The sequence below is a fragment of the Dipodomys merriami genome, unplaced genomic scaffold (assembly GCF_024711535.1).
Source record: "Dipodomys merriami isolate MVZ:Mamm:240054 unplaced genomic scaffold, mDipMer1.0.p SCAF_549, whole genome shotgun sequence".
In the NCBI taxonomy this organism is placed as follows: domain Eukaryota; kingdom Metazoa; phylum Chordata; class Mammalia; order Rodentia; family Heteromyidae; genus Dipodomys; species Dipodomys merriami.
The window spans coordinates 10513-82601 of record NW_027206123.1 but is presented as its reverse complement, the minus strand read 5'-3'; the positions used below and the strand labels follow the sequence as shown (position 1 = coordinate 82601).

At 38.5% G+C, this 72089-nt stretch overlaps 1 long non-coding RNA gene and 1 pseudogene across 8 annotated transcripts; both read left to right on the top strand.

Annotated features, from left to right (window-relative positions):
* The first annotated feature begins 23002 nt into the window (after positions 1-23002).
* On the top strand, positions 23003-23102 carry LOC138811682 (U6 spliceosomal RNA; annotated as a pseudogene).
* Positions 23103-43501: 20399 nt separating this feature from the next.
* On the top strand, positions 43502-69633 carry LOC138811678 (uncharacterized). Of its 8 annotated transcripts, none has more exons than XR_011367480.1 (8): positions 43502-43664; positions 44988-45187; positions 48031-48135; positions 52008-52177; positions 61643-61730; positions 62089-62223; positions 69067-69301; positions 69586-69633. It is a non-coding gene; the product is annotated as an uncharacterized lncRNA (long non-coding RNA). The 8 variants fall into 8 exon arrangements; XR_011367479.1 differs by lacking the exons at positions 69067-69301; positions 69586-69633 and adding exons at positions 60781-60936; positions 63250-63521; XR_011367478.1 differs by lacking the exons at positions 69067-69301; positions 69586-69633 and adding exons at positions 59769-59916; positions 63250-63521.
* The last annotated feature ends 2456 nt before the right edge of the window (positions 69634-72089 follow it).

Genomic DNA, 72089 nt, shown 5'->3' with positions numbered 1-72089 from the left:
CATTCCCTATAATTCCCAAGGCCAAACAATTATAAAAAGAAATCACCAATGTCTTAAGAATCAATTATTAAAAAAGGGGGAGTGGACCCCCATATACAGTTAACATTTCAAATTTTTCAAAAGGGGCAACTGAATCCAGATTTCAGAAGCACTGGGGACAACTAAACCCTAAGCCCCAATTGAAAGTCAGGTGGAAGGACCATGGGCAGGGGATTTGGATGCATTTTTCCCATAGCGAGCGAGTCCCCATTAGGATCCTTGCTAGGAACTTTAAGATTTTACCCATTTCCTGTATACCAGAGGATACCAAAGGATAAACTAACCAACAAGAAAAGAAAATGGCTATGGTGGCCGAGGCTTGTGTTTACAGGAGGGAAAGCTAAAAAGATAACTACTAACCATCCCCAAGGACAACCAGCCCTTGAGAAGCTCTTGTGTCCTCTAACAATTGCAGATTGTGATACTACAGCTGATGGCTGTCCTGGCACTCCCAGTCCCAGCATTGGCTACAGAATCCACATCAACCCCAACAGGTGACCTGGACAGTGATCAGCAGTGACAATGCAGAAATCATCAATAGACTACAAGAGAAGCTGTAACTTTGAAGGTCTGACCTTCATTTTGATCACCCTATGTCATTATGTATGGACCATTTAATATATCTGTAGGAGCAACTTATTTTAATGTTACCTGCTCTAATTGTTCTTTTAATACTTGCTTGTACAACCACCTTTTGTTATGCTTTCCTATAAACATGTCTAAAATCTAAATTCCACACCTATGGAATCTGAAGTGGCAAAGACTGCTATCTCATCCCTGAATAATGTTAAAGGACTGCTAATGAAATTGCTTGGCCTGGGAATGCTTTTGTTGATTGTTTTTCTATGTCATCCTTGCATTATAGGTGCACTGCAAAACTCTTATGAAATTAGCCAGCCACTTACATAAGATCAAGCTCCAAGTGAGTGAATTTCCCCCAAGAGGAACCACAGCCAGAGATGGGTAAGCGGGGGGGTGTCAGTCTGACCAACATAAGACATGGCCTTCAGCTTCGTTCTGAAGAAGTTCCCAAAGACAGGTGAAGCAGACAAGGTGATCCACCCAACCTAAGACAGGCTACTTTGCTTCTTTAAACACAGAGGGGGTGTTATAAGCCAACAGGAAAGTTTAAAGGTCATCTTGACCCCTGTGCCTGCTTGAAGGCACATAAAAGAACTGGCTTACTTAAAAGACACCAGGTGCCTGGGATTGCTTTGCTATGTCTGCAGAGTTTGTTTTAAATTTTCCTTGTTTTCATGAGATACTGACTTATATATATGCCCCAGAATTAATAGAACTGCTTGGGACATTTCTAACTGTTGTGGGGCTGTTTATTACTGTGCTAGATGGGGATGTGAGGTAACTGGGACCGGCTCTTAGATCTTGCACAAGGGCCCTCCCTATTCTTGTCTGGCAAATCTCGCCCCCCAGACTTGCCTCGAAACCCCTGTGTGGCCAATGCTATTCTTATCAATGGAATCCTGTTAAAATAATCTTTACAGAGGAGGGGAAAAGGATAACTAACTGGAAGGTGGAGTTGCCATTAAAATATAGAGGGGGGGAAAATCTGTGGGGCACACAGGTATCAAAGATGGCCCTGAGAGGAAGTAGAGTGTGCAGAGCTGGATGTGTTCACGTTCAGTGTGTAAACAGCTCGTGGAAGCTTAGGTGCATGATAAGGTGTGACCTTTACAGTGATTGGTTGGTTACATTTCCTCCCCTCCCACACAGTCTTTTGCTTTAAAAAGGGCTTTCTCTGTGTTAATAATCGAGTTCCTGCTTGACTTGACTCCCGCTGCGTCTGATTGTCTTTTGGGCTAAGGGAGGCTGGGGAACTGGCAAACAGCCACATTTACCTTTCTTGGGCCCCATCTGTCTTTCATGGGATGGACGAAGACCCAACAGGCAAATTTCTTGCAGTCATCTGGATGCAGGGGGATAGAAAGTAAAACAATCTTTAATATCTATCACAACCAAGGTATATTCTGAATGTATAGTGGGAGTCCAGGGCATACCTCTTAGGGGTATTTCTACTAGCTCCATCCTTTCATTTACCTTATGTAGATCTTGGAGCATGCACCAGGCCCCAGATGCTTTTTGGATAACAAATACAGGTGTGTTCCAAGGACTCACAGAAGGACGTATATACCCAATGTTTATCTGTTCCTCCACCAAAAGTTGGAGGGCTACAAGTTTAGGTTTGGTCAATAGCCACTGCTCCACCCAATTAGGGCTTCCTGGTTACCATCTATGGGAGGTACTCAGCGGGCAATGGCCTTTAGGATTGTGGGTGCACCCTAGTGGGTCCCTTATGTTCTTCTTTGTAATTATGAAAGTTAAAAATATCCTTTTCCTTAAATCCCTCTAGACCCTGTTTAAGCCTTTGTGCTTCTTCTCCATCCAGGATATCATCATAGGATGCCTGATGGTCTGTCGTGACCATGGAATCCATTTGTCTTAGCATGACTTGCCCTAGTAAATTGGCAGTAAGTTTTTTTGCAACTAAATGGCAAATCTTTTCCTGCTCTCCATCTAGGCTAGTCCATTTCATAAGGGCGACTGTCTCTTTGGACTGTGAGTTGCCCCCTACACCCAATAATTGGGGCCCACGTGCAAGCTTCCAGTCCAAGGGCACTTCAACCTCCCTGAGTACGGTTAAATATGTACTCATATCAATTAGGCAGTGAAACCACTTTCCACCTATGAAAATACTCTTTTAGGGCAGATTCCTTCCACCAGGGGGATGGTCCAATGCGCCTGGGTAGTCCTGCCATGAGGTTGCCTGGGCCTTATAGCAGAGGGGTTTCCTCCTTGAGTGAACAGGGCTGGAGGATGCCCCTCCCCTAGTTTAAAGGCTTCCCATCTAAATCAATTTTGGATTGACAATCCTTTTTCCAATGGTACCCCTTCCTGCACCTGGGGCAGAGTGTAGTAGGTGGTTTGGACCCCTCGGGCCGGTTAGCATGAGGGATTGTTGTAAAAAGTCTTGCTTAAAGTGGCCCCCCTGTCTGCATTCAAAACATGTCCCTCTCCCTGATGGCCCTTGCCCCTGGGCTCCCAGAGCCTGGGTAAGAGCCTCAGTCATTGCAGATGTCTGAGCCTGTAAAGCTAAGGTAGTGATTGGGACTGGTGCTGTTGCAATCTCACATCCTGCAAGACCACCACCCATCTGCTTAGGGAACTCTCTCTCAATCCCACGCATGCCATGCTGTGGCCTGCCTTCATCCCTTCCCAAACCAGTAGCTTTACAAGTTGATCTGGGAGGTTCCCTGACGGCTACTTGCGGAGAACACTCTGTTGGAATCGGTCTATAAAATCAGGTAGAGGCTGACCCAGTTTTTGTCTCACTCTTGATATGGGGAACTCAGTGGGCCCTTCATCCAATTTGTACCACGCTGCAAGTTCTGCCTGCCTCACCTGGTCATGGTACAGGACAGGTATTGTGGCCTGTTGGAGTACCCTGTCCCTGTCCCTGTTAACATGGCTTAAATAATAAGTATCCTGGGTTGACCCTGCAAGTTATTCTCCACCCACACTCTGCATTCCTCCTTAAAGAAAGCACACCATTTAATAAACTGAGAATTTGCGAGGACGGCTTTGGCCACATCCAGCCAATCCTCAGGGACACATGGGTGATGAGCAATGTCCTGCAATAGGGTCTAGGTCCAAGGAGAGTTTGGGCGATCCTCCACCACCACCTTGCGGAGCTCTTTAAGATCCTTTGCTTCCCATGGATACTATTCCAATGGTCTGTTAGCTCCTGGTGCCAGATTGACCAAATATTCTTGGGGAAGTGAATCCTTTGGCCCAGGGTCAGGGCTCCCGGGTGGCGGCTCCCAGGTAGGACTTCACATAGGTTACATCCCTGGTTCTCGGTCCCTCCTTGGAAGGTCTATAAGGGTCCATGCATCCCAGGTCCCTCTGTAGGGCCGCATACAGCGCCATACCTCTGCCCCAATTGCGGGAATAGGGTGAGGGCCTAGGACAGTCATGGGCACCCACATCAGAGGGGGTAACCTTCACCCTCATTTTGACTTCCACTGTGTATGCTTCTGTCTGATAAGTTGAATTTGACCCATTCGTTTTCCTTACCACTTCCCAAGTCCTCTTTTACTCCCTCTAGGCCTAACGTTGCCCCTCCTCTTCCTTCTGTGAGATAACATTACCCATACTAAGGGTTTCACTTACCCGTAGAGACACCTTAGCCTCAGCCAGAATATTTTCCTTTCATGCCCCACATTGGGTGCCAGATGTTGAGTCTTTGTAAGTTCCGCAGAAGATGGATGGGGTCCCAGGAAAGGAAAGTGTGTCACTCACCTGTTTCCCAGTATCCCCTAGGCCCAGAGACAGTCATATGCAGCAGGGAGTCAAGTCAAGCAGGAACTTGTTTATTACCATGCAGCAAGCACTTTTTAAAGCAAAAAACCGCGTGGCATGGACGGGGAGGAAAAGGAACCAACCAATCACTGTAGAGGTCACCCTATCATGCGCCTAAGCTTTCTATACTTTCCCTGATGTCTGTTTTTTGTTCAAGCACTGATGTCACTGTGCCTGGTTGTGGTACAAAGTCAGATTTTAACATAAACAACTCGGGCTCTACCCACTCAACTCCCTCTCAGCGCCATCTTTGATGCTCATGTGCCCTACATCTACCATCCCTTCCCTCCCATCTCCACAACTACTTCTCCCTGCCAAGGTTAGTGACTTAATTATTTTTTTGGCTTGGCATAGGGTTTGAACTCAAGTAGATGCATCTCTGCACCTTCCCTCACATTGCTAAGGATTTACCAAAACCCTGTGTTCAAATCCCAGGCTAGGAAACAAAACTGGCAGAAATTCCAAACCAGGGAGCTTTATTTTTTTAATTTAGTTAATTAATTAACTAATTAGTTAATTTTGCTAACCACGAGGCCTGAACTCAGGTCGTGGCAACTCTGACTCAACTTCTATCGCCCTAGCCTGTGGTGCAGCCTCCAGATCCATAGTAGATCCTGGGACCCTAGACCCAGAGGGCTTGCAGGAAGACCAAAAAAAATTGGGACAGCACAAAAAGTGGTGAGCTATAGAGGGCTGGGGAGTTTTACGATTTTTTGTTTGCACTGTGACCATCCTGGTTCTGAATGACATGGTAGGAAAGTGGACCTGACCTGCCATTGCTGATGGCTGGCAGGCTATCATGGAAGCCATAAGCCAACAATGTCAACATAGGCTTTTGCTCAAATCTTGGTCCTGACACCTACCAATGGCAGGAGATCACAAGAGACTTGTTCCAATGCATAAGAATACTTATTGAAAGAGTAGTTCATGCTTCAATGTAGTCTAAAATTGGATGCAATAATCCTGGGATGCTGATTGATTTTAATTAATAGTTTATTAAGCACGAAAAGAATAATATTATTTCAATGGCAATATGATAATTACCTAATAGTGGGTAGGGACATAGTAGATATCATTCAATCATAGACAGCTCTGGCACTCTTCACTAATATATATTTATTTGTGTACTACCGTCTGCCTATCCATATCTGGCTGTTTTGGCCAAACTTGGGGCTACATCTTAGTGCCTGGGAACCACCAGACAGCTTCATTGGCTAGAGGTTGCTATGTTCACACTCACCCATTCATGACTGGGCTTGCTAGGCCCATAGTTCATATCCTAGCACTGCCAAAATTTTAATATTGGATTAAGAAACTCAGTGTGACACATGTTTTCATTTTCTGGGAGAGTCCTGGGTGTCAGGCATGATGGAGAACACATCTACAAATCTAGATTCTATGTGAAAGTATGTAAACAATGTAATGAGTGGTACAGGTGTCAACAGAGCAAATAAAATAAATGGTAAATAAATGAATAAAACAAGAAAGAAAATGAATAACCACAGCAAACACGATATGTACTGAACATCTGTATGGAAGTATAAATCCTATCTTTAAAATGTATATAAGGAGTATGTTTTCCAAGCCTGAGACCTGAATTCAGTCCCCCTATGAGAAGGCAATGGCGGGAAATCCTGAGTTACTGGTTTCTGTACCACAAAGAGTCACGGAATGTGATCGATCTAATCCTTGAATGAATAGTTCGTGCATGATGTGAGTAGGAAATGATAAGCAAGACACATGGGGTATCGCTTATTTGTAAAGAAGTGTTGATTAAGCGTGAAAATAATCATCACATTCACGAAATGGAGGCTTTGGGAAAGATCCAAGAATCAGTAGACACACCTTAGATTGGTTTCCATCACAGGTCATCGTCTCTCCTACGCTATTCAAATATGTACTTATTTGCATACTACATTCAACTTATGAATGGATGACTGTTGTGTGCCCTCCTCCTGCATCTGCATCTTGGGGCTTCATCTCAGGTCCTGCGAATGGCCTTGCTCCTCAGTGGTTCACAGGCTGGTGTGATAACATGGACCCATTCGTCAATTGCGCTGGTTAGACCCCGAGTTCAGATCCCAGCAGTGCCAAAAGATTCATCTTGATGTCAGATGTTGCACGTATTTTCCTTTCCTGTGCAAATCCTGGATCTCTGCTAGTATGGAGAATGCATAGGCCATCCTGTGGCCATGGGAATAGGTTGTCATCCATGTCAGCCCACTTATACCTATCATCACATACTCAATACTATAGCTACACTAAATGCACACTGCAGTCCACACACGGATGTGAATATAAATCCCATGTTGAAATGATGCATGCAGGACTATTGTGGCCTCCCTGGGGCTCAATCTCAGTTCCTGGGAACGGCCCAGCCCCTTAGTGGCTCACAAGCTGGTGTGTTCACGTGGACCCACTGGGCCGTTGGGCCACCTAGGCCCTGAGTTCGAATCCCAGCACTGCCAAAAATTCACCCTGATGTAAGAAGCCCTTAGTTGCACCTGTTTTCCTGTGTTGTGCAAGTCCTGGGTCTCAGCTATAATAGAGAATGTATAAGCTACTCTATCCTCATGGGAATAGGTGGTTATCCAGGTCGCCACAGTTATATCCGTCATCCTATATTCAAGAAAATATAAAATACATCAATGAATAAGACACAAAATACAGAGAATGACTACACCAAACTCAAGATGCTGCCCACCCATGTATGGAAATATAGATCCTCTATTTAAATGATGAATTTATGACTATATTGGCTCCCAACAGGACTGGATCACAGGTCCTGGGAATGGCCTAGCTCCTTAGTGTCTCACTGGCTGGTGTGTTCACCATGACCCATTCAACAAATAGTCCTGCTAGGCCTTGACTTCAAATCCCAGCACTGCCAAAAGATTCATCATGATGTAAGAAGCCCATCAATCCACCTGTTTTCCTTTGGTGTGAAAGTCCTGGGTCTCAGTGAGGATGGAGAATGCTATATAGGCAACCCTATAGCCATGGAAATAGGTTGTCATCCATGTCATCACAGTTATATGTCACCCAACTCAAAAAAATACACAATACATCCATAAATATGACACAAAATAAAAAGAATTATTACACTGAATGCAAGATGCATACCACACCTGTAGGTGAATAGAGATCTTATGTTTAAAAAAGGTGAACTTGTTAATTCGTCTAGTGCTAGGGCTTCAAATCAGGCCCTGGACCAGGCCTGGAATTGTAGTATTTGAGGATGGTGAGCTTCCCCTTCTCCCACAGTGCAACAGAGCTACCTCATTTCAAATCCCAGCACTGACAAAAGTTTCATTGTGTTGTCGGAAGCCAGTCATTGCACATGTTTTCCTCTCCTGTAAAAGTCCTGGGTCTCAACTAGGATTGAGAATGCATAGGCAACCCTATAACCATGGGAACAGGTTGTCTTCCATGTCACATAGTTATTCCTGTCACCATACTCAGTAAAATACACAATACTTCCATGAATTAGACACAAAACAAGGAGAAGAAGTGCACCAAATGCAAGATGCTGTCCACACATGTATGTAAATATAGGTCCTATGTTTAAATTATGAATTTAAGACTATGCTGGCACTCCCTGAGACTCGATATCAGGTCCTAAGAACAGCATATCTCCTTCGTTGCTCACAGGCTGGTGTCCTCACCTTGACCCTTTCCCAAATTGGGCCTACTTGGCTCTAAGTTCAAATATGAACCCTGCCAAAAGATGAATCCTCATGTGAGAAGCCCATCGATTCACCCGTTTTCCTGTCCTGTGAAAGTCGTCGGTCTCATCTAGGATAGAATATGCATAGGAAACCTTACAGCCATGGCAATAGGTTGTCATCCATGTAAGCACTGTTGTATCTGTCACCATAATCAGTAAATTACACAATACTTCCATGGACAAGTCAGAAAATAAGGAGAAGTACACCAAATGCAAGATGCTGTCCACATATGTATGTAAATATAGATCCTATGTTTAAATAATGAATTTATGACTATCGTGGCCCAGCCTAGGGATCAATGTCAGATGATAGGAATGGCCTAACTCCTTAGTTGCTCACAGGCTGGTGTGTTCACCTTGAACAATTCTCCATTTGGTCCTGCTAGGCCCTGAGTTCAGATCCCAGCACTAATAACAATTGGATCATGGAGGAAGAAGTTGAGTGTGAAACCTTTTTTATCCTCTGAAACTCCTGGGTGTCAGGCATGATGGAGAACACATCTACAAATCTAGATGCCATGTGATAGGATGTCATCAATGTAATAAACAGAATCGGTGTCATCATAGTAAAATCAATGGTAAATAAATGAATAAAACAAAAATTACAAGCAGCAACCATACCAAACGTGTATGGAGTGAGCATCCATAGGTAAGGACAAATCCTGTCTTCACAATGTATATAAATAGTACTTTTTCCAGGGTTAGGGTTTGAAATCATTCCTAGAGAACAGGCCTGACTTTCTTATCTTCAAGTACAGAGAGTTTCCCTTCTTTCACAGTGCTCCAGATTTACTCAGAACCTGAGTTCAAATCCACATTCTGGCCGAATAAACGGGGTGAATTGTAGGCCAGGGAGCTAATTTCTTTTATTTATTTATTTATTTATTTTGCTCAGCAGTGGACTTGAACTAAGGTCGTGGGAACTCTGCCTCAGCTTCGATCATCCTATGCTGGGGTTCAGCCAATGGACCCACAGCTGATCCTGGGATCCTAGAACACCAGGCCTTGTGTGGAAAAATGCAGTGAGATGGCCTTTTTATGTTTTCTTCCTTTGCACGGTAACCGCCACCCCCCCCGGGTCTGAATGACACTGTAGCAAAGGTACATCACCTTGCATTGCTGAAAGTTGGCAGACTATTGGGGAAGACATAGACCCACGTGGCAATGTAGGCCCTGATTTCTAATCCCCCTCCTGACACCAACCAATGGCAGGAGATACTAAGAGACTCCTTCCCACCCATAGGAATAACAATGGAATATTATCAATGTTACGGTTGAATGATTTGATCGTGAATGATGTCTCTACAAAACTGGACAGCATGACTTCAGGAGTCTGATTTTATTTAATATTTATGAAGCATTAAAATAATATTATTACAGGAATGCAATAATTTCAGACATTGACTGATTTACTTAATAGTTTGTTAAGGATGATAACAATAACATTAATTACATGGAGGCATAATAAATTGGTAGGAATGTAGTCTATATAACTGAATAATGCATAGACATCTCTAGCATTCTATCAAGATATATACTTATTAGCTTACTACCATCTGTATGTCAATCTGTTCTTATTTTCTCAACACCTGGGGCTCGATCTCAGGTCCAAGGAACTGCCTGTCAGCTCAATTTGCCTCAGGATGGCATGCTGACCCTCACCCATCCATGAATTGGGTCTTGTAGGCTGTGAGTTCAGATGCCAGCACTACCAAACAATGAATCGTGGAGTAAGAAGCTGATGGTGACATACATTTTCCTTTTCTGTGTAAGTCTTGGGTGTCAGGTATGAAGTGGAATATATATGCAGACCTATATCCTATGCAATCTATTTAATCACTATTCTATATGTCATAATAGTCAATAAAATAAACAATCAATACATGAATAAGACTAAAAATAACTACACTGAATGCAATATGGAGTCAACATATGTATGTAAGTATAAATAATATATTTACAATGTACATGAATAGGATGTTTTCTAATGGTGGGGATTGATTTCAGCCCTAAGGAACAGATTTGAATTTCTTGACTTCAAGGAGGCAAACCTCCCCTTCCCACACAGTGCAACAGAATTACCCAGACCATGAGTTCCAATCTCAGTCCTGGCAGAAAAAAAATGGCACCTTTCTACTATGTGACATCCAATTCTTAAGTATTTCATTATGCCTCCATTTAATGAATGTGATTGTTTAAATGCTTCATAAAGTATTAACTAAAATTGTTCAGTGTCCTATATATAATTGTGTATAATTTTATCCTAGAATCATTCAAGAACTGCCCATTCAATCATGACATACATCACATTCCATTGGTAATCATATGAAAAGAAATGAGTTTCTTAGTATCTCCTGCCATTTGGAGGTGGCAGGATCAGGATTCAAACTGTGGGCTCCAGCTCCCACCATTTAATCCCGAGGAAAGGAAACTCACTGGTCTGTCAAAGAACATCAGTAAGACCAATGATTAGGCAGGCACCAGTGGCTCTCAGTAGTCCTCCTTGATACTTACAAGGCTGTGATAGGAGGATCATGGTCAAAGTCACCCTAGGAAGGAAAGTCTTTGTGACCCCTGTCCAACTTGTACTAACAAAGCCAGAAGTAGAGCCTTGTGGCTTCAGTAGTAGAGGGCTAGCCTTGAGCAAAATCAATTCATGGACTGTGCCCAGATCCTGAGTTCAATGTCTGGGATTGACAACAATCTAACATACACAACAATGGTTGCAGCCATCCAGCTAAAGCAGGTCACCCTCTTGTCCCCAACTGGATTGGACACAGTTATCTGGGAAAGGGGCTGCTGCCATCTTGACTCCGGCCATTCTGCCTGCATCACAGGATTCCGGCCACACCCCCATTCTTTCATGGTTTATTCTGACCAATGTGATACAAGAATGGCAGTCGCACCTACATTCCATGCTGCCAGGAAGCACCAGGATTCCCTGTTTGTTGACAACACTATCAGCATTTGAGGAAGATAGATGTGGCTGAGTAGTGAGCAAGAGACTCGAGGCCTAGGAGGAGAAGCCTTGCTCAGTCCCACCAAGTGCCTGCCTGTGCCCCGGCTCCCTGCCCCCCTTCACTATGGAGTAGAGTTTCAAACTTGGTGCTTCTGGCTCACACCCACAATGACTCTTGGGGTCCTCATGTAATGGTGCAATGGTGCACCTCTGGCCAGCTTGAGTCCCTGACCTGGTCCTGGCCCTCCTGTCCTCGACTCTGGACCTGAGTGTCCGCCATGCCTCCGCCATCAGTGCTCGCCCCACCTGGAGCAGCTGCCAACATCTTCTTCCAGCAGCACACGAGAGTGGCTGCCACACAGTCCCGCATCTCGGGACCAAATTTCTCCCCCCACACCAGGATCGGTGCCTCCCTTGTGCCCCACAGTCTGGTCAGGGCTCTGCCACAAGTGTGTCCAGGGATGGGGGTGGGTGTTGAGCCGTGGATTCCATCCCCATCCCTAGCAGCCAGTGTCCCAGGAAATGGGGAGATAAACGGTTGGGTCAGGAGTGGGCGCCACAGAGCCCCTGGCCTGAAGCAGTGGGAGCCACACAGCAGCACATCTGCACCCTTCCTCTCCCTGGTGGGAATGTGGTGGCTTTAGTCAGAGATGGGAAGCAGCATCTCCACACCTGCCTTCTGGGGTCATTTCCTTTTTTCTGGGGGTAGGGTATGTTGGATGCAGAAGATAGGCCCCCTTGCTCTGTGAACCCTTGTCTTCTGTGCTCAGTCACCATTTCACCTGAAGAGGGTCCCAGAAAAGGTGCTGGAGGTCAGAGCAGAAGGTGAGTATCTGGGAAAACACTTCCCCCCCAAACACATACACATGGCCTGTCCCCCCCTTCCCCCAGCTGTCAACAGTTCTCACAGGGTTATCAAATTTCCCGGCTCTGCCAAATTCTGCTGGTGTTCCCGGTCCATCTGGTCTCCAAAAAACTCTGGAGAGGCACTGATCTGAGTTTGTGTGTATGTGTGTGTGTGTGTGTGTGTGTGTGTGTGTGTGTGTGTGTGTGTGTGTGTGTGTGTATGTGTGTGTGTGTGTGAAAGAGAGATACCGAGAGAGGCACAGAAAGAGAGAGAGAGAGGGAAAGAAAGAGAAAGATCATCTTTCTCCTTGTACAGCCTGACTGTGCTCAGATGAGTGATCAGTTGGCATATTGCAGGTGTTGCATGGACAAGTCTTCTGTCACCAGTCTGGATGTGTGTGTGTGTGTGTGTGTTTGTGTGTGTGTGTGTGTGTGTGTGTGTGTGTGTGTAGAAGTGTGTTGTAAAAAGGAGGTGGATGCTTTGTTACCGGCTATCATTAGGGAGTGCATGGGCTTTGCAGCTGAGGTCTGGGGACCTGGAAGGGTGAGACGCTTGAAGGGGACTCAGCACTGTTAAAATAGAAGAAGAAGCTGTGTACTCCCTTGGGCCTGATTGGTGGCAGTGAAAGCTTGGGAAGATCTGGGAGTGCAGCCTGCAGGGGGTGGCTTCCCAGGGGCAGAGAGAATGGCCAGCACTTAGTAAGGATATGAGCCCTGCTAGTATGGAGCGCAACAGCATAGGTCAGACTCTGGGTCTTCTCATCATGACCTCTGATGGCCGAGGTGAACACTATTTTAAATCTTGAGCTGTAATCTTCAGATATCAGCCTCCTGAGTAATAGGATTATAGGTATGAGCCTCTGGCACTGGGCCTCTGGTTCTTTTTGGTATATTAGGGTTTGACCTCAAGGCCTTTGGCTTGCCAGTCAGGTCTTCTACCATGAGAGCCAAGCTTTTCTGTCTTGGGCATTTCTGAGATGGAAACTTAATATGTGGTCTGGCTGGGCTGGATCCTGGTCCTCCTATCTGTGACAGGCATGCACCAGGAGAGCTGGTCCTCTGTAGTTGGGATGGTAGACATGCATCACCATGCTCAGTCATTGGTTAAGATGGATTGTACCAAATTCAGTGCATGGCAGCTGATTATTGACCACAGGTGAAGCTCTGGGTTGGGCCTCGACCCTTGGCCCTCAATCTCCTCATGGGATTGTTTCGAGGAAACAAGGGATTAATACAGAAGGATCTCTGGAGCAGGGCCAGGCACAGAGGGAGCGGCAGTCAGATATGGTTCTCAGCAATTCTATGAGCATATAACAGGAAGATACCCAGAAAGGGCTCAGAAGGTGTGTGTTATTAATGGTGTGACAGGTATGGGATTATGAAACAAGACATGGCTCTATTTCATTATTACCCTATCCCCATGAGGAAGAACATCCTTCACTTTGTTCAGTTTTGCAGCTGGGGAAACTGAGTCATGGAGATGCCAGGTGACCTCCTCATGACTCCCAGCTGACAGGAAGCTTGGCCTGACTTCTCTGCCATGATCCCTAGGACAATGGGTCCTATTCAGTCCACATCTTGTGGTGAGAAGTCCACTGCTTGTCAGTTGTGGGGCTTGAACTCTTGGCCTCGGCAGTGTCCTCCAGGTCCTAGGCTCAAGGCTAACTCTCTACCACTTGAATCACAGTGCCACTTCCAGTTTTCTGGTGGCTCTTTGGCGATAAGAGTCTCACAGACAGTCCTGCCTGGGTTGGTATGAACCATGATCCTCATATCTCAGCCTCCTGTGTAGTTAGGATTATTGGCCTGAGCCAATTCTGACCTTCTCTCTCTCTGTCTCTCTCTGTCTCTTTCTGTCTCTGTCTCTGTCTCTGTCTCTGTCTCTGTCTCTGTCTCTGTCTCTGTCTCTGTCTCTGTCTCTGTCTCTGTCTCTGTCTCTCTCTCTCTCTCTCTCTCTCTCTCTCTCTCTCTCTCTCTCTCACACACACACACACACACACACACACACACACACACAGGAATTGGTTGAATGCGTAATAGAGTAGGTGGCCCAGCATCCCCATGTGGCTGGAACCATGGCGGCCCTCTCATTCTGGAGGTAGGCTGTGGGTCAAGAGCTTTCTCGCTCAGTCTGTTGTACCAGCTCTATGAGGTAAGCCCTTCTGTGGCTGGCTAGACCATGATGGTTACTTATTGTCCATCTAGCCTTACTGAACTTAGTATTGTGTTCTAAGTCCTTTTCTAGTTAAAGTTTCTGGCAAAAATTATGATACATATTTAGGAATGAAAATGTAATGCCGTCTTAAGAACGTCATTTAGGGCTCTGGCAATGTGGATTCATGTTATGGTGATTGCCTAGCATGTATGAAACCAGGGTTCAATTCCTCAGTACACATAAACAGAAAAAGAAACCCTGGAAGTGGTGTTGTTCCTCAAGTGGTCGAGTGCTAGCCTTGAGCAAAAAAAAAAAAAAAAAAAAAAAAAAAAAAAAAAAAAAGCTGAGGAATAATTCCCTAGCCTTGATTTTAAGCCCCAGGCCTGGCAAAACAACAACAACAACAATAAGAACAACAAACATTCAGTTAGTAAATGCAAAATAAAGAACCCATACTTGGAATACATAATTGCTCCTTCCATACTGATACCTGACTATAGTCCCCAATTCATGTATTTTACCTATATTAGGATACTGTTTTTAAAAAATTTTGTTCATTAGGTCACGGCAATTAATGCCAGGAATGTGCTGAGATGTCAGGTGAAGATTAATTCTGGAAATTCAAAGTTTCCAGGCTTTTGTAAGGTCACTGCTAATCAGAATGAGAAGGGTAGCCTAAGTGAGATTTGGAAAACTTTTTGACCAAAAACAAGAAAGGGATACACAGTTGGAAGTTTGGGCTAATTTTGTCACTATGTTTTCAGAAGTCAAGTTTCCTATTGAAATGCAACTCATATATAAGCCTCAGTTGTGTTTTAAGTGCTCTCTTCATTACAGAACATTCCTAGATGCTAAATGGCTCATGATTCCCATCCAAAAATTCTAAAAGTAAATAAGCATCATTGTGTTGGATTCCAAAGAAATGATGAAGGATTACAAATGGTTAAGCCTCGAGAAATATCAAAGTACTTGTAATGTAAGAGTTTGTAGACCTTGCTAAATTAGAATTGAGATTTAAAATAAATATTTTGGTTTTGTTTGTAATTTCATATTCTTTAGGATACTACAAAACTCTTTTTAAGTAGAAGGTTTAATTGACAAATTCACAAATGATTCTGGCATTCTATTTTCCTAGAATATACTTTCAAGAGAGTTATAATTAGAACTTAGTTAATAGATAATTCCAACACTTCATGTATAACGTGATAATGTGAATAATCTAGACAGAGTAGCATACAATTAAATGACATTAATTTATAATTTTAGAAAATAAACAATTGTTTGAGGGTTTGGTATACTATGGTATGAAGAGAGTAATTGTGTGACATCTTTCTTCTACCTATATGTAATTCAGGAAGCCATTTCCTTAATTAAGTTCCACTTTACAAATTGAGAAAAACACTAGGTTTGGGATTTGTTTTCATTTTTGTTTTTGTTGCATTGGCTTGTCATAGAGCTTGAACTCTGGGCCTGGACACGGTCTCTGAGCCTGTTTATGCCCTACCACTTCAACATCATTGGCACTTGAGTCTGGCTTTTTCTGAGAAATTTACTGCAGATAATTATCAAAGAAACCTTCCTACCTGGGTGGGTTTTGAACCATAATTTTCTGATCTTTGCATCCTGAATGTCTATGATAGTGAAAAAGTATAAATGTATGTAAATAATGATTGCAAATGTTCTGATCTCAAAAATACCAATGGGGGGGGGAAATGATGCAGCTCAGTTTATTGTGGTGTTCTTTCCAGAACAAGAAGGGAATCACATTAGTAGAAATGTAATATTTTTTTCACAATAGAGATAAGCTATTCATTATGTGAATTAAGGAATTTTAAGGTAAGGTGCACCTTACAAGTTGGAAATTGTTGGGCTAGGATGAATTTATGGCATAAATCTTGGGACTGATGATCATAGAAATAATAGCTTACTCTGATAAAAAATATTGCTTATTCTTGAAGAATTAATTAGTACAGATGCTTCAGAGTTTTATTTTCTACCAGAATGTGGCTATTTTTCTGTTTACCTCTCAATCTGTTAACGCCCATTGGAAATTGTATGTATTGCAGAATTTCATAAGATGCGAATAGGTTTTGAATCTCTCAGATATGGAATGTTGAGAATTTTAAAATGAGTAGTTATCAACCATAGGAGTTTTGAAGAACCCATATATTCTGTCCTCTTAACAACTTATTTAATTATAAAAATTATGGGTTTCCTTAAAATTAAACTGTTTTCAGTTTTAGTAAGAAAAAGTACTAAATTTAATCTTTTTCAAAATATTGGCAAGTATATTGTGAAAATATTGTCTAGTTGGATAACATTCAAATTGAAGACTCTCTGATAGAAAAGGGGTAATTAATTCACATTAGATGCAAAATAGAATTATTATTTTTTTTAATTTAATTTTATTTTATTTGAGAACATACTGTACAGAGGGGCTACAATTACATGGGCAGGATAATGCATATATTTCTTACCAAGCATTGCAGCCTCCTCCTTTGTTTACCCTTCACCTCCCTTCCCCGCCTCCCCCCTCCCCCCACCCAATTATACCCCCCTCCCCCCCAACACCGACATTGTAAAGCTGGTTTTGACATGACATTTTGTACTTCTCATTGTTGCAACAGGTCCACCTGAATCCTTAAACGACTTGTTTGTCCCCATCTCGTCCACATGTTATACTGACATCAAATATAGTGAAAGCGGGGGTTACACTGTGGGGGAGGGACATACAAAGCAACAAAGAAATAATCTTATAAATGCGTTAGAAACACATGCATGAAAGAAACGAAAACATTAAAATACATATTTAAGGGTTCATTTTCCTAACATCACATTATCTGACCTTTTCCGCTTGACTCATACCTATACTGTATATTGCAAATAAGGGAAACCATGGGACCTATGCTTCTTTGGGCCTGGCTTACTTCACTTAATATAATTTTTTCCAAACCTTTCCATTTCCTAACAAATGGGGAAATGTCATGCTTTCTGATGGAGGCATAGAATTCCATTGTGTATATATACCACATTTTCTTGATCCATTCATCTACTGAGGGGCATCTGGGTTGGTTCCAGATCTTAGCTATGGTAAATAATGCTGCAATAAACATAGTTGTGCTGGTAGCTTTAGTGTGGTCTTGTTTGTAAACATTTGGGTAAATGCCCAAAAGTGGGATTGCTGGATCATAGGGGAGATCAGTAAATGGTGCTGGCAAAATTGGTTAACTACATGTAGAAAACTAAAGCTAGATCCTTATATATCACCCTGCACCAGAATCAAGTCCAAATGGATCAAAGACCTTGAAGTCAAAGCAGACACTCTGAAAACATTACAGGATGGAATAGGAGAAACCCTAGGTCTCCTTGGCTCAGGCCGAAATTTCCTGAATAGAGACCCGGAAGCACAACAAATCAAAGAAAGGTTGGACAAATGGGATTGCATAAGATTGCAGAGCTTCTGCAGGGCAAATGACATAGCTGGCAAGATCAATAGAAAGCCCACCGATTGGGAGAAGATCTTTACTAGCCATACAACGGACAAGGGTCTCATATCTAAAATATACTTGGAACTCAAAAAATTAAACCACCCAACAACAAATCCTCAAAGAAACAACTGCCCAATAAATAAGTGGGCAAAAGACTTAAAGAGAAGCTTCTCTGAAGAAGACAGAAGGATGGCCAATAGACACATGAAGAAATGTTCAACATCCCTAGCCATAAAAGAAATGCAAATCAAAACAACATTGAGATATCACCTCACTCCAGTTAGAACAGCAAAAATCAAGAACTCTAACAACAACAGATGCTGGAGGGGATGTGGACAGAAAGGAACCTTACTTCATTGTTGGTGGGAATGTAAACTTGTTCAACCACTTTGGAAAGCAGTATGGAGGTTCCCCAAATAGTATTATTTTTTAAAGGTTACTACATAAACAATAATATTTACTGTACCAATACAATGAAATTATATTTTATACAGCTTATTTTTTAATTTTATTATCAAAGTTATAAACAGTAGGGTTACAGTAATTGTAAGTAGTGAATACATAACTTTTCAAACTTGTTAACCTTCCCTCATATTTCTCACAGTTTTCTTTCACCCCTTCACCCCTCACAAGTTGTAATGTACATTTCCAACATATTGTCTTGTGCGTATTGCTATTGCATTGGTTGGCCCTTTGTCCTTTGTTCCTCTTCTCTTCTCTAATTAAGGTAAATGAATACACAATACACAGGGTAACAAAATCAAATACAGCAGGGATAAACCATAGGGAAAAAAATCCATTGCTGTTCTTCTTCCCTTCTCTAATTAAGGTAATTGAATACACAATGCACAGGGTAACAAAATCAAATACAGCAGGGATAAACCATAGGAAAAAAACCATAAAAAATAGAAATCACATAGGACATTAAAAACAACAACTGCAAATAAAAATCTCTTGGATTTTTATCTTGGATTTCATTTTGCTCAGCATCAACAAATATGGTCATATATATGCATAACAAAGTCACTGGAAAATAATAGTTGCATGGACACTATATAATGAAAACAAGATGTTAATTTTTTTATGTTAAAGATGGAATTAGGATTGGTGAATTCGTGGTTCTGATAAAGGAATTTCAAAAGAGTTTAAATTTTAATTGTTCAAAATTTTTAACAACATAGCCTATTAAGAAAATTTAAAATTGCCTGGGAAAATAGGCTTTCATGCAAAGAAGTCCATGGAGACTTAGTAGAGAGGAAGCAATGTGGTTGAGGATGTCTCTTTTTCACACTAAACAAACAAACCTCAGAAACCTTGCTGTAAATCCTGTAGGTTCCCTTGAGAATTGTCTTTACCCTGGAAATATACTCTCACTGTGTGAAACAAGGTTGTAGTGGAATTTAAATACAAAATTCTTAAAAACATAAGATATCAAAATTTGTGAATTAACCTTTAATTATCAAACAGTAATTCTCTGAAAATGAAAATTTGGGTCAAAATATTTAGGGAGAAACTGCCCTCCCCAATGAAAGAAGGTATTGGGTTACACTTTTCTCTTTGTAACATTTTCCACAATGTCTTTGCACGTGAAGCAGTGAAACACAGAAAAAAAAATCTGATTGGATACATCAAACCAATGATTTCACATTTCTAAGTGGTTCACAAAATATAATATCCTTATTAACATGAGATAGTGAAGACAAATTACATAAGACAAAAAATTTTGGGATTAGAAAAGAATTAAAAATAGAAAAGGTTAGAAAATTGTTCTTAGAAGTCCTAGCTAAGCACGTTGGCTTCAGCAGTGGAGGGAGGCCCAAACTTTTTGATATAGATTGTCTTAATATTTTTGCTACCTAAAGTGACAGAGCTTATTTGGCTCACTACACTGAAGAACTGATTGAATGAAGACAGGAAAATAAATTCTACATCCAAATGAGACAACTTAAGAGAGTTTTAAAAGAGAAACCATGAAGATGTAGCAGTGGCTGAGGCTGTGTAGTCCGTCACTAGACGTAAAGCCAAGGACCAGTGATAAATTGGAAATCAAGCAAGAGCTAAGAGGAGGACATAGAAGTAGGACATAGAAGCATTGTCCTTTTGTACCAGACACTATCTTTCAAGGTATGGGTAATTTAATTCTGTTCTCCTTCATACATCTTGTTGAGCAAATGCAAGCCCAAGAGAAAAATAATCTATTGAAAAAATTTTGCAAGGAATAACTTCACTGTTCCTGATATGGTATCTAAGGAGAGTCTTAAGAGAGAAGATAAAAGCAGTGTAGTTTTTAATTCGTCTAAGCATCATGTTAGGAATATATATCTTTGAGGTTAGAATTGATTAAACCAAAAAGTGATGGAGTACTTATTTTTCTGGGCACTTTAGACACAAGAAGACATTCAAGGTAACAGAAAAGGAAAATGTATAGCTAAATATTTGTGATCACAGAATCTTTGACTGGTTTTCTGGAGAGAAATGTTTACATTAGATTTTCCTCATTAACATAGATGTTCTTTCATGGCAACCAAATGCAAGAGGGAAGTTTAATGGACTCGCTTGCCCAATTCAATAGCATGATAAAAAATGGCAAGTAATATTTAGTGAATTACTTTGACTAATTAATTTGCCAGAACAAAGAAGGAAAAATATAATTCAAAATCGACTTAAAAGTATGAAGAAAACGTAGTGAAGAGAGATGAAAGAAAACATAGAGGATTGTTTTCTCTCCAGTGGAGCAATGGTTTCTTGATCTTGTTTCATCCATTCTATCGTCTCAAGCTATCAAGTGTGGCTGAGGGCTGGAGTATCCAGTTCATCCAAAGAAAATTAGCAGAAGAAAGATAATATTTGCAGCTGATGTAGGTGATTTATAACCTTAGACAATCTATTTAAACCAGTTCAAAATTCTCCCATACCCCAAACTGCCCTCTTTGAACAGCTTTATTTGCTTTTACCAAGAATGCCCTTCATTAACTCCTTACAATTTTGAGAGGTCATATTCATACTCTCTAGAGATTGCTATTTGGTTGTGATTTTTGCGTGTTTTTTTATTTCTTGTTGTGTTTATTAACTGAATTTCATAAGGTTGTGCAAGTGTGTTACAATTAAATATATCCATCCAATTATCTAATACTCCTGGATCACAGTGACTCCTTCTATCATTCTCAACTAACCCCTTCTCCAAGATTTATTTCTGATATATCACTTCCTTTATCACATGTGTATTCTAGCTGTACTTACCCTTTGTTCAATTTTTCATCTTTACTATTATTCCTCTCTGGTTTCAACTTCCTCTCTGATACTCATTCTGTTAAAATGTCTGATAATACTTTGAAAGGAGTTTCAATCCTGCATATACTTGAACTGATGTCAGCTTATATTTCCATAATTCACTCATCTGTAGTAACAATTTGCAAGAATGGAGATGCGAAGCACCTAGACATAATTGTATTCTCATCTATTTGGAAGATTGATCTTTAGTCAAAAAGAAAGTTTAAAATGGCATAGAATGTATTCCTAATTATCAATTTTTATAAATGGCTTTGTACAATGGTGTGTGATTATTTTATTTTACCTGGGATAATATTTTCTACTACTTGTAGGTTTTGGAAAAAGAAGAAAACTAAGATTTACTATTATAGAGGAATATGATAGAAATAGAAGACAGATTTTATGTTTTTCACATCTCTGATGAGTATTCATATTCAAGACATAAAGTCATATTTCTTACTATGTTATACAGATAGAGAAAAAATAAAACAACATTTGATAAGGCAACTATTTCTGACTATTGTCACTATTTGTGGAGCACATGGGCAGCAAAGATGGTTCTGAGAGGGAGTTGAGTGGGCAGAGCCCAATTTACTTTACCTTCAGTGCATAACTAGACCGTGGAAGTTTAGGTGCATGATAGGGTGTGGCCTTTACAGTGATTGGTTCCTCTTCCTCCCCTCCCAAGCCACGTGCTCTTTTTTTTTTCTTTAAAAAGGGCTTGCTCTGTGTTAATAAACGAGTTTACTGCTTGACTTGACTCCCTGCTGCGTCTGATTTTCTCCTGGGCTAAGGGAGGCTGGGGAACGGGCTACCAGCCACACTTACCTTTCCTTAGACCCCTTTTGTCTTTCGTGGGATGGACGAAGACCCAACAACTATTGTGTTGAAATTAACTTCATTAGCTAACCTTAGGGTTTGAAATATGGGAGGCTGATCTATTGAACACATTTTTGGAAGGCACCTACTGAACAACACAAATGGTGGGTGGTACTCTTTCTACACTTTAATGAATGGTTGAACCTGTTTGTCATTGGTGCTGGGTAAATAAATCAACTCTATTGTAACTTGCTCCCTACACTTGAAAAACTTGTAATGGCACTAAGTATCAACTACTTGTCAAAAGTTATTTTGGTGAATATGATTTTAAAATGTTTATTTTAAAAGGAATACACTTTCAGGAGATTAAATGTACGTTGTCATTGTTTTGAGAGTGACATTTTTATATCACAGAACCAAGTTTAACTGAAGTATCAATGTTTTGAAGCACTAAGGATCTTCTCATTTAATGTTTTTCTAAATTACATTTCACCTCTAAGTCAAGTTTTCCAAAAGTTGATAGAGCAATTATGGATCGATCATTCCAGGAACTCTTTTTTGGATCACTTATGCTGGACTGAAATATTTCATTACTCATTAGAGGAGGAGTATTAAAAATAATCTTATGACATTTTGTGATCTTGTTCACTCATATGGATTGGTCATATGTAAACTGAAAGTTTGAATTACAGCACTGTCTCTCAGATTTTGTGATCTCCTCATTCATTTTAAGTTGCCTTGCATTTCACAATTGCTTACTGATAATTCCTGCATCTCAAGGAATTGGGGATCTGAAATATAGGAAATGAGAAATTGATATGGGTCTTCAATTAGTTTCTGTTGGCATGTTGCATGGGCCTAGGTGAGAAATCTTGCCCATGTTATCTGATGATGCAGATAACTGGGTCCTGGGATCCTAGGATCTCATTTAGGAAGTAAGACCTCATTTGGGAAAATTTCAACTGCAGAAGTTTAGAAGTAGCTCTTAAGCAAGGCTTACTTTGAATCCATTGGCTCCACAGAGCTATCTCAGTTGGATAAATTACTACTTGAAACAGCCATCACCTTTAGACCTAGCTATAAATACTTGAAAGTACAATCAAATCCAAAATGGAAAATATTTAAAATAGGAATTGACAAAAACTTGCAAATGTGAGCAATGGACTGAACAATAAAATTTTTCGACTATTCACAGTATTTCAGGGAAATAAGATCAATAGCACTGTTAGAAACAATAAGGTTTCCTTGTAACAAATAGGCACCCAAGAATATAACCCTGTATAAAGATTGCAACATTAACTATTTAGTTTAGATGATACTATATGCTTCAGCAGCATGTATAACCAAATTACAACAATACAGAGATTAACAGGGCACTTGCATAAGGATGCTATGAAAATTTGTGAAGTATTCAAAATTTTTCATTCTTCACATACAAGAAATGAAAAACATTAAAAATTGATTACAAAATTACAAGTAAAATTACACGTAATTCATATAATTAATAGTTTGACATCAGTGTATTAAATCTTCACCTTAGAAAGGCCTTTATATTTCCTAACAAATGGGGCAATGTCATGCTTTCTGATGGAGGCATAGAATTCCATTCTGTATATATACCACATTTTCTTGATCCATTCATCTACTGAGGGGCATCTGGGTTGGTTCCAGATCTTAGATATGGTAAATAATGCTGCAATAAACATAGTTGTGCTGATACCTTTAGTGTGGTCTTGTTTGTAAACACTTGGGTAAATGCCCAAAAGTGGGACTGCTGGGTCATAGGGGAGCTCTATGTGGACTCTTTGAGGAACCTCCATACTACTTTCCAAAGTGTTTGAACAAGTTTACACTTCCGCCAACAATGAAGTAAGGTTCCCTTCTGTCCACATCCCCTCCAGCATCTGTTGTTATTAGAGTTCTTGATTTTTGCCATTCTAACTGGTGTGAGGTGGTATCTCAATTTTGTTTTGATTTGCATTTATTTTATGGCTAGGGAGGTTGAGCATTTCTTCATGGGTCTATTGGCCATCCTTCTTTCTTCTTCAGAGAATTTTCTCTTTAAGTTATTAGCCCACTTAATTTTTGGGCAGTTGTTTCTTTGAGGATTTGTTGTTGGGGGATTTAATTTTTTGAGTTCCAAGTATATTTTAGATATGAGACCCTTGTCCGATGTATGGCTAGTGAAGGTCTTCTCCCAATCCGTTGACATTCTATTGATCTTGCTAGCTATGTCCTTTGCCATGTTGAAGCTCTGCAACTTCATGCAATCCCATTTGTCCAACCTTTCTTTGATTTGTTAGGAAACAGAAAGACTTGGAAAAATTATATTAAGTGAAGTAAGCCAAGCCCAAAGAAACATAGGTCCTATAATTTCCCTTATTTGCAATATCTAGTATATGTATGAGTCAAGCAGAAAAGGTCAGATAAGGGGATGTTAGGAAAATGAACCCTAAGATATGTATTTTAAATGTTTTTTTTCTTTTTTTTAATTTTATTTTATTTTATTTGTGAACATACTGTACAGAGGGGTTACAATTACATGGGCAGGATAATGCGTACATTTCTTACCAAGCATTGCAGCCTCCTCCTTTTTTTACCCTTCACATCCCTTCCCAGCCTCCCCTTCCCCCCAATCCCAATCCTTCTCCTTTGCCCCCCCTCCCCCCCCCCCCCGCACCGACTTTGTAAATCTCGTTTTGGACATGACAACTTGTGCTTCTCATTGTTGAAACAGGTCCACCTGTATCCTTAAACAATTGGTTTTTCCCCATCTCCTCCACAAGTTATACTGACATCCAATATAGTAAAAGCAGGGGTTATACTCTGGGGGAGGGACATACAAAGCAACAAAAAGATAATCTTATAACTGCGTTAGAAACACATGCATGAAAGAAAAAAAACATTAAAATACATATCTAAGGGTTCATTTTCCTGACATCACATTATCTGACCGTTTCCCCTTGACTCATACATCTACTAGATATTGCAAATAAGGGAAACCATGGGACCTACGTTTCTTTGGGCCTGGCTTACTTCACTTAATATAATTTTTTCCAAATGTTTTTTTTTCTTTCATGCATATGTTTCTAATGCAATTATGAGATTATTTCTTTGTTGCTTTGTATGTCCCTCCCCCACAATATAACCCTGCTTTCACTGTATTTGATGTCGGTATAATTTGTGGAAGGGAAGTGGAATAACAAGTCGTTTAAATAAGGATACAGGTGGACATGTTGCAACAATGAGAAGTACATGTTGTCATGTCAAAAACGAACTTTACAACTTGGGGGGGAGGATTGGGTGTGGGAGAGGGAGGATAGGAAGGGATGGAAAGGGTAAACAAAGGAGGAGGCTACAATGCTTGATATGAAATGTACTCACTATCTTGCCCATGTAATTGTAACCCCTCTGTACAGTATTTTCACAATAAAAAAAGAAATAGAAAAAAGATAGGCCTTTATATGGGGCTGGGAAGGTGGATCAGTCTTAGAGTGCTTGCCCTGCAGGCCTGAGGCCTTGAGTTCGATTCCTCAGCACCACATAAGCAAAAAGAAAAAAGCTGGAATTGGCACTGTGGCTCAAGTGGTAGAGAGCTAGCCTTGAGCTTAAGAGCTGAGGGACAGCGCCCAAGCTCAGAGTTCAGTCCCACAACTGGGCCTCCCCCCCCAAAAAAAGAAAGGCCTTTACATAGCATATCCTCTATAAAACTTTTGAAATTAGACAACATTTTCGTTCTATCCCAAAGAAATATAATACTATAAGGACCTAGGAAACAAAGGAATCTTAAACTATTTCTATATGGAATGAAACCTGAAAGGAAACATTAATGAAGCTATATATTATAAAGTAGCATAAAATTCAAAGTATTATATCTGGGGGACAATAAAATAGATTATGGACACTATACAAACATAGACTATAGAATATTTTAAAATATACTTTTTCAGACAAGCACGAGAAATATCTTTAGTTTCTGTATTAATTTCAATAGATAAGTTAAAATTATTTCTGATTAAAAAGCCACAAACTCTGAAGAAATCATTATAGATGTATACAAAAACACTTGAATACATTTTGACATCAAAGGCAGGCAATTCACTTGAAAGAATTCCACAGAATCCATGAATTTTTACAGTAAGTGATTGCTGTTATTTGTATTTTGAAAATATTTTGTATGGACACAAAGGATGGAATGGCATTTTTGAAATTTAAAAAAAGTAATTGAATCATTAGGACTTAGTGGAAAAATTTATGCATTCTTCCACAACTTCAAAGAGGTAGTGATACATACTTATCCTTTTAGCAATATCAAACGCAGTTTCTTCCAAATTGTTCTTCAGTCATGGTTTTATGTAATGTTTCATCAGTAGGGGATCAAATGAATTTTTGCTATCTTAATTTCCATCAGCAAGATTCAAGGGGGTCAAGAGGCCTTTAGAATGGGCCTTGGAATCTGCATCATGATGAAGTGAGAAAAAAGCCACTCTGTTATTATTCCACTTATAAGCACTGTGCAGATATGTCCATCCATCTACAGTTATTGTATGTGCCACTTGAGCCACCAACTCAAGGACAATGTCTAAGTGTCCACTGTAGACTTCCTGATGAAGAGGCGTATACTCATCGTCATCCCTTGTATTCACATGAGTGACCATTTTGGAAAGTAGTCTCGGCACTGTAGTAAGCCAATTATTTTCGGCAGCACAAAGAAGAAATTTGCTTGGATCCTTCTCTATTTTTTATTGCAACTGATATCATTTCTCATATTTTCATCTTGTTCCTCATCTTTATCAGAATTGCCTAACCAGAGACTTTGAGTGCCAGTGAAAATGAGGTGTCCATGTATTTCCCTAATAGTTCATGTTGGTTGACCTGCTCAAAAATATCTGGTGAATTTTCTGCATCTTTTTTCACCATGTTTTATTTTCTCTTTTTCCATTTTTACTATTCTAAATTATTCTTACGAGAGTAGGGATTTGATGGAGAGCAGAGGAAAGATGTTCCTCCGTATTCAATGGTACAGACTGAAAATGAGGACTATGGCTGTCTTCATGTGCAGCTTATTCTAGGAATGAGAAAATATGAAATAATGCCTTCTACATTAATGATTTGTGAAATGGCAGAGCAGAAAATGAAATGATGAAACCAAAAATATAAAAGCAAAATAAATTAGGATAATTATGGAGCAATCATATTATCTATGAGAACCATGAAAGAGAGAGAGGAACAGAGAGATGTGCAAGGACCTACCTAGCCACAAATCCATGCCTCTGATCAATTTATAGAGCAAGCAGAATTTTATTTTTTAAAAAAGATGGAAAGAGAATTCATGTATTAACTTGAAATTTGTAAATTCACTTTTGTAGCCTACATAAAGAGACACAGATTTACTAATATACAGACAAGAATCTAAATCCTTGATACTTCTAGTAACATATCTCACTTAAATCAGTTGAATCACACTTTTCCTGTACAATGAAGGAATAGGCCCAGACTAGGAAAGCAGCTAGAGAAGGCAGGCCAATTATATCTGTCACAAAAACTTTGTGGAAAATGGTATTTAGGATTACTTACTGGTGATCCACTTGCACTGGAAACATGATTCTGACCTATTGCTTGCTGATTCTGAACTATTGTTTGATCATTATATTCTCCAAGAAGAAAAAGTGAGAATTGATAACAAAGGACTATAATGCATTTTGATTTCTCATTAAGCACTTTCAATCATCAAAATCACATGAAGACAATAGACAGCCCTATTTTTTAAGATGAAAACAGTGACTTAAAAAAACAAGGAATTTACGTAGTCATGCAAAGGAATTCTATTTTATTACTGCATTATACATTTTTTCTAATGTTGGTACCAATAAATATTGGATCAATTAGAAAGCTCATATGTTCAACAGTGAGTTCTATTACACTATATCATGGTATTTTTTGTATAAGGTCTTAAGAAGAAATTTTCATTACTAACTTGAATTTCTGATAGGACAATATCATCACTCTCAGTTTTAAATTGCTACCTAAGTATGTGCATTAGATAATCGTAGAGAAGGGAATATGTCCAGAAAGGAAGCCATAACTTAACTCAGCAAAAGTAGGTACATTGAATCCTTTTGGAATTATTTTCTGTGCTTGCGAAGATTACTATTGACTTTGTCATTCCTTTGGGGGAAACAAAGTCATATTTACACATTTTCTGTCGGTCGTGGGGCTTGAACTCCAATCCTCGGCACTGTCCCTCAGGTCTTCAGCTCAAATTTAGTGCTCTACCTCTAGCTACAACACCACTTCTGGGATTCTGGTGTCTAATTGAAGATAAATGTCTCATGGATTTTCCTGACAATGGCTTGCTTTGAACCACAATCCTCTGGTCTCAACCTCCTGAGTAGCGAGTATTATAGGAATGAGCCACCAGTACCTGTCTCATATTTGCATTTATGTGCACTAAATGACATTATGTAGACAAAGAATGGAAATTTGAATCAAATGATGTGACATTGCAGCTTTTTAGAAAAATTGAGGTAGCAATAAATATGTCCTCCTTTTCCATGTTGTTACATTAATGACTTATTTGGTGTGGGACTCTAACCTTAGCATCCTCTGCTGTCTGCTTTTGTGGACTTAGTATCAGAAATTGTTCATAGAGAAATATGAAAGACATAGATTTTTAGAAAGCAAAGGAAATCAGTTGTGAAAGAACAGTATAGAAGGATATACAACTTATCACACAAAGATTAAGAACTAGTCTAAGTGATTAGAATGCTAAAGGCACTGAGGAATAAGCCTAGTTGATAACTAGTTCTTCAATAACCATAAATGCTTCCATAGAACAGTTCGTGGTGTAACTTAGTTATTACTATCATTTATTCCTTCAATCTGGAGTTATTCCTTCTCCTCTGTCAAAACTATTAATTAACCTCTGCCTTTTCGGTGCCCTGATTTACCAAAAAGATTTCCAAATCTCACATATGTACTAACCTTTTTATTGTGATTAGCAGTTACCACTCAAAAGCCTGGAATCTTTGAATTTCCAGGATTAATCTTCACCTGATATCTAAACATACTACTGGCATTAATTACCATGATCTATTATGAAAACATTTTTTTGTTCAACACAGTATTCTAATATAGGTAAAGTACATGAATTAAAGACTATTGTTAGATATCATTTGGAAGGAACAATTATATATTCCAAATATGGGTTCTTTATTTTGCATTTACTTGATAAATGACTCTTTTGCCCATCCTGGGGCTTGAACTCAGGGCCAGAGAACTGTTCCTGAGCTTCTTTTTTATTTTACATCAGTGCCAACACTCTACCACTTCAGACAAAGCACCACTTCCAGTGTTGCCTTTTCTGTTTATGTAGTATGGAGGAATTGAACCCAGGGTTTCATGCATGCTAAGCAATAACTGTTCCATAAAGCCAAATTCCCAGAGCCCTAAATGACTTTCTTTTTTATATTCATAAGTTTTTTGTGTGTGTGTGAAAATATAGTACACATGGGTTACCATTACATGAGCAAGGTAATGAGTACATTTCTTTTTTTTTTTTTTTTTGGGTCCGGTCGTGGGGCCTGAACTCTGGGCCTGGGCACTGTCCCTCAGCTCTTCAGCTCAAGGCTAGCGCTCTAACTCTTGAGCCCCAGCACCACTTCCGACGTTGTTGTTTTTTTTGCTTATGTGGTGCTGAGGAATCGAACCCAGGGCCTCAGGCATGCAAGGCAAGCGCTCTACCACTGAGCCACCTTCCCAGCCCATGAGTACATTTCTTTTCAAGCATTATTGCCTCCTCCTTTGTTTCCCCTTACCATCCTAGCCCACCGATCCTCCCATCCCGTCACCAAAGTTGTAAATTTGTTTTTCAAAATAACGTCTTGTGCAATGGGACTTTCTTAGGATGGCATTACGTTTTCATTCTGTTAATATGTATTATAATTTAGGGGAGGTGGTAGAAAAGGAAGTGGAAAACAATACTAAATCCAGTAAGGCTGACATTCCTATCACATTACTAACGAAGTCGTGTTAAGACCTACAGGACTCATAGGGCTGTTGCATGTGACATTATTATGGAAAACACTATTAACTGTGATCTCCAACATCCATAATATGCTGCTTCCACTTTCAAGGTCAAGAGCCAAATATCTAAGACTTTTTATTGACTGGGTGTGTTTCCTAGGAAGGAAGAAGGAGGATGTGATAGGTGATGGTGGAAAAATATGCGTATTGGCTCCCTGTCCACATTTTTTACAGTTTTAAAAAGTGATACTGATGAACTCCCACTTACATCCAATTGACTTGCTGTCTGCACAAGATGAAGATAAATGAAGATATTTATTCTGGTGGATAGTCACATATACTAACAAAATCCATTTCTGGAAAAAAAAGATACTTGGTAAGAAAGTATAAAGTATTGTCTACAAAATGGTTTCTTTTCTTGGAGAACATAATGTAGTATTGAAATGATTACTCCAGCTTTCATTGAGGTTTTATGCTCTCTCAGTATCAAAATGTTCTCTAATTCCTGTAACATCCTAGCATAAAAGACATGATTTGAAGTAGTTTTAGAAACAAAGGTACATAATAACTTCCTTCCTGCAGAGACTGTGATGGCAAGTATGATAGATTATATTGTAGTTCTCTTTTTTTCCCTCTTTATCTCGTGTTGCATATCTTGGCATATTACTCTATGTTCTTAACCAGCTTCCTGTAAGTGAGCTTTACCTCTACTCTGCAATGTCAAGATGGGTCATGTGACTTACTTCAGCTTACAAATGTGAATCAGAAGTGGTCAAAGGCTATTTCTAGGGGAAGATTTCTATCTCATTGTCTGTGTCTAACAGTTGACTTGTTTTCCTTAGCTATAAAAATAGCATATTTCCAGAGGGAGTCTTCTTTCAACTTATATACTGGGAGAATATAGCATGTGAAATTGAAGCAAAACTCAAATACAGCCTCATATATATAACACAGGCAGAACTAAGCTAATATTAGAATGTGATATTAAGATGTTTGTTTTTTACCATCCTTGTATAACTTTATTATTGACTATAGCACACCAGAATTTAACAAATCCTAAACAAGAACTAAAGAAATAGACAATATTTCCTGTAGGAAATTATTACATTTTTTTAATTTTAATTTTGTGTTAACATACTGTACAGAGGGGTTACAATTACATGGGCAAGATAATGAGTACATTTCTTATCAAGCATTGCAGCCTTCTCCTTTGTTTACCCTTCACATCCCTTCCCAGTCTCCCCTGCCCCCCCAACCAATCCCCCCCACCCCCGCACCAAACCTGTAAAGTTCGTTTTCGACATGACAACTTGTACTTCTCATAGTTGCAACGGGTCCACCTGTATCCTTAAACGACTTGTTTTCCCCATCTCCTCCACAAATTATACCAACATCAAATATAGAGAAAGCAGGGGTTATACTATGGGGGAGGGACATACAAAGCAACAAAGAAATAATCTTATAAATGTGTTAGAAACAAATGTATGAAAGAAAAAAACATTTAAATACATATCTAAGTAGATGAATGGATCAAAAAATGTGGTATATATAAACAATGGAATTCTATGCCTTCATCAGAAAGAATGACATTTCCCCATTTGTTAGGAAAGGGAAAGGCTTGGAAAAATTATATTAAGTGAAGTAAGCCAAGCCCAAAAAAACATAAGCCCCATGGTTTCTCTTATTTGCAATATCTAGTATATGTCTGAGTCAAGCAGAAAGGTCAGGTAATGTGATGTTACAATTTTTTAATAAATAAACATTATCCATGTATTGTGAGGTTATCTTTTTTATAGATGTGTTTAATCACTCTAGAGCACTGTATAAATATCAAAAATCATTATCTAGACCTTGTGATTGAAATAAGGAAGAACAAAAATAAATAATCGCCTTTCATTTCCCAATAACACAAATTTGAATAATTATCACATGGGGGAAGTATACTCAAATGGGTACTTAATAGTCCCAGGTGTGGTTCAAAAGAGACATGATTAGGTAAGAACCATCAGAAAGATATAAAGATTCCTAGTTAGAAGATAAAGGAAAAAACAACAACCCAGACTCTGAATTTCTGGAAAACAGAACGGGAAGTAAATGCGTTTTCCACTAGAATCATTTTTTACAACTTATAGACAAATAAAAATAATAATATACATATATGTCTATATGCATGTATTTACACATCTGTATATTCTTATATATGTATATATAGGTATTTGTATATAAATACACATAGTGTGTATGCATATATATTTATTTAAAGAGACTTGAATCAGAAATATATTAAGAGCATATTAATGCCAATGAAAAATTTTAACGATCCTGAATAAGTTATCAAAAAATCCAAATACATATCACTATAGGAATATAACAACAACCAAGGAACATATGGAAATATCATAACATACCTAGACATTGCATACATATAGAGATTAGTGGAAATAGAAACAATAAGATAGCCCTGCACAACAATTATGTAGAAATTGGAATCCTTGTACAATGGTGCTTGACACTTAAAATGATAGGGTCAGTTTGTTAAACATACTGGCAACCTTTAAGATATTACACAGAGTTGCTTCTATGATCCATAATTTTGAATCATAATTTTATATGCAAAATAGATTTCAACACATATCCAATGAGACACATGTACAAGAATATACAAAGCAAAACCTTTAAAAATAACATATAATAAAATATTGAAATGCTAATTTAGGATGTTATACCCTTATAAACATGTATACTAAGCAATATGCTCTATCCATGAGAAAAATTTGGAAACAGTAATATTACATGGGAGAAATGGATAAAATATTCAAAATTTTCTAATTATATGAGCTCTTTTAAATTGGCACATCTGTAGAGGTAGAATATGAAATATTAGCTGCTCAAGGGGAGGTTGGTTGAAATGATGACAGAAGTGCCTACTAATAAATATTGGAGTATTTTGAGAGGGTAGTGATGATAAAATGTTCTAGAACTGAAGGTGATGTTCTTATTCCAACTCTTTAATATTCTAAGAATCATTGTATTTTTTGGGGGGTGGGGTCCGGTCGTGGGGCCTGAACTCTGTGCCTGGGCGCTGGCCCTCAGCTCTTCAGCTGAAGGCTAGCGCTCCACCACTTGAGCCACAGAGCCACTTCCGGCTTTTTTCTTTTTGCTTATGGGGTGCTGAGGAATCGAACCCAGGGCCTTGAGCATACAAGGCAAGCGTTCTAACACTGAGCCACCTTCCCAGCCCAGAATCATTGTATTTTATCGAAGAATTACAGATTGCATTTGCATTAACCTTAGGAAAAATTTTTTGAATATTAGTAGGTGAATCTGAGTGATAATTTAGAATTTAAAATCTCAGAATTCTATAATGTATAACAAGTATGTTAATGAATAAAACTATCCATAAAATATGATGTGTGATATATACTCTGAGTGACTATAGATGACATTGCGAGTCTGAATATTCTGCAAAATTATGTAAATTGAGGGATGAGATAGGATTGAGAAGGATGAGGGATAATGATTATCAAGATGCATTGTATTGGCCATGGAATGTGGCTTAGTGGAAGACTGCTTGCCTTGCATGTATGGAGCCCTGGGTTTGATTCCTCAGTACTACATAAACAAAATGAGCTGGAATTGGCACTATGACACAAGTCGTAGACTACTAGCATTAGGAAAAGAAGCTCCAGGGCATTGCCAAGGGCCAGAGTTCAAGCCCCAGTACTAGCCAAGAAAAAAAAGTGCATTATATTAAGCCAGGCAATAGTGGCTCACACCTGTAACCCTAGATAATCAAGAGGCTGAGGATTGAGTTTTGAAGCCAGCCCAGGCAGGAAAGTCTGTGAGATTCTTATCTCCAACTAAATCTCAGAAAAATCTGAAAGTGCTGCTGTGCCTCAAGTGATAGACTTCTAGCATTCATCCAAAGGAGCTCAGGGACAGCTCCCAGACCCAGAGTTCAAACCTCAGGAGAGAAAAAAGAAAAAAAAACACTCACTAAACACTATTCATAAACTGCTTGGTCAAACAGTAACTCCCATACAACTACTTAAAGTTAATTAAAAATATGAAATACAAGTGATTTTGGGAAGCAGACATACATAGTATACAGGGGACAAAATAAATTTTATATCAGGCACTTTGCATTGAAATTTGTTCTACAGTCTTCTTACATCATTTATGAAATGGACAATGCTGCCAATTGCAGGTCAATTTCCTTGAATAACAGATTGAATTCTGCTGTCTATACATAGGAAACACTAGAGGCGATTTTTTCACCTCTTATTGAAGTATAGCTGATATTTTAAACTAGATTTGTCCCAGTATAATATTAATTTAATCAATCATTTCATTAGGGCGATGTTGGTCAGATTGTTTTCCAGTAAATCTTATCCCTTATAATAAATGAGAGCATGCTTTGAGAATCTCCTATTATGATGACCAAATACTTTATGAAATTACCTTAAAAGGTGAAATATTAAGCTTGGCTTCTTATTTTATACATTTCAGTTTATGTTTCTTATCCTCATTGCTTTAGATTGCCGGTGGCACAGAACCCCATGTAAGGAACATGTGATGGATTATGGAAGCCAGGAAGTAAAGAAGAATAAGAATAGGAGTGGGAGAGGGAGAAAGAGGAGGAGGGGAATTTGGAGAGGGAGAAGGAAAATGAGAAGGAGAAGGAGAAAGAGAATAAAAGAAGGAAGAGGAGGAAAGTACTTTGATCTTAAAATCCACTTTGGTCACAAGTTCTCAGTGACCAAACGTCTACAACTATGCCCTCTTGAAAGGGTTCACCTTTCAAACGGTTTACCTTTGAAAGGGCAACAGTGAAAGCTAATCATTAATCTCAATCCTTTATGATTTCAGGTGGGTAAATATTTCTATATATTGGCATAACTTCTGCTTCTAAATATTTCTATGAATTACTCAGAGAAGCTATTTGGCATGAAGGTGGTTTGATTATACCATTATTAGAGAGATACTTTGAGTGCAAATACATTTTATTTAACAGATATGGAAGCTTCAAAAGATTTCATTTTGTGACGTTCAATAATTACTATTTCATCTAACTCATAATGACTTGAATTTTTCATAATTTTATTACATTCCATTCAAGTTTTTGTCATCTATACTGAAGTCCTTTCTTTCTAGTTGAAGGAAAAATAAATACTATCACAATCATTTATTTCTTAATAATTCTATAGAGGAGGTACAATACTAATTTCATACCATTCAAACTTAACTTATGTTTAAGTCTATAGGAATAATTGCTTAAGTTATTGAACATCTTGCTTCATCATATATGGAAGATTGATTCAATTTCTAAAAATCACTGTTTACAAAAAATACATGAAATTCAGTGTTTCTCTGAAATGACTTGGTAATCAAACCTCAGAAAATACATGAGCATTAACTAAGATTTTTATATTCTCAAAAACTGTGTGAATCTATATTTTATGTCAAAAAAGTTTAGGTTTAAAAGAAGAGAAAATCATGTGACCGCAGTAGATAATATTTAATTTAACAAAAATTTTGCTTCTTTCACCCTGACAGAGCCTATTGCTTTTACCTTACATCAGATATTTGATTAACGATCCCTTTGTTGCTTTTGAATTTAGCGTATTTCAATTTATGCAAAGATTCTGTCATTTAAACTTTCGAGTGTATATTTTTTTATAAAAAATGAAAACTATTCACAGTGCAGGTTCAGGTTTAATAACTAAATAAATAACTATATGTTAATTTGTTAAATTGAGCGTCTAGATTTCAAAGAATAAGAAATTTATTTTATAAGTTTTTCCAAGCCTTTCCATTTCCTAATAAATGGGGCAATGTCATTCTTTCTGATGGAGGCATAGAATTCCATTGTGTATATATACCACATTTTCTTGATCCATTCATCTACTGAGGGGCATCTGGGTTGGTTCCATATCTTAGTTATAGTAAATAGTGCTGCAATAAACATAGTTGTGCTGGTAGCTTTAGTGTGGTCTTGTTTGTAAACATTTGGGTAAATGCCCAAAAGTGGGATTGCTGGGTCAGAGGGGAGCTCTATGTGGAGTTTTTAGAGGAACTTCCATACCACTTTCCAAAGTGGTTGAACAAGTTTACACTCCCACCAACAATGCAGTAAGGTTCCCTTCTGTCCACATCCCCTCCAGCATCTGTTGTTTTTAGAGTTCTTGATTTTAGTCATTCTAACTGGAGTGAGGTGGTATCTCAATGTCGTTTTTTAAAAAAATTTCATTGTAAAAATTGTATACAGAGGGTTACAGTTACATGAGTAAGGTAATGAGTACACTTCCTACTGAGCATTATTACCCGCTCCATTGCATTTCTTTTATGGCTAGGGAGGTTGAGCATTTCTTCATGTGTCTATTGGCCATCCTTCTTTCCTCTTCAGAGAAGGTTCTCTTTAAGACTTTATCCCACTTAATTATTGGGCAGTTGTTTCTTTGAAGATTGTTATTGGGGGATTTAATTTTTAAATAAGCCAGGCCCAAAGAAACATAGGTACCATGGTTTCCCTTATTTGCAATATCTAGTATACATGTGAGTCAAGCAGAAAAGGTCAGATAAGGTGATGTTAGGGAAATGAACTCTAAGATATGTATTTAAATGTTTTTTTCTTTCATGTGATTGTTCCTAACACATTTATAAGATTATATATTTGTTCCTTAATGTGTCCCTCCCCCACAGTATAATCCCTGCTTTCACTGTATTTGATGTCGGTATAATTTGTGGAGGGAAGGGGAAAAACAAATCGTTTAAATAGGGATAAAGGTGGACCCATTGCAACAATGAGCTGTACAAGTCGTTGTGTCAAAAAACAAACTTTACAACTTTAGTGTGGGGAGGGGGGATGGTAGCAAGGAGGATTGGGTGGGGGGATAGGGAGAGGATGGGAAGGGATGGGAAGGGGAAACAAAGGAGGAGGCTACAATGCTTGATAAGAAATGTACTCATTATCTTTCCCATATAATTGTAACTCCTCTGTACAGTATGTTCACAATAAAAAATAAAAAAATAAAAAAATAAATTTATTTTATTGTTAAATATGTTATATCTTTGCTGAATATGGGTTTCTCAAGCTTGTAATCCTCACTACTCAGGAAGGTGGTGTTCAAATCCAGCCTTGTCAACAAAGAAATCATCTTATAAATATGTTAGAAACAATCAAAAGAAAGAAAAAAAAAACATTTGAATACTTATGTTGAGGTTCATTTGACCTTACATCAACATATCTGACCTTTTCTGCTTGTCTCAGACATGTCCCTTCCCCACGGTATAACCCCTAATTTCATTGTATTTGGTGTTGGTATAATTTGTGGAGGGGAAGTGAAACAACAAATGGTTAAATAAGAACACAGGTGGACCCATTGTAACAATTAGATGTACAAGTCGTTATGTCGAAAAACGAACGTTACAACTTTGGCGGGGTGGGGGGAGGTTTTGGGGGTAGGTAGATGGGAAAGGTTGAAAAGGGGAAACAAAGGAGGAGGCAAAATGCTTGATAAGAAAGTGCTCATCCATTCTTTTTTTGGGGGCTTGGGTTCTGGTCGTGGGGCCTGAGCTCTGGGCCTGGGCACAGTCCTTCAGCATTTCAGCTCAAGGCTAGCACTCTACCAATTGAGCCACAGCACCACTTCCGGCTGATTTTTTTCTTATGTGGTGCTGAGGAATAGAACCTAGGGCCTCATGCATGTAAGGCAAGCGCTCTAACACTGAGCCACCGTAAACTACCAGCACAACCTTGTTTATTGTAGCATTATTTACCATAGCTCACATATAGTACCAACTAGATGCCCCTTAGTAGATGAATGGATCAAGAAAATGTGGTATATATACACAATGGAATTCTATGCCTCCATCAGAAAGAATGACATTACACCATTTGTTAAGTAATGGAAAGACTTGGAAACAATTATATTAAGTGAAGTAAGCCAAGCCCAAAGAAACATATGTCCCATGGTTTCCCTTATTTGCAATATCTAGTATATGTATGAGTCAAGCAGAAAAGGTCATATAAGGTGATGTTACAAAATGAACCATTAGATATGTATTTAATTTAAATGTGTTTTTTTTCATGCATTTGTTTCTAACGCATTTATAAGATTATTTCTTTGTTGCTTTGTATGTCCCTCCCCTACAGTATAACCCCTGCTTTCACTGTATTTGACGACGGTATAATTTGTGGAGGGGAAGGGGAAAAACAATTCATTTAAATAAGGATACAGGTGGACCCGTTGCAACAATGAGAAGTACCAGTTGTCATGTCGAAAATGAACGTTACAACTTTGGTGGCCGGGGAGGATTGGGTGGGGGGGAGCAGGAGGTGCCTGGGAAGGGATGTAAAGGGTAAACAAAGGAGGGGGCTACAATGCTTGATAAGAAATGTATTCATTATCTTGCCCATGTAATTGTACCCCCTCTGTACAGTATGTTCACATTAAAAAAAAGTTTGTGAGACACATCTCAATTAATGTAACACACATCACAACACACACACACACACACACAAAGCCAGAAGTGGGGTTTTGGCTCAAATGTTAGAGCAATATCCTTGAGGAGGGGAAAAAAACTAAGGGATAGGTCTTTTTTTTTGGTTGTGGGGCCTGAACTCTTGTCCAGGGAGCTGTTCCTCAGATCTTCAGCTCAAGGCTAGCACTCTACCACTTGAGCCACAGCACACTTCCGGCTATTTTTTTTCTGCTTATGTGGTGCTGAGGAATCTAACCCAGGGCCTCATGCATGCAAGGCAAGCACCCTACCAGTGAGCCATCTTCCCAGCCCAGTTATAGGTCTTGAGTTCAAATCATAAGAACAACACACACACACAATATTATGTCTAAATTCTTATTTTCGTTTGTCGTAATAAAAAATATCATGAAAAGCAATATTTGTTACATATCCTGAAACTTTGTTAAGTTGTTTTAGTACAATTTGTCTTAAGATATAGCATAGGTTATTCAAATTAACATTAATCTAGTATATTCACAATTACTCATCACACCTTGGAGTACAACAGTTGATATTTTTTCTACAGCCATAAGAAATATTCTGAGTAAAAGAAATAAAGGAAGGATGGAAGAAAAAGAATGAAAGAAAGGAAGAAGGAAAGGAAAGAAAGGAAGGAAGGAAGGAAGAAAAAAGAAAGGAAGGAAGGAAGAAAGAAAGAAAGAAAGAAAAGAAAGAAAGAAAGAAAGAAAGAAAGAAAGAAAGAAAGAGAAAGAAAGAAAGAAAGAAAGAAAGAAAGAAAGAAAGAAAGAAAGAAAGAAAGAAAGAAAGAAAGAAAAAGAAAGAAAGAAAGAAAGAAAGAAAGAAGAAAGAAAGAAGAAAGAAAGGAGAGTATGAGAGAGAGAGGTAGGGATGGAGGGAAGGAGGGAAGAAGGAAAGAAGAAAAGAAGGAAGGAAGGAAAAAAGGTAGGAATGAAGGAACCTAGGAACAAAGGAAGGGAGGGAGGAAGGAAAGGACAAAAACTATTTAATTTATAAAATCTATTTACCCCAACATAAACTTCATGCAATTAACACTTTAGTAAATGCAAGTTTGCCATTGTGACTTCTCTGCATGTTCCCCATGCATGAATCCAACCAACATGTGAAGGATCAGAAATAACCAGATGAATCTGTTTGCATCTGTAGTAAATATGTACACAAATCTTTTTCACATTTTCTATACATCATCAAATTGTTATTTGCAAAAATTTTACATTTAGTTATAAATATTTTAAAAATTGAGGTAACCAAAGATGTCAATGTATTATATAATTTGAATACTAGTAATTATAATGCTATTAATATTACAGTCTTCATGTTACATTAATTGTAACAAATTATTATGTATTTTATCAGAGAAATTAGCATCCTCTTATTTTGGTGACTGTGGGAGTCCTAATAGTGGACTATAATTAAAATCAAAGGAGATATATATTTGTTGGCTCAAACGAATATTTCTGAAAACAATTAACTCATCAGAGATTGTTCAAATACATCAGAAGGGCCTTAGAAATGCTGTAGCACGTTTACATGGTTACCTATGATGTGATTCGAGCCACTAAGCAATCATATTTCACTTTGCCATCAGTATAACTATTCCCTTTTTAGGAAGAATCATTCACATAATTCAGATGATATAAGCTTGTCCTTAGGGGACTGTCTTCTATGAAATAATATCCTAATGATACACCACACTTAGTTAAAGAAAAAGTTGCAAAGTTTATTGGATGATGTAACTCCTTCCAGATACACATGTTGAAATTGAATTCCTCTGTCTGGTTACATTACAATGAACCTCTCCGTGATGACCCTACTGATCCTGATAAAAGAAGCCCAATTTAATTACTCTGCCTTGCAAATGCCCAGCAAATAGCTTATAATGAACCAGAAAATGAACTCCCATAAGACAAAAAATGAACTCCCATAAGACCAAGAATTTCTTTGAATAACCATTTTTATAATAAATGTTTAAGCTACTAGGGTATGGATAATGTACTCTTGATTATTTTTAAGCCACTTACTATGAAATATTCTAACAGCCCAATGGCTGACAAAAGCAAAGTAGTCTTGATTTAAATTTCACAAATTCTGTTAAAGGATTAATAATGTTTTATTATTTGAATTTTATTCTCCAAGTCTCCATGTTCAAAATATTTTTAAATGGGAATTGAGTTGAGGTTCAACTCTCTAGTCAACTATCATAATTATTTTTTGCATATTTTTATTATCTTTAAGTAATTGAACAAAGGAGTTGCCATTCACTGAAACAATGTATGGATACAGTGCATCTTGATCATTGTCACGCCTTTCAACATTCTCAACCACCCCTTATGTATCTCAATATTATGTTATGGAATTACTTGACATTTAACAAAGCAGTTTATGTATACAATGAACCTGGAATTGTGTTACCACTTCAACATCTTCACCCCCATTTCACGCTACCCCTTGCATTGTATATTTCAATTATGGGAAGTATACAATGGGTTATTGCCTGTATTTTATCCTTTTCCCCTTCAAGTTCCTTCCCCTCTCACATTGTCCCCCACTGTCCTCTCTTGCAATACACATTTACTGGTATTTAATTGTTGGTCTTTGACTTAGTCTTTTAAGAGAATTATAGTAATTTCACTCTCCATGTTCTCTGACACGTCAGATAATTCATTTGTACCTCCTTGCATACCATGCAGTGTGTTTACTTTTACATTTATAGACAACTTCCATTTACCACAAATGAGGAAAATCATGCAACGTAAGTTTCTCTGGTTCCAGTTAATTTCAGTTAACATCATTATTTCTAAGTCTTTCATTTTCCTTAAGAATGGTGCAATGTTATCCTTTCTGACGGATGAACAGAATTCCATTATGTATGTATATATGTATGTATATATATATATATATATATATGTATATATATATACACATACATACAAATATATATACATACATACATAATTTTAAATGGGGATCAACAAAATTATATATGTATGTATATGTATATACATATATATGTATATGTATATACATATATATGTGTATATATATATATATATATATACATATATATGTGTATATATATGTATATAATTCCTGGTCCCTTTTTACAATGAGAGGCATCTGGGCTGATTCGTAATAGTTCCATTTTGGCAATCAAAATGAAAAACAGTCATGGTTTATCCTCAAGAATATCATTATTTCATATGCAAAAAAGTAAAATAAATGTAATCTTAATTCAATGGAACTAAGAAATCAAACACTTATTCAGTGCATCAATTCCATAGATTATATGATCTATTGATAAAATTAATAAAACTTGGTTTAAGTAGATTACTTAAGTCATGAAGCAAGTGATAATTTTCTTTTCTAGGTGGAGTTGATACAGAAATCAAAACCCAAAAAGTCCAGAGTTCTGTGTGCTTGATATGTATGAATTTACACATATGCTTGGCTCATCGCAAAGTTATTTGAGGATAACTGAGAACAGGATTCGAATTTTAAAAAATCACTCAAAACTTTAGCCATATTTTGTAACTATATATGTCATTTTTTATCTGTTTATTTTATTTAAAAAATCTGGTAAATGTATTTAAGTTACATGAAAAATAATGAGAAATAAATAGCCCTCAGCTCCTTAAAAGACAATTAATAAGAAAAAATAACACAACAAAGAAAAAAGTTGAACTTCATTTTGAAATAGTCTTTTTATATTGTGGTGTTTTGCAATTGTGTATTATGTTACTATCCCATGAATCTGGGCTCAAATCACTAGGGCTACTAGAAGAAAATTTCAAAATCTAAAGCAGCTAACACAGCTGTGCAGTTGTTGGTAGGTTTCACTACAGTAACACCAGGCATAAACTGTACAAGAGAAATAATTCTAGTGGATTGCAGGCAAGAATGTGATGAAAAGCATACTTTTATCTTCCTAGATTAAATAAGAAGACCACACTTTAAAAGCTTACTATGTGATCAGTCCTTAAATAACAGTGCCACTTTTAAGGCACTCTAGAGAATTCAAGTCCTTTAGTTCCCCACAACCTTTACTGCCATTCACTGCAAAGGTGCAGTCCCCGTTCTTTTTGATATTTCAAATGGCTTCGAAATAACATTAACAATAGTTCAAGTTGTTGAGAAAATTTACTTTAGAATAAGCAAAAAATCAGAGTCAACTGCATATCATAACCTTTAGGGAAAATGAATTAAAAAATATGGCATATCCTTTCTAACTTAATATTAGACATTAGGGCAAAATGCCAGAAACAGCTTGCAAGAAGGAAATACAAGCCTTTGATGAGATATATTAAAGATTACTGAGGCACGAGTAATTTTCCTTGATTTTCTATGATAGCATATTTTTGTCTGCTAATTAGGGAAACTCAAAATGATTTTTAAATATGATATGAAAAACACATCATCATAAATGAATGAAATCAGGGAGTAGATGGTTAAGGAGCTGGGTCATTCTGTTAAATATTGTCATTATTTTTAATGATCTGGTGTCTTTTTATGTGTGGAATTATGAATGTATTTTATGTCTGGGCAGGAAAGTTTGATTATTTGATCATTGTCTCATACCCAATGTCAGGAACCAAACCTGAGTTAGAGTGCTAAATATGTGTGTGTATGTGTGTGTGCCTTCAAGCATGTATTTACCAGGAAGAATCTACTTTCTCTCAGGGTATGTACTTAATTGTATTAGTTATACTACATTAATGACAGCATATAAAGCTAATGAACATTTTGGGCCATATGCTTATGTTGCTAAGATTGCATGAACTAAATATTATATTTGGGGTGTGAGTATTGTGGTGAAAGATTGAAATTGGAGCTATGTCCATTTTACAATATGCTAACTGCTAATTCTGCTTCTGTAAACCTGTTTGCGCAAACACTGACCCTTCCCCTTCCAGAAATAAGTTAAAAAGTTACAAAGTCCAGATGGAGTCCAGCCCCGGGACAAGGTCTTCAAACATAGATAAAGAACAAAAGAATATGTTCTCCTGAATTCCTGTGTAAAAACTCACGGCAGGGGGCTCAAGACAAGGACCATCTGGCGAGCCCAGCAAACTAGGTCAAATGTCAACCAATTGCAAGCCTGTAAATATGTGGACTCCCCTCCAGAGAAGCCTCCCCCTTTAGGGAACCAACTAGTTTTCAACAAGTGTTACAAAACTTCCTGCACAGAGCTGAGCCAATCCTGGGGAGCCTGGGGTCTTATGATAATCCTGTGGTTTTTGTCTTTAAAAGTGCCTGGCTTCCAGTCTGCCTTCGACAGGGAGCCCCTTTGCGCAAAAGCCTAATAAACTCCTCTTGCTTGTTGCATCTGCTGGTTTGGAGTCTTTGTTCTTGGGGTGCCCTCCCATTGAAGAAAGCATCCCAGTGCGTCTGGGGTCCTTCAGTTGGGGGCTCGTCCGGGATAAGGCGCCCCCAGACCCAAAATTTCAAGACCAGTTGGAGGTAAGACAGAGCTCTAATTTTCTGTGTTCTCCATGCTTGTCATGTTCATTTTGCGTTTTGGGGATCCAAAAGTGCCTGTACAGGACTTGTGTGGTGGACCAGAGGGAAAAGCAGATGTGCCCACTACCCTGGTCCCGCCCTGGAGTCCTACTCCAGGGTCGCGTGAATTTGTGGTGGACTAGAGGGAAAAGCAGACATGCCCACTACCCTAGTCCTGCCCAGGAGTCCTACTCCAGTGTCGCATGGAGGGGGGACGAGATCCGAGTGTCTCTATGTTCGGAGGAGTTAAGGCAAGGGCGGCCTCTCCCTTCTGAAGTTTCGCTCCTCATTTGTGCTCACTTGGGGACCGCACGGCGTTTGTCTAGTCTTGTCTGCATCTGTCTAACGTTGATTGTCTTTGGTGTCTGTTTTGTGACGCTCAAAGAAATGGGACAACAACTAACCACCCCCTTAAGCCTGACTCTAGATCACTGGAAAGAAGTCTCAGCCCAGGCCCACAACTTGTCGTTGGAGGTCCAGAAAAAGAAGAGGATAATTTTCTGTTTCTCTGAGTGGCCCACCTTCAATGTAGGGTGGACTAAGGAGGGCTCCTTTAATTTTGGTATTATTTTACAGGTGAAGGCTCGAGTCTTCCAGCCCAGCCCTCACGGACATCCTGACCAGGTCCCCTACATATTTACTTGGGAAAACCTTGCTCAGGACTTCCCGAAGTGGATTAAGCCTTTCCTTTCCCATTCCATCCCTCTCTCAGCCCCTCCACCCTCTCCCATTCCCCTCACCCTTCTTCCTCCTGCCCCCACCCAGCCCACCTTTCCTCCCCTGTCTGTCCCTCTGCCACCCACTCCCCTCACTCCTCCCCCACCACCCTTATGCCAGTCTTCCCTTTACCCCCTAAAGGAATTGTCGAAACTTAAAACAAAGGACTCCTCCACCTGCTCTCCAAATCCCCCCGTTCTGCCTGACAGTCAGACAGACTTGCTATTGTTAGAGCCTCTCCAAATGCCAGACCCTCCACCGCCCTATCTTCAGCCCGCTCCAGTGGAGGAATGCAGGAAGCCACAAGAGAGCTCCCTTGTTCCACCTATGCCTTCTCCCAATTCCACTGAGCCAGAGGCGGAGCCACAGGTGCCATAGTCGCCCAGAGCACCCTCGCCCCCACTTAGCAGCCGCCTGTGTCTCTGCCGCCATCGAGGAGGGGAGAGCGAAGGAGTCTGAACAGCTCATTCCTTCCTCCTCCCGACCGTGGGTGGCCAAGTGCAATACTGGCCTTTTTCTGCCTCAGATTTACATAATTGGAAAACCCATAACCTGCCCTTTTCCCAGGACCCCCAGGCCCTGACGGGTTTAATTGAGTCCATCTTGCTAACGCACCAACCCACCTGGGACGACTGTCAGCAGCTCTTACAGACCCTCCTCACTACAGAGGAACATCAGCGAGTGTTCCTAGAGGCTCGCAAAAACCGACCCAATGCCAAATGAGATCGATGAAGTATTCCCTAACTGGGACTTCAACACCATTGCTGGTAGGGAATGGCTCCGTCTTTATCGCCGGGTTCTGTTGGCGGGTCTTAAAGGGGCCGGGAGACGCCCCACTAATTTGGCCAAGGTACGTGAAATAGTGCAGGGTTCTGATGAAACGCCTGTGGGTTTTTAGAAAGATTAATGGAAGGATATTGTATGTATAAGCCCTTTGACCCCCCCACCTTAGACAGACAATCCGATGTTAATATGTCCTTTATTGGGCAGTCAGCCCCGGACACTCGGACTAAGCTGCAATGGCTGGAGGCACTTCAGGGGTATACTTTGCAAGATTTAGTCAAGGAGGCAGAGAAAGTTTTCAATAAGAGAGAAACTCAGGAAGAAAAGGAAGAAAGATTGCGTAAGTTGCAGGAGGATAGGGAGGACAAGCGAGACAAGAAACGTACCAGAGAGTTAAGTAAGATCCTGGCCACCATAGTCAGACAGCCAGAAGGGAGAGAGAGTAGGCCAGTGAGGAACCCGGGAGACAAAAAGAGACCACCATTCAGCCGGGACCAGTGCACATACTGCAAAGAATTTGGGCATTGGGCCAAGGACTGCCCCAATGACAGAAAACAGGCCAGGGGAGCTGGGAGACCGGCACTGGTGTTGTCATTAGGAAGTGACAACTAGGCTAGTCAGGGCCAGGAGCCCCCCCTGAGCCCCAGATAACTTCACGACTTTACGAGTGGGTGGCAGTCCAGTTACCTTCTTGGTTGACACTGGTGCCCAGCATTCGGTACTCACTCAACCAAAACGTCCCCTAAGTAATAAAAAGTCTTGGGTGCAGGGAGCCACTGGAGGAAAATTATACCAGTGGACAACTGAGCGAAAAGTGCATCTTGGAACGGGGTTGGCCACACACTTGTTTCTCCTGGTTCCTGACTGCCCCTACCCGCTGTTGGGGAGGGACCTCCTCTCAAAAGTAGGGGCCCAAATTCACTTCCAAGAAGGGGGGGCCTCCATTAGAGGACCCCAAGGACAATCTCTCCAAGTTCTGAATTTACGCCTAGAAGACGAGCATCGTTTGCATGAAAGCCCTCAGCCAGTCTCAATTGACCCCAAGTGGTTGTTAGGTTTCCCTCAGGCTTGGGCAGAGACAGGGGGAATGGGATTGGCCATTGGACTTAAGCCGTCGGCTGCCCCAGTGATGATACATCAGCATCCACTAAGCAGGGAACCTAAAAATGGAATCAGGCCACATATACAAAGGCTGCTACAATTGGGCATCCTAAAAACATGCCAATCCCAATGGAACACCCCGAGACTTTGTCCTAGTTTGTTTGCTTTTGTAACTTGCTTGGTTGTCAATTATGAAGCTGCCATTGACCACCTGCGAGTGGCCCCAGTTATATCTCAGCCTCGGGCCTTGGCTAGGGGTGTTCTGAGCGTGGGGGAGAACCTGTCAATCTGAGGGGATGGCCACAAGGGACTTTTGTTCCTTGCCCCAAGATGACTGGGAATACTCCTCCACCTTGGAAGGCCCCTGGGTCAACGTCTGCAGGAATCTAAGAGAAAAATCCTCCGGAGGTGAGTGGGGGGGTTGAGTCCCCTGGTAAGTGAATGGTGGTGAGATGTTGCCCCATTCACTGAGACTTGATTTTGTCTTTGTGGCCACTTGTTTGTCTTGTTAAGTTTAGTGTGTGTGTTTAATGTTTTCTGGGGTAGGGAAGTTATGGGTGAGTGTGGCAGGCTCACTCAGCAGACTCTGGATTCAGCTTGCTGAGTGGGAGCAGCACAGAGTTCCGGCAGGGATAAATTGGGGCCCATTAGTCCCCAACTCAGCCTTCAGTTCTTGTCTAGTTCTGTTTTAGAATTGGTACCAGTTTTAAATGTGGATTCTTGGTTTTTGTGTTTATCTGTGTTTTTGTTATTTAATTGAACATCTCTGGGGGAATAAAAGTTCCAGCTGGGTTTGGTCACAGACCTGCTATGCCCACCCTCCCTGTGAGGAATGGAAGGTTACTAGGCTAGTTTGGTTCCCTTCTAGCCTCAGGATGCATTTTCTCCTTGTGGAGGCTGCCAGCAGGGAGGGTGTAGAAGGCTGTGTGCCTGGTTTGGACTTTTTCAGCTAGTCCTGACAATGTAACAATTTGTAAAGTGCTCTTGTCTAAAATTGGATAGAAAAATTCGGCCAGTTTAAAGTGACCCCCTCCCCCAGCCCTCCTCCAACAGAAGGGATTCAAAAGACTAATTAGTGAATTGCCTTGCTAGACAAACAAGCAGTCACTTTCTAAGACAATGGGTTTTCTATCTTTAATATGACTTCAGTAGGACAGTATCCAACACATAACATATTACTTAATGGATAGAAGAAAATCTCTAATAGGAAATTATTTGATTTGGGCATGGAAGTTATGGTTATACTTTTAAAGATTAGGAAAAGAGGTAAAAGTTTTATTAGAACTTGTAAAACGAGTATGAAGTCTTGACCTTAGACATGCCAAATTCTTAACCTGGCACACACTTAAATTCTTAGTGGTACTGAAGGACTAAACCCAAAACCCTATACTTATGAAACAGCATCTCTACTACTGTCATACCTGCAGATTATAATTGGATTTCTTATTTTGAGGTAGTATCACTATGCCTGGGTCTGATTGGACTGCAGTCCTCCTAACACAAACCAAACATTGTACCCAGAAAATGATTAGTTTCTGAAACTTCTTTATATTGTCTGGGCTTGCCTGGAACTGGAATTCTCTAATTGTTGATGCCCAAGAAGATAAGATTACAAGTTTGAGACACTTTATCCAGTAAAAATATACAATTTTAAAATTTCTTGATATTTTCTATATTTGTGCTTTACATATGTAGCTAACCATGATTTTCTCCCTTTTTTGTTTAGTACTCTTGAATTGAAAACATTGGTTTGTTTTGGATGGAATCCCATGAAAATAAAAAAAAAACTCCCAAAATTTTATTTCAAACATCATGGAAAAGAAGGCTTCAGGTTGGAATAAAACATTGATCCTTAAGTTATAAATGCTATATATTTATAGTGTTGGTCAAAGTTTTCTTAACTATGAGAAGGAAGACAGAAATGTGAAAGATGTCAGACATAATTTTGATAAACTTCTAGGTCTCCGTAGAAATTCTGTAGTTGTCACTTCATGTTATCTTCCTTCCTTAAAGCTTGCTTTATTAAAGCCCTTTGGGTGGATATTGGCTGGACTGATTGGTAATATTCTCCAGGAAATGAAACTGATTTTAGAAGGCTGATGGCGTGGTAAATAAAGGAATGATGAGAATAAGTACAGATATTGTCACAGAATGAGCAGACCAGGCTCAACTACTGACCACCAAAACAAAGCAAAGTTTCCAGTCTAATGATCCACATTGGAACATATATATGTAAATATATAGCTACATAAACATATACATATAAATATACATATACCTGCATGCATGAATTAGTAAATCTCCAGTAGAATATAGAGCAACTTGGCTTGACAATTATTAAACTATATCAAACTGGTTGCAGGAAAGGTGCAGTAAAATAGCAATAATTTAGAATACATTTTTTTCAATTTTTATTTTTTATTGTGAAAAAACGGTACAGAGGGATTACAATTACATGGGCAAGATGATGAGTACATTTCTTAACAAGCATTATAGCCTCCTCCATTGTTTCCCCTTCCCAACCCTTCCAAGCCTTCCCGAAAACTAATCCTCCCCCTACAACCCCACCAAAATTGTAAAGTTCGTTTTTGACATGACAACTTGTACTTCTCAACTTGCAATGGGTCCACCTGTATCCTGATTAACACTTGTTTTTCCCCTTCCCCTCCACAAATTATAACGACATCAAATACAGTGAAAGCAGGTGTTATACTGTGGGGGAGGGACATACAAAGAAACAAAAAATAATCATATAAATGCATTAGAAACAAATGCATGAAAGAAAAAACTTTAAAATACATATCTTAGGATTTATTTTCCTAACATCGCCTTACCTGACCTTTTCTGCTTGATTCATACATATACAAACTATTCCAAATGAGGGAAACCATGGGACCTATGTTTCTTTGGGTTTGGCTTACTTCACTTAATATAATTTTTCCAACTCTTTCCATTTCCTAAAAAATGGGGCAATGTCATACTTTCTGATGGAGGGGTAGAATTCCCTTGTGTACATATACCACATTTTCTTGATCCATTCATCTACTGAGGGGCATCTGGGTTGGTTCCATATCTCAGCTATAGTAAATAATGCTGCAATAAACATAGTTGTGCCGGTAGCTTTAGAGTGGTCTTGTTTGTAAACATTTGGGTAAATGCCCACAAGTGGGATTACTGGGTCATAAGGGAGCTCTATGTGGAGTCTTTTGAGGAACCTCCATAGTGCTTTCCAAAGTGTTTGAACAAGTTTAAACTCCCACCAACAATGCAGTAAGGTTCCCTTCTGTCCACATCCCCTCCAGCATCTTTTGTTATTAGAGTTCTTGATTTTTGCCATTCTAACTGGAGTGAGGTGATATCTTAAGGTTGTTTTGATTTGCATTTCTTTTTTGGCTAGGGCTGTTGAGCACTTCTTCATGGGTCTATTGGCCATCCTTGTTTCTTCTTCAGAGAAGTTTCTCTTTAAATCTTTTGCCCACTTATTTATTGGGCAGTTGTTTCTTTGAGGATTTGTTGTTGGGGGGTTTAATTTTTTGAGTTCCAAGTATATTTTAGAGATGAGACCCTAGTCCGTTGTATGGCTAGTGAAGAACTTCTCCCAATCCATGGGCTTTCTATTGATCTTGCTAGCTATGTCCTTTGCCAGGCAGAAGCTCTGCAACTTCATGCAATCCCATTTGTCCAACCTTTATTTGATTTGTTGTGTTTCCGGGTCTCTATTCAGAAAATTTCGGCCTGAGCCAAGGAGACCTAAGATTTCTCCTATTCCATCCTGTAATGTTTTCAGAGTGTCTGCTTTGACTCCGAGGTCTTTGATCCATTTGGAGTTGATTCTGTTGCAGGGTGAAATATAAGGATCTCACTTTAATTTTCTACAAGTAATTACCCAATTTTGCCAGCACCATTTACTGAAGAGGCTGTCTTTCTTCCATTCTAGTTTTTTAGATCCCTTATCGAAAATTAGATAGCTATAGGTCTGTACGTTCATTTCTGGGTTTTCAATTCTATTGCATTGGTCCTGAGGTCTGTTCTTGTGCCAGTACCAAGCTGCTTTTATTACTATGGATTTATAGTAGAGTTTGAAATTTGGCATTGATATTCCTCCAGCAGCGTTCTTTCCGTTGAGGAGCATTTTTGCTATTCGGGGTCTTTTATTGTTCCATATGAATTTTTGGATTGCCTCTATTTCCTTGAAGAATGAGGTTGGAATTTTGATAGGTATCGCATTGAATTTGTAAATAGCCTTGGGAAGTATTGTCATTTTCACTATGTTAATCTTTCCAATCCAGGAGCATGGGAGTTTTTGCCATTTTTTAAGTTCTGTTTTGATTTCCTTTTTCAAGTTTTTAAGGTTTTCATCATAGAGGTCCTTCACTTCTTTAGTTAAGTTAATTCCTAGGTGTTTTATTTTTTGTGGGGCTGTTACAAATGGTTTCGCTTTCCTAATTTCAGCCACACTTTTCTCATTGTTGGCATACAGAAAAGCCATTGATTTGGGGGGTTAATTTTATACCTTGCTACTTTGCCAAAATTTTGAATCAGCTTGAGTAATTTGGGAGTGGATTCTATGGGATTCCTTAAATACTGGATCATGTCATCTGCAAAGGGGGAGAGTTTTATTTCTTCCTTCCCTATTTAGATCCCCTTTATGTTTCCATCTTGTCCTATTGCTGTAGCTAGGCATTCTATTACTAGATTGAAGAGAAGTGAAGAGACTGGACAGCTATCTATTTCTACAAATTCTAATCAGATCTCAGCAGATTAAATATTTTATGGAATTCCTATTAAAATATTGCTTTGCAGACTGACTGATTCTTCATACTACACCTATATATATCTGTGAGTTTGTATGTGTATATTTGTGTGTGTTTGAATAAACTAATACAACAATGTAGCAGATAAAATATTAGTATGGCCTATCCAAAGAAACATACATCCCATGGTTTCCCTAATTTTCAATAACGAATATATATCTGCGATAAACAGAAGTGTTCAAAAGCCATGTCCATTTGACCAGACAAGATAATGTTAAGGGAAATGAACCCCAAGATAGGGACACAGTGGTTATTTCTTTCTTGCTATTGTTTCTAACATACTTATAATGTGCAATGTGATTTTTTGTGTGTCTTTATAGGTTCCTCCCTCAAACTATAACACCTGTTTTCACTGTATTTGAAGCTGCTACATCTTGTATATATGCTCCTCTAGTTTGGGAAGGGGAAGGAAAAAACCAAAATGCTTAAACGGGATACAGGTTGACCCATTGTAACAATTAAATTCACAAACACTATGTTGAAAAATGAACTTTACAATTTATGTTGGGGACTGAGGGAGGGCAGTATACTTTTGGAGGTAGGAGGGAAGGATGGTAGGGGAAAATAAAGGAGGAGGTAACAATGCTTGTTCAGAAATGTACTATTACATGTAGTGAGCAACCAAAAGTAATATTATCTATTGACCATGCTCTGCTTCCAAGGAAGCCAGGTGGATAACTTCTCATGCTGTAAATCAAACTGGTTATCTTATGTCTTGGTATTGTAAAAATATCAGGAACAGAATAATGAATGAATGTTGTAAACTGAGGTGAAGTCCATATGTAAATGTGAAAAACTGATAAAACAAAAGTATCTGAGCAATATATTGTGTTTTACATCATAAGGAAGACCTAGAGGAATGAATTCTCTTTTTGATATCCTATCATAGGTCCTTAGAAGGTTGAAATCTTTCCTCATTCTTGTAGAGGCATCATCAGATGAGAGGAACTGTATTTTTTTTGTTTCCTTCAATTTATTCTTCAGTCCAAATCTGAACTACTTGAGATTGAAAGAAACCAAGGGAAATTATACACGTATACTTTGGAATGAATAATCAAGGTAAAATAAATAAAATACTTACAGCCTTGTAAAAGGTATAACTAAATTGAGTTATATATTCGCAAGTGTAAATAGAAAATGATTTAAGCAATATCAGGTTATTGCTAATTGAAAAATGTTGAGTTGCTTAATATTTTTCCTTTCTACTACCTTGAATTATTTATTGATTTTGCATAGAAGATTAAAGATGAGATTAACGAGAAACTTGATTTAAAATGGACAAAAGTTCTGAATAGACATGTTTTCCTTAAATCCCTGAAGATCGACAGTGGGTTAACAAAGTTGTACTTAATACAACTTCTATGCTGGCTTAATGCTTTGAGACCAGAATTCATTAGCGAAATGTCACTCAAAATTACTATGATACTACTTAATTACTTTTATAACTCTTATCAAAAAAATCAAAGGAACCAGGTGTTGTGGTAAAGGCTTGTAATTCCAAGCACTTAGGAGGTTGGATTTAAGTCTAAGGCCAGTTTGGGGTGTGCTGCAGATAGTAAAAACTTGCCCATTATTATAAAATATAATAATGGTGAGAGTGTGGAGAAAAGGAAACTTTCTACCCTCTTGGTCAAAATCCAGGTTAGTATTCTCGTTGTAGAAAGTAGTATGCAGTTTTCTAAAGAGGCTGATATCTGAGGATCAGGTTCAAAGCCAGCCCAGGAAGAAAAGTCTGTGAAACTCTTATCTCCAAGAAACACCAGAAAACTGGAAGTGGTGCTGTAGCTCAAGGGGTAGATCGCTAGCCTTGAGCTGAAGCCCTGAGGGACAACACCCAGGCCGTGAGTTCAAGCCCCAAACCGACAAAAAAAAAGAGAAATGCTAAGTTAATGTATCATCTTACCCACCAATAATGTGATTATTTCTCTCTCGGTAACTCGTGAATATATCTGTAGTTCATTGTTATTTACCTTATTCACAACAACAGCCAATATATAAATCAAAGTTGTGTTCAACTACAGACTAATAAAGCAACTGTGGTACATGTACAAATTTTTCACATTTCTGCCTTCCTTCTCTTCTGATATAAGAAAGCACTGACTAACACTATCAATATATTGCATTTATAACGGAAGGATCAGTGTTGTTGTTGTTTTCCAACCTGAAGCCTTCTTTTCCATGATTTTTGACATAAAATTTTCAGAGTTTTTTTTATTGTTATGGGATTCCATCTAAAACAAAGCTATGTATATCAAGAAACCCAAAGTTTTCAACTCAGAGTACTAAACAAAAGAGGGAGAAAAGTAAGGTTAGATCTATATGTTAAGCACAAATACAGGCAATATCATGATATTTTGAAATCGTGTACCTTTACTTGATAAAGTGGCTCAAACTTTTAATCTTATCTTCTTGGGCAACAAAGATTAGAGAATTTCATTGCCAGGCAAGCCCAGACAACAAAAAAAAGTTTCAGAAACTCTAAGCATTTGCTGGGTGCAATGTTTTCTTGCCTGTGTTAGGGGGACCGCAGTCCAATCAGTCCCAGGCAAAATGATACTACCTCAAAATAAGCAATCCAATTACAATCTGCAGGTATGGCACTAGTAGAGATGCTGTTTCAAAATTATAGGGTTTGGGGTTCAATCCTCCAGTACCGCTAGGAATTTGGTAAGAATTTGGCAAGTCTAAAGTCAAGACTTCATACTTATTACTATCTTTGTGATAACTGCAGCTTCCTTATTTGGAAACTGAGCTGTTCAGTTAAGAGTGAGTAGATGAATCTTATTATTTAAAATTTCATTTAACTGAAATTGGAAAGATTAATGTCTCAGACATTATTCACATTTGAGATTCATTAGCCACATATAGCCAGTGGGTAGTATGTTAGACAATGCATATATAGAATATTTCCATTATCACAGATGTTTCTGTTAGAACTGTTTTAGAGCATGTTTCTGCTTGTTAAGGGATGGTTCATGTTCATAAACTACATATGCTACATAGATGGTACTAAGACTGAAGATAAGACCAGAAATGCTAGACACCCATGAAGTTAAGATATAGATATAAATTGTTCTACATAGGCACACTTATTTGTGAGGAGGAAGAGGATCAAACAGTCAATGCCAGCAGAATCAACGCTCTCAACTCTTGGAAAGAATAGGTGGAAATTTTAGCAATTCTTGCAGCTTTGCTTCTGTGATTGAAATTGGCTGTGGTATTCTCAATGGTGATTTTGTTGGAAAATATACATGTGTAATTATCATATTAGCTCACAGAAGAATTAAGATTTGTGCTTTGTAAATGTCATTTGGTATTTATATGTGACATTTCAAATTCTTCTGGTACCAATACACCACAAATATCTTTATATGGCTTCTGAGTTTTTGTTTTCGTTAGCTTTGTTGTTCTTACAGCAGACATTTAAAAAATAGTGGAGAAGTTAAGACTTCCTTGTGTTTTATAATCCCATTAGTACTCAGTAAGCTTAATAAACAGTGAGAATACAATAACTATGTGAAGAAATTATATCTCCAATTACTTACTGGAGCAAAGAGAACTGGCTCTCCAGAATCTCACCTTCAAAATTCAAGAATGAGATTGGAATAAGACAAGCAAAGACAGAGATAGTAATTTGCACTGAAGTTGCTGTGCTGTCACAATGAACACCTGTTCTCATGCAATCTTTTTGAATCTCACAGTTAGCTTTTATGTGGTTTTTATTAGTATGACAAAGATGACTGACTTTCTCAGATTTACATTTGGAAATGTGTGGGACACATTCCTTTATCTATGGAATCTACCTTAAAATTGTGCATCATTCACTTTGGTCCTCGGTGCCTTTTCTATCCTTGTCACAAGTATGTATTTCTACAAATGGAGACGCTGGATTTTGGAGGTTGTGTGATTTGCAGTAGAAGCAAAGTATTATGGGTAGGACCCTTTGGTCCATTTTGACGCTTCTTTGTAGAATTCTTATCGTGGTACTTAATCATGGACTCATGTGTAAGTAATTCCCCCCATATTCTCTATTGGGTGTTCTAAAAGCTTCTTGTATCTGAATAGGCCTATCTTTTTGCATGTTTGGGAAGTTTTCTGCTAGGATCCTGTGAAACAAATTTCCTAGACCATTAACTTCTGTCTCTAGGTGTTCCTCTACACCCATTATCCTCAAATTAAGCCTTCTGATGGTTTCTTCCAAATGTTGAATAGATCTATCATACTTCTTGGTTTTTGTCTTGGATGGTTGTATATTCTTTCTCTATAATATCTAGGCTGTATTCAATTCCCGAAATTCGATCTTCTGCATGGTCTAACCTACTGCCAAGACTTTCTACTTTGTTTTTTATTTCTTTTTCTTCTAGTTGGTCAGCTTTCAAATTCTTTGCTGGAGCTTTGTTTTAGATCTTGCATGAAACTCTTTAATTCCTTAATTTTGTGTTCAGTGTTTATTCTCAAATCACTTAGTTGATTGGTTATGGTTTACTTGGACTGCCATTCCTTCTCTTGGGTTCCATTCAGCATTCCATTTGTAGTCTCCCTGATTTCTTTCAGCTTTCTGTTTATGGATTCCATGAATGCCTCCATTGATCTTTGTCTATTCTCATCCGGTTCTCTCAGTTTCTGTATTTCTCTTTGATTAGCTTCCTCATGTTCACAGAATTCCTGTAGTTCTCATTGAGTGTTCTCAGCCTGTTCACACCATTCCTGACTTTCTCTTTGTCTGTTCTCAGCCAGCTCATGCAATTCCTCCTCTATCTCTTTGACTGATCTCAATCTGCTTATGCAATTCCTTTATTTCTCTTTCAGTGTTCTCAATCTGCTCACAAAATTCCTGTATCAATTTTTGAGTAGCTTCCTCAAGCTCATGAGTCTCCTGTATTGATCTTTGGTTACCTCTTCTCTCTACCTATCATCCTCACACTGATACTTTGCAAATGTTCACTCTTTTCATTTACGCTGTTTATCTGTAGTGTTTGTAGAGCTTTTTGGGAACGTCCTCTGGTTTATTCATTATCTAATCTGTCCCCTGATTGTCATGAGTGGGAGCTGAGATCCCCGGACTTGCTATTTTTCTTGAGTTTTTCTGGCCATTTGGGATGAGTGTAACACCAGTTTTGGGCTCGAACACTATTTTAAGGTAAGCATCAACCAAAGTCTGTAGTTACACAGTCAAAAGTCTGCAGATACATTCTAGTTCAAGAGATAGAATCTATTCAACATCAAACAGTAAAGGAGAATTTGGCAACTAGAAATTATTCGGTTTAGGGAGTATGTGGGGAAAAATAGGATTAGTGGGATGTGGAAAGGTGAGGGAGAGTGGAATTAACCAAGTCCTAATCTCAAATAAGGGAAATGGATTGGACAGAATGAAAGCAGATAGAGGAAAAAAGAAAAAGAAAAAAGAATAAGAGAAAAAAAGAAGAAAAATAAAAAAAAAGATAAAAATGGGAAAACAAAAATTTACAATTAAAATGTGAAACCCTTAAAAACTGCAAGTTTGAAGGACTAGTATTCAGAGAAGAATGGGGATGGGATGAGAGGAGAGGAGGGATCAAAAGGAGACATGAAAAACTAGAAAAATAAAAACCTTTTAAAATATTATATTGGTATAAAGAGGTAAAACTGCTCTTAAGGAGTTTAAGTCTAAGGTTTTGAGTTGAGTAATAAATTTCTGGATTAAGTGTGTATTCCTTGGGGGATAAGATCTAATAATCGGCAAGAGGTATATCTGAAGATGAGCAGAGCAGCAATTAAGTCACACAGAAAAGAATGAAAGAGAAGAATTGAAAAGAATGAGAAAAGAAAAAGAGAAAAAAATGATCAAAATGTCAGTAGAGATTTTTAAAAAGCATACAAACATATACACCTAAAATTAAAATTATACGAGGAAGAAAAGAAAAAAATAATAGAAAACGAAATTTTTTTAAAAATTAGAAATTAAATTTTGTTTTAATATTTAAAAATAAGGTACAAAAAAGAAAGTTCTTTGTTTTTTTTTGGGGGGGTGGGAGACGGGAAGATTCTGTATCTCCCTTTTTTTCATATCCAGTCTCTTGGTGGAGTCTTTGATCTGCTTGTGGTGGTTGGTTTTCCTGTGGCTTAATTGGTTAATAAAGTCAGTTTGTTTGGGCAAGCAGAAAAATGCTCTGCTTTTCCCAGGATTTTGTGGTCCTCCTCCCAGGCTAGTTCAATGGGATATAGACCTGCTTTGAGTATCAAAAAAGAGGGAGATGGCTGTTACCTCTCGTTTGGAGATGCTGTGATGAGGTTAGGTTCTGTGTAGAGTTGAGGCCTTTCAGCAAACAGTAGCTTTTCCCTGAGGGGCTAGCTTCTGAGACATTCACAGAGCCCAGCCTGGAGCCACTGTCAGGGTTTATGTTTACTGAATTTCAATTGATTGTCAAGGCTTCCATGGGGAGGGGCAGCCTCTGGCTCTGTTTATGCAGAAAAGAGAGCAACTCCTGGGGACAGATTTTCCTCTGCCTGGGCTGAGTGACTGTTTCCTGTGTGGAGTTGAGCCTGGCAGATCTGAGCAGGTTCCTGTGACCTGCTAAATGACTCTCTGTTTTTCTCTCAAGGCCTGAGTTGGCACTAGCAGCTCAGCCGTGCCTTTGTCAGTATCAAAGATGGAGATCTCTGGTAGTAGGGTGGGGGATGATTGGCCTGCCCTCCTCTGCTCCCTGAGAAGGAGTGAGGATGGCAGGCTTCTACTAACACCGCCAGAGTGTTGGTTCCTGGGTCATCTCTGGTCTGTGATCTGCAGGGTGAAAATATCTGCTCCTTGTCAGTTCTTGCTGGTGTTGAGTAGAATTCGCTTACCTGCTGCATCTGACTCTTTTGTACCAGACTCTCTGTGTTGCAGGTATGGAAGCTATGGCTGTTGCTGTGTCGGCGGCAGCCAGCAAGTACTCAGATCTGTCTCTTTGCCTGGATTTTCTCTCTCTGGCCACACTCTCTGTACCGTGCTGGCACACTTGGTGTAATTCTCTGGCCTAGGACTGTTCACTGGAACACTAAAACTCCTTTCTATGCAAGAGCTTTTTTTGCCTCCAGCTTTTCCTCCACCATCTTAGTTCTTCACATTCTTAGATATGTTTTAACATCGATTTATCCAATGCCAAAGACATTGCTTAAGACACCATTTTGATGAATGAAAAGAAATCATGCTGCAATCTCATTATATGGCAATTTTCTGGTTTAAAATTCTTTTAGATTAAAAATTGATGGTGGAAAATGAACATTCCATATTCAATTTTATATTTTCCTAATTATTTTAATATACTTTCCAATATTATATAATGTTAAAACATTACTACTTACTTAGATTTTGGATTTCTAAATTGGCCAGAGTAAAAGTTCTATTCATTCACAATATTAAGACCATAGAGGGTCCATTATGACCAATGAGACATTTTAAACTTTTTATTTGTGGTCCTTAAAGGTTGTGCTGGGGAATCAAGTCCAGTGCTTCATGTGTCTTAGTCTACCATTTGCCTGAGCCTGATGTGACCTGTGGTTTTACTTTTACTCAAATGGAATAAAGAAAAATTTCACTAGGAAGGAAAAATTACTTGGTTACTTTCTCCAATATCTCTTGCATACATAAAGTAATATAATTCTATAGTGACAGAAAATGGTGTTCCTATTAGCAGTAACTGTTTATTTTTTGTAGCCCCACTCTTCACTAAGTCTTGCCACTATCCAATTCCCTCTTCCCATAAAACATGACTATATCCACTGGAAAACCACTTCCAGGCAGCCTCCTCCTTAAAAAGTCAAAACTTAACTAACATACCACCTGGTAGAACCGCTATAAATTTTCAAAGGCCTGACTGCAATCAGACTCCTTCCTGAAATCCCTCCTTTGCTACAGGGAAAGCCTTCTTCCACTCCACCCCTTCCTGCAATCCATGCTCTGCATGGATACCAGGATACATCCATATCTCCTCCTTCTATATCCTGCTTTGCTGCACCAAGAACCCTGCCTACATCAGGCTCCTCCCTTGAATCCTCAATTCATCCATCAGATACTGGGCCCATAACTACTCTAGTTCTTCATAGTCCCATTGCTCCCATATCCTAGTACCTCCAAGCTCCTCCCTTCCCTTTCATACCCCACCCACAACTAGCCTTCTCCCACAAGCTCCTCCTCATTTCATCAGAAACTTCACCCATAAATAGCCTAATTCTAAATGGCCTAACCTCGCAAACACAGCCTTGAACCTACTTCTTCCCACAAAGTCCATAAGGCTATTACAAAAAACCTTCACTTCCCTATAACTGCCCTTGAAGCCCAGCCTTGCTTGGCTAGAAGCCTCTCACACAGCCTATCTCCTGCCTGGAAAGCCAGCCCTGCTCCAACACAAGCATCTGCAAAGATGACTTTCAAATCATCTCTCTAATGAATAATTTCGGAGTTGCTTGCGTTACGATGTATCAGAGATTTTAGTAACAGAAATTCTCTACCAGAATCCATGTTGAATTTCCTCCTTCCACTAAAGTGACCTTTGGAAAAGATTGAAGTAATATACAGGTGAAATGCCAGAAATAAAAACTTATTTGAGATCATAACAAAATTATGATGAAGATCCCATTCAATGTGCTTGAAATTTTCTAACAAAAGGAACTTAAGAATATTTAACTGCAGACTTTGTGAAGACTAGAAGACAAAAATACAAGAAATGTCCTGTTAGACCATGGTTCTGAAAACAAAACAAAACCAAGGAAAGACAATATAATGAGACAGAAGAGAATGAGGAACTTGTACATAGAATGAAAAACATACACAGAATCAGGTAAAAATAATTTTGGTCACAAAATTATTTTTATTATATATATTTCATTGTAAATTATATATATGTATATATATATATTTGTAAATATTGTTCTTCGCTAACCTGTGACTTAATATAGGTCTCAGCAGGGATCTGCTCAGGTAGTTGTGTAGTTAGTCAATTTCATCATTGCAACATCCTCAGGATGGTAAACTCCCACACACCTTAACATACCTCCAACAACACTAGACATACACTCCTATTGGTCCAACAGAATAAGCCAGACCTGTATTTTACCAAAACTTTCAATGTGGCATTTTACCAAAGCTTTGTATGCTATCGTTTATTCAGGTGTGATACAAAATGTCTCTGCCCAGAATTAAATGATGGCATTTATAGCTAAAAAGATAATTATTTTTATTATATATATTTCATTGTAAATTATATATATGTATATATATATTTGTAAATATTGTTCTTCGCTAACCTGTGACTTAATATAGGTCTCAGCAGGGATCTGCTCAGGTAGTTGTGTAGTTAGTCAATTTCATCATTGCAACATCCTCAGGATGGTAAACTCCCACACACCTTAACATACCTCCAACAACACTAGACATACACTCCTATTGGTCCAACAGAATAAGCCAGACCTGTATTTTACCAAAACTTTCAATGTGGCATTTTACCAAAGCTTTGTATGCTATCGTTTATTCAGGTGTGATACAAAATGTCTCTGCCCAGAATTAAATGATGGCATTTATAGCTAAAAAGATTTAGGGTCATTATTAACATCTATCGCATGCTGAGGATTTATTTATACCTCTCTTTTTCCCTTTCTTTTTTCCTCCATTCTTTCTTTCTCTTTCTTTTTTTTGGGGGGGGCAGAGTCCAGTCGTGGGGACTGAACTCTGGGCCTGGGTGTTGTCCCTCATCTCTACAGCTCAAAGCTAGTGCTCTCCCAATTTAGCCACAGAGCCACTTCCGGCTTTTTTTAAATTATATTGTGCTGAGGAATCGAACCCAGGACCTCATGCATGCAAGGTAAGCATTCTACCACTAAGCCACCTTCCCAGCCCCTTTTCCTTTCTATTTTCTTTCTTTCTTTCTTTCTTTCTTTCTTTCTTTCTTTCTTTCTTTCTTTCTTTCTTTCTTTCTTTCTTCTTTCTTTCTTTCTTTCTTTCTTTCTTTCTTTCTTTCTTTCTTTCTTTCTTCCTTTCTTTCTTACGTTATTTCTTCTCGTTTATTTCCTCTTTTAGGAAATGAGTATGAATTTAGATATTTTGTTTGTTGAACAAGTATTCTACCATTAGAACATCCTTTTTCGATTTATTTACTTTGCTCATAGGTTATCAATTTTGCTGAGGGCTGAACAGAGGCTAAGTTCTTCACTTCTGTCTGCCAAGTAGCTGGGATCACAAATGCATTCCAACGTCCCAGGCTTTAGGATGATATGAGACTCTTAGTACTTTCCTTGCATATTGGTTCTGAAATGTGATCTTCTCAAATTTTACCTCTTCAATTAGTGATGTGAGTTCCAGTAGGCTCCCCTGTCAGTATATATCGTCTAAGTGAATTATTGAAGGCAATTTCATTTTAATCTCTTTTTCTTTGCCAGTCCAGGGACTGTTACAGTTTTATTTCTATACAGTTTTTGTGTATATGTGCACATTAGTTTTCAAATATTACATTTTGATCGGTTTTTATTTTTTTATTTTTCTTGGTTATGGGGCTTGAATTCTGGATCTAGGTGTTGTCCTTGAGCTCTTCAGATCAAGACTATCACTTTACCACTTGAGCCACAGTGCCACTTCCTGTTTTCTGGTGGTTAATTGGAGGTAAGAATGTCACGGATTTCCTGCAAGGGCTAGCTTTGAACTATCATCCTCAGATCTCAACTCCTGAGTAGGTAGGATTAGAGGCATGAGCCACTGTCACACAGCTAAATTGTTACTTATTTTAAGTTCTATGATTTAGTTGAGGGAGTAGAATGAGTGTGTAGAAAGGTAACTTTCAAGTGATCTCTCTAAATAATTTCAGAGTTTCATTTTCATAATGTTTATTTCAGTGATTAATGTGACAATGTGTACTTGAAATTATAAAAAATTAGTTTGATGGTACATAAAGAGCCAGATAACACAACATGCTTTTCATTTTCTAAAGAAAGGAATGTCATACAAGTATGTTTATTGCCAGGCTTTTTCATCTGAAAAACAAAGAAAAAAGAATATCATAAAAAAGCTGAAAGGGATCAGCAACCATGTAAGAGTGATATAGCATTGGAGACATCAAGACCTGAATTGGTTCAAGTAAAATAATACTCTGGGAAAGGTATCTGTGAACTAAATTTATTCATTGTAAATTTTTTATTTTTATTTATTATGATACTTGATATATAAATACATACATATATGTATATATGTATTTTTGTATGTATATATGTATGTATATATATATATATATAAATTTGTATATTTATGTATATCAACCCTGCAACACCACTGAGCATGCAAACTTATGTGTTCATCATTGTAAGCTAGACCTGTGTTTTACCAAAGCTTTATATATAGTGTGTTATATTTTCATTTAGGCTTGACACAAAATGTGTTTTCCCCTAGAAATAAATGATGACATTTATAATTACAATAATTTAGGGTAAATGTTTACATTAAACACATGCTCAGTATGAGTTGTTCTTTGTTTCCTTTTCTTATTTTATCTTTAGGAAGTTGATTTAAGTTTAGATTTTGTGTTTACCAGACAGGTATTCCACCACTGGAGTCACTCCACCAATCCTTTCTTGTTTAAGTTACTGTACTCATAGAGTAGCAATTTTTGCACCCATCCCAAAAAGCAGGGATCATGATTGCATTCCAAAATCCCTACTTAGTAGGTTGATATGGGTGATACTTTCCTTCCTAGACGGATTCAGAATTGTGATACTCTCAAATTCTACCAATTTAGTTAATGGTGTGAGCTCCAGTTCTGCCTACCTCTAGATGATATTATGGAAATAAATGATTACAGGTAATTTGAGTTAATCATTGGCAAATATAGGTGATTTGATATTAAAATATATGGTAAGTTTGAAAGTAAGAAAAAGAAAAAAGGAAAAAAGAAAGAAAGAAAGAAAGAAAGAAAGAAAGAAAGAAAGAAAGAAAGAGGAAGAAAGAAAGAAAGAAAGAAAGAATGAGAAGGATAGAAAGAAAGAAAATTATTGAGAATGAATTTTTTGGAGTCAGGAATCGCATGGTAGAGGTACTACCTGTATTGTGTATTAGGTCTGCCCCAGGCCATGCAAACCCTTTGCACACACCTTCCCACTTCTTGACTAAGTTTCCACTCTTTGTTACCTAGGTATTTGGCACACCTGGAGGCAGCCACCTCCCCCTCCTGCTAAGTCACAACCGGGTCAGCCTCTGGTCACACTTTCCATCTAACCAGAGATGAGTCTCAGGCCTTAAAGTCACATGTAGATCCAGTGTGGCCAGAATTTACCCCGACCTGGCCTCACCTCATCTGGTTCTTTACCTAGATAGGTCCTCGCTGGAGGTTGGGTCACCCCATTTTTTTTACATGCCTTTCTACCATGTATGGTATGGGAAGCAGTTCAGTAAATAAACTACTTACCTGACTGAATACCGTGTGGTGTTCTCTTCATTGACTACTTAATGAAACTCACCTAATTAATATGCCTTACACTTAAGACTTTCTAGTTATGAATCCATAGATACTTTTGTGACACATGTGAGTTCAGTATCTACAAAATATATGTACTGACTCATCATTTAACAATATAATTCTGCCTGGAATCTTTAATAGCACTTTACTTAACCATAAAGTCTATTTTGTTTGCTTTCCTTTGTTTTGTTTGTTTTTTCTTAAAGTAATAAAAGCGTTAGTGGGACAATCTGAAAGGATCTCTGGCTTCATATTTTCTCATCCCCTTGGGCTACAACCTGTGTGCTACCAGCTCAGACGATGGGACTTTGAAATTTTGGAAAGTAGATGCACATCATAATGACCCATGGCTTCGGGATTTCTGATTCTTTTTGAAATGTAATTGTTACTTAAGTATGTACAGTGAGGTTACCATTTCACAAAAAAATCAGACATTTACATGTTTATTTATATTTTTTGTCAGTTGTGGGGCTTGAATTCAGGGCCTGGGCACTGTCCCTAATACTCTGTGCTCAAGTTAGGTAGCACTCTAACAATTGAGCTACAGAACCACTTCTGGCTTTTGAGTTGTTAATTGGAGGTAAGAGTCTTATGAGGACTTTTATTCCTGGGCTGGCTTTGAACTTCAATCCTCAGATCTCAGCCTCATGAGTAGCTGGGATTACAGGTATGAGCCACTTGCACCTGGCTTGAAATGGTCTTGTGTGTGTGTGTGTGTGTGTGTGTGTGTGTGTGTGTGTGTGTGTGTGAAAATACCATAGAGAGGGGTTATAATTATATGGGCAAAGTAATGAGCACATTTCTTATGAAGCATTGTTGCCCCCTCCTTTGTTTCCCCTTCCCATCACTTCTTATCTCACACACACACACCTCACTAACCCCCCCAATCCACACTCACCCCCCTCCCCCGGGCAGGTTGTAATGTTCGTTTTCTGACATAACATCTTGTATATCTCATTGTTCAATGGGTTCAACTGTATCCCTACTTAATTTGTTTTTTTGCTTCCCTTCCACAAATTATACCAACATCAAATACAATGAAATCAGGGGTTATACCGTGGGGGAGGGACATAGAAAACAACAAAAGAAATCATCTTATAAATATGTTAGAAACAATGGCATGAAAGAAAAAAATACATTTGAATCCTTATCTTGGCATTCATTTCACCTAACATTAACTTATCTGACCTTTTCTGCTTGTCTCAGACATATACTAGTTATAGAAAATAAGGGAAACCATGGGACCTGTTTCTTTGGGCCTGGCTTACTTCATTTAATATATTTTTTTCCAAGGCTTTCCATTTCCTAACAAATGGGGCAACGTTATTCTTTCTGATGGAGGCAGAGAATTCCATTGTGTATATACACCATATTTTCTTGATCCATTCATCTACTGAGGGGTATCTGGCTTGGTTCAATATTTTAGCTACGGTAAATAATGCTGCAATAAACACAGTTTTGCTGGTAACATTAGTATTGATTTGTTTGTGATCATTTGTGTAAATGCCCAAAAGTGAGATTGCTGGGTGATAGGAGAACTTTGTGTGGAGTCTTTTGAGGAACCTGCATACAGTTTTCCAAGGTTTTTGAACAAGTTTACACTTCCGCCAACAATGCAATAAGGTTCCATTTTTGCCACATCCCCTACAGCATCTATTGTTATTAGAGTCCTTGATTATACCCAATCTAACTGGGGTAAGGTGGTTGTTGTTTTGATGTTGTTTTGGTTTGTATTTCTTTTATGGGTAGGGAGGTTGAACACATCTTCATGTGTCTATTGGCCATCCTTCTTTCCTCTTCGGAGAAGTTTCTCTTTAAGTCTTAGGTCCCTTATTCATTGGGTAGTTGTTTCTTTGAGGATTTGTTTTAGGGGGATTTGATTTTTTGGATTCTAGGTATATTTTATATATGAAACACTTGTCCGTTGTATGGCTAGTGAAGATCTTCTCCCAGTATGTGGTCTTTCTATTGATCTTGCTAACTCTTTCCTTTGCCTTTCAGAAACCCTGCAATTTCATGCAATACCATTTCTCCAAACATTTTTTTATTTGTTGTGTTTCTGGGACTCTTTACAAAAACATTGGTCTGTGCCAAGGTGACCTAATGTTTCTCTTATTCACGGACTCCACTCCCAAATTACTCAAACTGATTCAAAACTTTGGCAAAGTAGCAAGGTATAAATTTAACCCTCAAAAATCAATGGCTTTTCTGTATGACAACAATGAGAAAAGCATGGCTGAAATCAGGAAAGCAACTCTATTCGTAATAGCCCCACAAAAAAAAATACCTAGGAATTCATTTAACCAAAGACATGAAGGACCTCTATGATGAGGTCCTTAAAAAACATGAAAAATGAAATCAAAACAGAACCTAGAAACGGGAAAAACTCCTATGCTCCAAGATTGGAAAGATCAATATCGTGAAAATGGCAATAGTTCCCCAGGCTATCTACAAATTCAATGCCATAACTATCAATATTCCAACCTCATTCGTCAAGGAAATAGAAGAGGCAATCCAAAAATACATATGGAACAATGCAATACCCCAAATAGCAAAATCAATCCTAAACAGAAAGAACAGTGCTGGAGAAATATCAACACCAAATTTCAAACTCTACTAAAAAGCCATAGTAATCAAAACAGCTTGGTAGTGGTACAAGAACCTCCCTCAGGACCAATGGAATAGAATTGAAATCCCAGAAATGAACCTCCAGGCAGATAGCCATCTAAAAAAATAGAATGGAAGAATGACCCCCTCTAAGTTAATGGTGCTGGCAAAATTGGTTAATCACTTGTAGAAAACTAAAGCTAGATCCTTATATATCACACGGCACCACAATCAACTACAAATAGATCAAAGACCTCAGAGTCAAAGCAGACACTCAAATAGTCACTTTTAATATGATGAACTGCTTTGTGCTTCTGGCTCACATATATAGTCCTTGCTATAGTTAGGATTGCAGGTATAAGAAACAAACACTAGGTGTGTGTTGGCTTGTTTTAATATTGTTTGTTTCTTATACTACGAAGTTCTTATTTGTATTTTCACCTAGGTAGTGGAGATAGGTGCTAGCCAGTATTGAACCTTCTTTGGTTGAGATGGGACCATGTGGAAGTTCTTGCCTAGAATGACATGGAATTGAAATCCTCCTGCTCTCAGCTCCCCATGGACCTGGGATGATAGACATATTCCATCACACAGAGCAAGAGGTTGGGCAGCATTGCAGGAAAAATTACACTGGTCTTGAAATGATGTCCCACATAGGTAGCTTTACAGGCATATGCCTTCAAAACATTGTTGTATTCAATTTCACTTTGAAGTAGTGTTTGCATATACTTAGAGATACAATGATAACACACTACATGTTTAAGATATAGAATAGTCAATATAATTAGCACGTTTATCTCCTAAAACATTTAAGCTAATGTATTTCGGTAACCTCTTGACTCGGCTAGTTATTTTTTTTTGAGTATACCACAAACATGAATGCATTGATAATGTGCATAGAAGATTGGAAGTTGATAGAGACAGACAAGTTGGACTATGTGTAGTAAATATATATTTATCTATTGCTGCTGCTCTGAAGAACATTATCATATATTCACCATGACAATACCACCATATATTCACCATGAAAATAATTTTCCTGCAGTGTAGAATTTTCCATTTCATAATCTGCCATCTTTTATCTTTTTTACATTTTCCTTATAAGTATGAATGTTTTCTTGTATGTTTTGAAATTATTAAGATGTAATGTAAACATTTGTAGAATCTACTGAAATTATCTCAATTTGTTTGGTTTTGTGATGCTAAATCATTAAAACCAAGGTTTTCCTGAAAGTTTTGCTAGCAGACTATATCACTAAATTGTATTCTAAACACTTTTTATTATTGTATTTTGATATAGGGTTGTACTGTTGCTGTTTTATGATATAGAGTGTTGTGAAGGTGGACTAAAACTTGCAACCCCACTGTCTCCAGTAACAATGCTTTATCACCAGGTTCTGTAGGCTCATAATTATAACTAGCTAATCAGGGGTTTTAGATCTGAGATTTAGTTCAGATGGCCTGAGCAGAAAATTTTATGAGTCTCTCCTCTCCATTTCACTACTAAAAGGCTTGCAGTGGAACTTTGGACAATTGTTAGAGCACTACAGTCAATGGCTGAGATCTGAGGATTACGGTTCAAAGCCATCCCGAACAGGAAGGTCCATGAGACTCTTATCTCCAATACACCACTAGAAAACTGGAAGTTGTGTGGTGGCTCAAGTGGAAGAGAGCTCCCCCTGAGCTGAAGGGCTGAGGGATAGCACTGAAGCCCAGAGTTCAAGCCCCATGACCAACAAACCCAGGGCTGATGAGACCGCCTGGCAGAGTATTGGAACAATCGCTATCTCTCTGAGACTGTTTCACTGGGTTCTTATCAAAGGAACTTGGCTTGAGACAAAGAAGTGCCTCCATGCTTAATTTCTTATTACTGGGCTGCCAGAATATTTCATTTGCCTCATAAACTAGTGGAAGTTTAGCAATTTGCATGTGAGAGACTAGGATTAAAGGAATGAGCAAGTGGCACACAATATTCACCCTCACCTAGGAAATAACTACCTTAGAGGCCTTTAAAGGAATATGGACATAAGTAAGGATGTAACTTGAACTTGAATCTGGGGCCTGAGTGTTGTCCGATTTGTAGCACTCTACCAATTGCGCCCAAGGTCCATTTCTGGCGTTTGGCTGGTTAATTGAAGATAAGTGTCTTTAGAATTTTACAAACTAGAGTGGGTTCAAACTGTGATCTTCAGATCTCACTCTCCTGATTAGTAGGTTTAGAGGCATGATCCATTGTGTATGTCTTTGTAGAGATGCATATAAGCATCCTCACAGCATTTCCATGAAATTGTATAGACATAACTCTACTTTTTGTCTGTCATGTTTACATTACCATATGGGACATAGCCAGTCCTATGTGTGTCATGTTAATTCAGAAAAGGAGAAGCATAGAGTTAACTTCCTACTCTCCTCCCATTGGTACTGATCCTTCTACCGTAACTGGGAGGAAGATGAACAAGTGACAAAGTAAGTGGATGTTGGCATAAAGAAAAGTTTTGTCCTTGAAAACTTGATATGTTTGAAGTTTCTGAATCAAAGTCAACTTTCTTCTTTGCTCACCAGTTGTGATTTTTACTAGGGGATTGAGGCTTGGAACTTCAGAGGATAGCAGATTACATAGTTGTGGATGTGCTTGCGGTTTTGGACTCTCAAGGATGACAGGGAGGGCTGTGTAGAGCAAGTCTGATTCAGTAGGGAAACAACATTTTCTTCCTATTACAGGGAGAATTTTAGGGGATTATATTTGAGAAATTTGTAGAAGTGGGTTGTGAGGAGCATCCTGCTTACAGGAGTTTATTCCTACTTCCCAACAACAAGTCCTGCCAGACAGAGGCTCAGAATGGGGAGGGTGGGCTCTAATTTTCCTTGTCACCAATCTTCCCACAGCAATGGTTGTTCCATCATCCCTATGTGGATGGACTTCTACCCTGATGATTTCTATGAGACCAAGGACCATGACACCCTGAAAAAACTTACACAGTATGTCAAGCTCAACATGCCCTCTTCAGACCTGCTCTTCTGCTTACACATTCTTCTGGACTAGCTGGAGGAACCCACGACCCATGAGACAAAGAAAAAGTGGAAGAAGTCCTTGTTTAGATGCCTCAGAGCTCATGAGTAGGTATGGAACCTGCATCTCTAGGGATGGGCCTGATTGGCCAAGGGCCCTTAGTACTCCCTAGCTTGGCAAAAATGTCATTTTATGGATATTCTATGCCAGGTAATAACTGTTCTCTTTTGAAAGAACTTAGAAGTAGCCACTTGTTTAAAACACCCTACCTTCGCATCAGTGTTCAGTCCAAACTCAAATTCTACAGCTTCCCCCATTCTATCCTTATGGAAGTTTAGTCACACCTTAACTTCTAGGGTCTACTCTAAGACTCCTGTACCTATTTCCATTCTCAGGTTTGCATCACCATAGAGCAGCTCCTGCAGAACTCCAGACAAAGAACCAATCAGTGATGTCGTCTATAGTGACTGATGGAGATCAGAATCCATCACTGATCTCAAGAAAGCATGTGAAGGTAGAGGGTTTTTCTTTTCCAATTTGTAGAGAGGCCCAAGTACATTTTGAGTCCTGTGGACAATCCACTGGTTTTGAACCCCAAATGTTATGCAGGTGTACCTGCACATACCACCAAGGAAGAAGATGATCCAGAATTTTCCCATTGATGTTCACAATCAAGCTAGATCAGCTCCAAACCAGTCAAAAAAACACGTCATGGTGTACAGGGTAAATGTATGCTAATGGAAAATGACCCCAGTATATGCTGAGAAAAACCAATAAGTGAGATCCAAAATCTAGATTCAGATGAGGTCAGAGAATCTTCCCTCACAGAATACCCAGACAAATCTGTCCTCTTGCATGGGATCCAATTTCCTATTGAGAAATTAGAATCTGTCCCTACCTGGACTCAGGAGAGAATCCTGTCTTTAATGAGGAAATCCCTTTGAGGACTCTGAGGCAGAATTTCTCCCTGAACGCCAAGTTAGAGACCAATCTAGATTTGGAGATTCTTTCTCCCCTTAGTGAGAAAATCCTTCTTTTTCTTTTTGTCCTGATTGTTGTAAAAGTTTCATTCTATTTATTTTTCGAACTTTATTAAAATGTCAATGTTTTTTGACATATTCTCGAATTCTTGATATATTTCCTCTTAAACTTACAATCTGAACCATCGTGTATACATGTTCTGTAGGAGGGAAAACACAGAGTGACAGAAAGCTGTACAAGAGATCCTACTGGATATAATGGAAACTGTTAAATGCACAGGGAGTGGCAATGAAGCCAGGCCATGCCAGCATGGGGTGATAAGGTGGCTACAAAAGGTCTAGGACATAGCAGATCAGATGTCCTAGAAAGTTAAGCTGTCTATTGGTATAAATGCCACAATACTTATAGTGGTATGTGGGACACGCTTCCAACAGTGAGTTCTAATCTGTATACATCTTCATTGTGCTTTGGGCAAATATGGAAGAAAAATTTGGCTCCAATAATATAAAAAGTCTACTTAGTGCTGAAAAAAATTGACAAAATATAAAATAGAAATATATACTGGAAAGTATATACCATCATCAATAGAAGAAAGAAGGCTTACAGATGTGAACAAACACAAAATCAGGAAGAAAAAACTCCACAATTAAATCAGTTTTATGTAAATACATTATATTCTTTATGTAATATATACTATTTTATATAATATATAAGATTGAATATGATTTTTCAAATTACAAAGGCATTTAACTTTTTAGTCTTCAGTATTTTTGCGTAAAACATTAGTGTAAATATTATTAGGGAAAGAAGTGATATAATTTGATTATAATTATATGAATATATATACGTGTGTTTCTAGATATAACACTTGTTATAAATAGATGAATAATTATATACATATATTTGTATATATCTGTCTATGAAGTGAATATAATGAAAGTGAGTATTATGAAATTGATTCCAGTATGTATACAAAAATTGAGTTCATGAAACTTAGGCCTGTAATCTTAGTGATGTGAGAAGCTGAATTCTGACTTCTATTATTTATTACCCCAAGCCTTAGATTTTCAGAGGAGTCCTGGGCCCTCCAGTGTAGCAAAGAGACACATATGCAGTGGGATCACACTCCCTGACCCCAGAGGAAAGTCAGTAGAAATCAGTACAGCCTCTATGTTATGACAGTCTACTCAGTACCTGTACCAAGATGGCCACCTGTAGAACATCAAATGGAAAGTTGGTATTCCCTCCAAAAGGTTCTAAAAAAGAGCCTTCTGAACTATAGTCTCTGACTATATTGAATTAAAACGTATTTCCATACCCAAGCTGCAAACACATAGAAATATGGCAAGGGCTCAAGAGAGATGGTCAAAGACATACAAATACATAAAATTATATACTCTGTTTCAGTAGTTCAATGACAAATCATGAAAAACATGTCTTGAATTTTTCTTTTTTTTTCTTTAAAGAAATAGACACATATTCTGAGTTGATCAGGAACTGGTGATAGTTTGGTTGCTGAATTGTTGAATGGACTCCTGGGAAATTGTGTGGGGGTGGGGGGTCCTCAAACAGCTTAACAATACAATGGCCATAACGTCTATGATGGCACAGCCACCTTTGCCATAGCAGGAAATAGGTGTCAGGCACTGATTTGGCCCTGAAGTGGACTCAACAACACCAAAAGGCACAAAGAATGAGAGGGAATGCCTATTGGCCACCAAACTTCAGCCTGAAGAGCTCTCCTGACCAGAAGCTAGGATCAATTGAGTTGGAGAAGGCTGATCTCCTTGTAAGTCTGCTGAGCACTAAGGACTAGGCACTATTACAGGTGTTGGAGAAACAGAAGTGAATGTGGCTCTCTCCTCACTAATTTCATGCTGGAAAAAAAAACAGAAATCTTAATGATAATCTCTATAAA